This window comes from Acipenser ruthenus, chromosome 1 (assembly GCF_902713425.1).
Source record: "Acipenser ruthenus chromosome 1, fAciRut3.2 maternal haplotype, whole genome shotgun sequence".
NCBI lineage: Eukaryota > Metazoa > Chordata > Actinopteri > Acipenseriformes > Acipenseridae > Acipenser > Acipenser ruthenus.
Genome location: NC_081189.1, coordinates 38131371 through 38203459, shown reverse-complemented (window position 1 = coordinate 38203459; position 72089 = coordinate 38131371). Strand labels below are relative to the sequence as shown.

General features: G+C 38.1%; 1 protein-coding gene and 1 pseudogene across 1 annotated transcript in view; both read right to left on the bottom strand.

Moving 5' to 3' along the window:
- Window positions 1-40004: 40004 nt before the first annotated feature.
- On the bottom strand, window positions 40005-44022 carry LOC117420516 (uncharacterized protein K02A2.6-like; annotated as a pseudogene).
- A 26649-nt stretch (window positions 44023-70671) lies between these two features.
- The window catches only part of LOC131737224 (fibroblast growth factor 10-like), a 21811-nt gene continuing 20393 nt past the window's right edge, over window positions 70672-72089 (bottom strand). Inside the window, exon 3 of the mRNA XM_059024786.1 lies at window positions 70672-72089. This exon is cut by the window's right edge and continues 315 nt beyond it. The gene's annotated coding sequence lies outside the window, so the exon portion shown is untranslated.

Sequence of the window (72089 nt, the reverse complement as noted above, 5' to 3'; positions counted from 1 at the left end):
CCCCAAACATACAGCCAAAGCCACACTGGAGTGGCTTAAAAACAAAAAGGTCAATGTCCTGGATTGGCCCAGTCAAAGCCCGGACCTCAATCCAATTGAGAATATGTGGAAAGAGTTGAAAATTGCTGTTCACCAAAGGTTCCCATCCAACTTGACTGAGCTTGAGCAATTTTGCAAAGAAGAATGGGCAAAAATTGCAGTGTCCAGATGTGGAAAGCTGGTAGAGACTTATCCAAATAGACTCATGGCTGTAACTGCTGCCAAAGGTGCCTCTACCAAATATTGACTCAAGGGGGTGAATACTTATGCAATCAATTATTTTCTGTTTTGTATTTGTAATTAATTTAGAACAATTTGTAGATTTTATTTTTCACTTTGACATTATGGACTTTTTTTGTGTTGATCAGTGGCAAAAACTCCTAATTAAATCCATTTTGATTCCATGTTGTAACACAATAAAATGTGGAAAAGTCCAAGGGGGGTGAATACTTTTGAGAGCCACTGTATGTCTGTGACAGAGAGCGAAATAATCCTAGTCAACAATCTCCCTCCCTTGCTGTGAGGGTGCTGTATAACAGGAACAGTGTGCCCCGTACTGGATGGTTTGGCAGTTCATTCCAGGGTCAGTCGGAAGCCAGCCAACCAGGAAGGGGGCGGAGTCACAGTGTCCAAAGTCATCGCCCTAATGTGGTACGCAATGTGTCAGCCATGAATTGGAGGAGACGTGATTGAACTAGGTATCAGGGGGTGTGACGATGTAATCTGTTCCTTTGATGTGGTTACTGTGGTTACTTTTCTTATAATAATTATAACAATTGCCTTATAATAATTACTTTTGTTGGAAAATGAATTTATTTGGAGTTTAGAATCATACTGTATATGTTTTGACAGACACATTTTGTTTCATCTTCAATGAAGTTCATATTACATTGTAGTTATTCTGATGATCATGTCGCTGAGAAACGAGGGGTAACAATTGAACAAAGCACATATTAATAATATTATGTAGTTAACAAATACACTTTAATTGAATTTGTAGTAATGGCAGCCTATTGGCACAACCTTAGCACAGCACGTTAACAAATAATTTTGTGCTATGAGGGAATCTTAACCTGGATGGCCACAATTAAGTAAGTCAAATTGGAATGTATCTGTAATATCATTGTGAAATCTAATAAAGCCATTGTAAACATCCTTTGTAATGTAATGCATGTTTAGTTAGTGGTACGGTTCTTATGATGTGTGACATCCAAAATATTAGCACAGCCCCTCTTTAATTGACACAAAATGGTATCCTCTGACATGGCAGTAAATGCTGATTTAAATTTTTTTTTAAAGAATTACAATAACTCAGTATTGGAGCAACAGTATCTGTAAATACTCAGAACATCATAAGGGAAATGTAAAATAAACAATATTAAATTGACAATTGAAGCAATTTACAAATACATTATTCATATTGATAGGGTTTGATGTGACTGGGTAAATATTCACAACATATATAAATAGTTCTACAGTATCTAAGAGGCCTTTGAAGGAGGGTGACTTTAGAATGTAAAGATTATGTTCACAGTCTAAAACTCAATGCACTGTTCATCAGATTCTGACTGGGCCTGATTAGCCACTGTGAAAGGATGGCTGGGGGTGGTAACATCAGGCCAGAAGCAGAAACTACACAGACTCAGGTACTCAGGTGCAAAGCACACTGTTGCACCATTTTTATTGAAACAAAAATAAAATAAAAAGGTTTTACAAAAACAACGCTCACAGAGCAAAGTAAAAGTTTAAACAAAAATAAATCACGAACACAAAACAATAAAATAACCGTAAGGTCAGGCTGGGCAGTAGCCTTCACTGATCCATAGTTTTAGTTTAGTTTAGTTTAGTTCTGTTCTGTTCTCCTTCCCTCTCCCTCGAACAGGGAGAGCTGCAGTCTTTTATATTGGTGACGATCTCCCATTTAGTAACAAATTAATCAATTAATTAAATCAGGAGACAGTCACCTTCTGCACAGGGTTTTTAATATTTGTGTGGTCGACAACAACTCTGTTTATAATTTATCTGCTGCCGACCACGTATTGTCACGGAGATGTCTGGCAGGGACAAATTGCTAACAATCACCCCTGCCAGACCACATCCAAATCAACAATAACAAACACAAAACATTGTGTTGTAAATAAACATGAAATACATTTAAATCATACACACTAACTTCCCCTGTTTAAATAACACACCAGGCAATATGTTTGTTTTAAATAATACACCACAGCCATGAATTAAATCACCCGTTCTAGAATAAACAAACAAAACATTTAAACAGCAGGGCTTTGTCCTGCCCCCTCTCATATGTGTAGGGCTCTCTCCTACTGCCCTGCCACAGGCATTCAAATATTTTAAACTTCTATATATATTTCAGTTTTTTTATATACTGTATAGTTTTTAATATGATGTTCTCCCATCACCACAGAACCTTAACCTCTGGGTAGAAGAGGATCCCTCATTATTTTTTTTTACTATTTATTTCTTAGCAGATGCCCTTATCCAGGGTGACTTACAATTGTTACAAGATATCACATTATTTTTACATACAATTACCCATTTATACAGTTGGGTTTTTACTGGAGTAATCTAGGTAAAGTACCTTGCTCAAGGATGCAGCAGCAGTGTCCCCCACCTGGGATTGAACCCACGACCCTCCGGTCAAGAGTCCAGAGCCCTAACCACTACTCCACACTGCTACTCATGTCCTTTGTTTACTTAGCATTGGAAAACAAGCGTAACATGACCAAAAACTTGTCACCAGTTCCATCAAAACATTACACACAAAAGACAACATTCCTCCGCCCAGGAGAGCAACCGCCAAGAAAAGGTGTTAAAACCAAGCCTCGCCCAGGACAACTGGAAGCTGCTAGAGACTGGAAAATGTTGGCAGATGTTGGTCAACAGCTTATTTTTCCACCTGAGTTTGCTACCACTAACCTTTGACCAGATATTGTCCTGTGGTCTGGATCAGCACGCCTTGTTCACCTGGTAGAGTTAACAGTGCCATGGGAGGATGCTGTAGATGAGGCGTATGAGAGGAAGAAACTGCGGTATGCTCAACTAGCCGCTGAAGCAGAACAGCAAGGATGGAGAGTCCGTGTTTACCCAGTGGAGGTGGGTTGTCGAGGATTAGTGGCATACTCTACAACCCGGTTTCTCAGAGACGTCGGATCCAGTGGCCAAGAGTTGCGTCGCACAGTGAAGAACTTATCTGAAGCAGCAGAGAGGAGCAGCAACTGGCTGTGGTTGAGATGGAAAGATTCTGGTTGGGGATCTCAAGCACAATAGAAAGAAAGAAATGCTGATGTACGGTTAAGTAAGCTGGGCTGAGTGGGGGACGGATGGGGGTGATGCTGGGACGCCAGAATCACCGTCGAGCCATCTTGAAGTGTCGTGGGCTTATTGACGAAACACAGAGGATGGAAGGTGCCCACTTGAAGACCCCAGAGATGTACCCTACTTAGCTCAATCCAGATGGCTGTCATGCTGATGCGCTGGGGAGACCGCACTGTGCCGCACCCGGAGCCAGCATCGCAGCCGTTGTGTGTGCTGATGCGCTAGGGAGGCAAAATAATCTGATCCCTGGAGCCAGCATTACACTTCAGCCATCAACACCAGGCAGGAGGAGATCTACATCATCATATGGAAGGAAACGCAAATGGATGGAGACACAGATGGATCACATTAGTTTACTGTAAAGCTACGTCTTAGTTGGTGCTTATCTTGGCGAGAGCCGAGTTCAAATCAGCATGAATTTTTAACATCTACTCTCATGTAATGGAAATCTTAACTAAATCTAGGGGACTGTGGATAGGATGGGTTGGTGGTGATGTTAGACCAAGAAGACACAGGAACAAGATCTGTGCTCGTATTTATTAATTAAATAAACTTTAAATAATAAACAAAAAGGGCTTGATGGCCAAACAAACAAACAGTTTAAACAAAACAAACACTGAATAAAACAAAAGGCACATTGGCCAAAACAAATAATAAACAGAGACAAACAAACAAGTATCGTGCTGGTCTTAACCCAGCACGCGTAGCAATTGTTTTTAAAGTTTTATCTTCCTGTCACTTTCTCTCCGCTCTCATCAACCTTCTATGAGCGGCTGCTTTGCTTTTATATACGTGGCCATCTCCCAATTGGTAATTACTTAATTAATTTGGGAGATGGCCACGCTGCGCACGACTTTTAACTGAATGTGGGATTTTAACCCCACCCATGCTGTAAAACAATAATAACAAACATTGTGTTTTTAAACACTAAACAATACATTTCAATCATAATACTACAACACAAGAATAAATAAAAACAGGGGCGGGGTGTACCCCGTCACAGGGACCCAGAAAAATAACTTTCAATATCAACATTAATGACAACCAAGAACCCCACACTACCAATGAGATAATAGGTATGTTTCATTGTTTTAAATTCCATTAAACTTATTTTAATGCTGTGTGTTGTAAAAGAACATAACATATGTACGAACCAGAGGTGATCACTTAGTCCATCAGTGCTACTGTTCTTAGTAGCTGGTTAATCTCAAAAGTTTGTCAAATTGGGTCTTAAGGGATTCTCATGATTCAGCATCAACAACATGGCTAGGTATACCTTATATCTTAAATTTATCTCAACTTTATTTCCACCTGTGTTCTCTGTTCCTGGTTTCTGTGTAGTGGCAAGGGTTAACTTTGTCAAAAAGTTTCTGCCTAGTTCTGTTTGAGATCTAAACCCGGATTTCCTGGTAGGCTGAGAAAGTGTTAGTCATAGGTTTTGTGTCGTCTAAAAATTTGACAAGCTTCCTAGTTATGCCCTGATATTGGTCATCGATGTAGATAAAACACCCTGCAGGGTAGAAAGAGAGCATCTTTCTGCCCTGATGGGATCAATGCTAGTATCCCTGCAACACCCCATCGAGTACATGGCCCAAATAGGAGTTTGTATTTCTATTAAAGAATGCTACATGCAAGACTCATGTACCTGCACTAACACAGAAATGAATCACTAACATTCAAACAAAAATCTTAAGATATATTAAAATATTTTTAAGTCTACGGCAACCTCTTGTAGACTTGTGGTGATACCCAATGGTAAATGGTTTATTTGATACTAGCAACATAATAAGTAAGCAATATCTATTCCCAATGGCTGTTAATACTGTATAAAGGTGTTCTGATTACAGTGCAGGTGATCTGATCGAAGGTGACTAATTAGTGGCCGTCTTTGTCTTTTTACTTGGAAGGGAAGGTGAATTCCTAATTATCTACCTAACACTATGATTACAAACTTGATGCTTGTCCTGGGACTTTAGGACCCATCTCCCAGAATAACATCTCCCCCCTTTTTTTGGATGCAATCACAGCTTTCCTTCTAATAACATTAAATGTGTGCCCCTAAAGGCATAGCGGAAACAGGCCAAAACAGATGTCTCCAGTTGATTTTTAATGTGTAACCACAGTTCCCACTCATATGGCCAAGGCTGGGGGTCCCTCTCTTAGGTTAGTAGTCATTCCGGTCATGAATCACTTCTCAGAAAAGGAATGGGTCTAGGCTTCTTAAAGTGGTCATCAATTAAATGTGATTGCACCGGATTTTCCATTGTAGGATGGTGGGGGTTTGATCGTGAAGAAGGGTAGTTTGAGAAAATTAACCTTTTTTTATTACAATTTTACAAGCTGTGTGCATTTTAAATTTCTGATTGATTTTCCAAACGTGACATTCCTCTGAGTAAGGCAACCTCCATGAAACTTAAAAAAAAAAGTGTAATGTGTGGCTTGGATGCTTGCTTTTCTTTTGACTTCAAAATTACATCATAGTCTCATATTCAGCATGGCTGCTTATTCGACAATTCTGACCTCTGTTTTGGATATCGCATAGTCAAAGTGTTTTGACAGTCTTCATCATTCTTGAAATAGTAAAATTTTATATTGTACTTTTTCCTTTGATAACTATCCCTTTGGCTTAGTTCTGAGACAACAAAATACCAGATTCTGCCTCATTCAACTTTAAAGCTACAGTGTGCATTGCAAAAGCACATTATGAAAAAACACATTTTGTAGGTGAAAAACGCTAGAATAAAAGTTGCTACATTTGAAAAATATATAACTCATGACATTTTCGGTACACTAAAATAAATGGCATAATCCAAAATACATAATCTCTGTATGTAAGAAATGGGAGTGTCCAGTGTGAAAACACAACACAAAATAATAGATTAACGTAGCCAGTCCAAAGTAGCACTATAACATTAAAATGTTCAATACAAAAAAGTGCCTGAGATACAAACTCTGGTATTGTAAAAACAAAATTATCCAAAATATTGATTGTAGCGTAATGACGGGAAAGCATAACCAATCAGACTGCAAAGTCTGTATCATCTGATCCGAAACCACCAAACTCACGTCTTCGTCATCAGAACCTTCATCACTGATGATGCAAGCAATTGTCTGAATCATTAATCAACTATGTCTAGGCAGTTTTTTCTATTCATGTGAGCAGCGATGTTTCCCCTCAGGCAATATTTGCACACGGTTATTACAAACCGGAAATGAGTGGTGAAAATTTTACTTTCACCTAAAAGTTGGGGGGGGGGGGGGGCGACTGTTCAAACAAGGGCGTTGACTGGGCAGATATTTAATAATATTGTAGCGACGTGTGGGAAATGAAGCAAGCTCACACAGGTGTTGCAAGTTCTCGAATTCAACGGTTTATTGCAGGCAGATATTTTATACTCGGCAAGTTAAGCGTGCTGCTTTAAAGCGAATAGTACAGCAACAGCTGAGTAATGTAGTGTTACACAGACTGTAGAAACAAAAGTCAAACACACTGTCGGCCATGTGCTACGCCAAACTAAATGCAGTCAAACTGAGAGTTTAGTTTGAAGAGCTCCTTCGTGCCAATGCCCTCACTTCCTTATATACCCTCGTCCAATCCACGTCCCCAGCACATCACCCACCAATCCCAAGCATGCATGATCTGCCCCACCTCCCATCCCTTATTCTTGCAAAGTGTCAATCCCTTTTCTCCTTACAATGGGGGTCCTCCTTTCTGCAAGCTGGACTCATGATTGGTGGAAATTCTTTCACTTCTGGCATCACTAAACACCTGCAGTGGCAACTAACTTGGCCAAAGAACATTCTAGAATTCTGCGAACACACAATTATGTCTCGTTGTAGCAAAGTTGACCCCCCCGGGTCGTTACAATATTATACAAAACCTAAAAAATATAGTCATTAATTTTGCCCATTGCTATGTATTGATGCACTGTGATAAATATTTGTAGTTGGAAACTAAGAGGATTAAAAGTCCAATCAGCCTAATATTTACTCTACTACAAAAGCCAAAGACGACAGACAAGCAATAGCACTCTGGCAAACTCTCTGGACAACAGCAGTGTCAAAGTACATCCTGCACCTCCAGGAATCTAGGTCTCTATCGAACAAGTAAAAACAAACAACAAAAAAAATCATGAGTTGCTCCCAATCAAGGGCTGAACCGAACTCAAATTCCAATGCTGCAGAAAAGTAGAATTCTATTGGCTAAAGTGCTAAAAAGAAATAAAGGTATCAGGGTAAAGCTCGACCCTAGCTCTTTCATTTAAGACACTATCAAAACAGTGAAATTTGTATCTTACACATACACATGCACGCACACACACACATGACTACTGAATGCTCCAGGGAGCGAGCAGATTCAACAAACGGGAACACTGGATTTCCACACATGAAGCCCAATGAAATCCCTTTTTAAAGAATAGTGTCATCCTTGCAGGTTTGTGCACCTTTTAAACTCAATTCCTATTTATATGTATTTAATGGATTTTATTCCTAAAAATGTTAACTTGTTGAAATCCATTACAACTGCCACAAACTATCTGTGTAGCTCTGACTTTAATGTAATGTAGCCAAATGTTTTTTTTTTTTATCTACAGTGGACTAGCTGGCTGCTTTGTTTAAAGAGTAAGTAGCGGGATTCCAAAAAAATATAGCGTTCCACGTCCCCATGTGTTTAAATAATGTACCTGCCATTTTTCTTTTCATTGTAAACATCCTGACAACTTTTTGTACTTATAACTTTAAAGTCTGTTTCAAAGCTTGATTGAAATGTCCGCTCTAGTGCACTGATATGGTTAGGATTAATGCCCACATTGTCAAACACAGCAATAAGTATCCATGGTGTGATATATATATACATTTATTATTATTTTTTTTTTAATCGCTTTTCCTGCCACGATTTAGAGGACAGATCTCAAACCCCAGTGCAGTAGAGAGTGGCCATTTTGAAAAGAGCTTTAAAACAGACTTTAAAGTTATAAGTGCAAAAATATGTCAGGATGTTAACAGTGAAAAGAAAAATTACATGCACGTTATTTAAACAGTTGTAGCAACACGTGGGGGCTGTATTTTTTCAGAAACCCTGCTACTTACTCTTTAAAAGTAACCTCTTTCATTTGGATGATATTTTGCAGCTTCTGCAGACTTCATGCACGTTGATTACTCATATGTTTTCTTTCCTTATATGATGTTTATTATTTATAAACTTGAAAAGCTTTGTGTCAGATGTTTCCATGTTTCTTGATTTTAAAGACATCAACATCAGTTTATATGGCTGCCAGATGATGCAGGTTTTTTTTTTTTAACTACACTCTCATACTATTTAATAATCTTCAGTAATATCTGTGAAAATGAGCAAAACATATTTCATGATATAAGTTACAAATAAATCCAAATAAATACACAGTATAACTGACCTGAGACTCTGTTTGAATCCAGTTATAATAACTGGGCTTCCCTGGATATCAGTATTCAATACACACAAGGTGGTGCATGTTATATTATACACCAAGTGTACATCTTGTACATCATTTTCTGCATTCAACTCTACAGCGTGAATTTTGGAATCTGTCTCAACACTATAGTGCAAATATCAGCAGATGCAGAGCGTGATATAAGGACATTCATTTTGACAACATCATACTGGGAAATCCAAACCTGTTTAATTCTGTAGCAAGCCAGTGGACAGCCCCTTATACCTCCTACAGCTAAATGAGCAGGGTGGTTTGTCTGTGATAGTCACTGTATCTTCTCCAGCGGCATCGCACATGCTTACAGGGTCTGCTGGAGGTGTACAGTACTTTAGCTTGTGTTAGTCAAACCTATCACACATGGTGGGATTAGTTGGTCAATAAAACAGTCTAAAATAATGAATTATTAAAAAAAAAAAAATATATATATATATATATATATATATATATATATATATATATATATATATATATATATATATATATATATATATATATTTAGATTGTGTCACATTAGGATGGCTTTGAAATTTAATTCCTCAATAATATTGTTATTCCAAGAAATGTTATGAATTTGAACACTCCTTTTTATGCAGAATAAGACTTTGACCTCAAAAATCATGAAAGATAACATGTTTGCTATCCACATACTGTGGACAGCACAGTCCAAGAGTTGGGGAAATGTTAAATAAAAGTGTTTGCAAATGATTATACTCATAGTTCTATTAATACTTGGGGTGGGGTTCTTATATCAGTCTGTAAGGGTGAGTGTTTCGTTCAATCAATCCAACAAGCTGAGCCACAAGCTTTAATAAGTGGGTAAATACATCCCCCCTGGGGGAGAACACCAGCCCAGCTGGAATAATTAAGGAGTGGCAGCATTTAGATCCACCACTGTTTAGAAAATGAACATAGACCCCTACGTGTGCTGCAGTCCTGAACATCTTCCTCCCTTTAATTTACTAGGTCTTGTTTCCAGTGAACAGCTCTAGTGACACACATCATTTTAAAAGATGGCGATTGAGACACTTGGCTCCCATTCAGCTCTAACCATTAGTTCACAAAAGATGAAAATAACCCTTCATTAATAAAAACCAAAGCCACAGAGTAAGGGCGCGAAACCAGCTTTGACCAGGATGTATTGTTTTTTCAATTCTGTTGCCCTGATTGAAACCTTCTGTCAGGCAACAGCGTTTGCGTGATAGGACCTGACGTGTTGACCTACAAAACGAAAAAAACACAACAACCCAATAACTACAAACAGACACTGTTCCTGCCTTGCTTAACGGCAGCTTAGGGTAAGTGGCATCACGTGAATTGTAATGTTGTTTGATCATTTGGTCACAAATAAACAACCTCATGGAAACTCTCCAAATAGTGGCACTCCCACCTTAACCCTTTTAGATTCAATGGAAGTTTGTTTTCGTAAGATCCATCTAATTACAGTCAATCTATATCTGTATCAATCTCTTCAGCAGTGTGGAGTACTGGTTAGGGCACTGGACTCTTGACCAGAGGGCTGTGGGTTCAATCCCCAGTGGGGGACATTGCTGTTGTACCCTTGAGCAAGGTACTTTACCTAGATTGCTCAAGTAAAAACCCAACTGTATAAATGGGCAATTGTATGTAAAAATAATGTGATAACTGTATAATGTGAAATAATGTATAATGTGATATCTTGTAACAATTGTAAGTCGCCCTGGATAAGGGCGTCTGCTAAGAAATGAATAATAATAATAAATACAACACCAAATTGCCTTTTTTTCCTCCTAACCAAATTGCAACCAGAATGAACATCAAAAGAATGCGAGATTGAATTCAGGACTGGGGGATTATTGTACTGGTGTCTTTGTTCCACACTCATAGTTTCAGACCTGTCATACAGGGGGGTTAAAATGAAAAACAAATCTGGTGGATTTACTTTTTACTTTGTAACACAAGGACATTTATAATACAATGATATTGCTTATACAGCAAGTTAAACTGTTGAATAGCAAGTAGATTAAAATGTCATTGGCCTTACTGTTTTACAGAGCTTGCAATCATTCAAGGTGCTCCAGGTGATCTAATATTATCTTCTTGACTTTGATCTAACTTTGAGCTTTTTGGCAGATTTAGAGAAAGATGAAAATAATTCAATATTGGAGAAACCAAACCCAGAGCCATGATTGCAAACATGGGAAATATAAACACTTTACTAAAATCTTTTAAAAGAACATTTCTAGTTCTGTGCAGAAATTACTGAATATTACTCTCAATACCTTTATGCCGTTCCAGTCCATTTTTATGTGTGCTAATGTTTGCAATATTTTGTTTCCTTTATTCATACCCACTAAGCTGCTTTGCTTTCCTGTAGCCTAATGTTCTGTCTTTCATTATGTGAACCTCCTCCAACATGCATTCCACACTGTGGGGTACAACATAATTTGCAGGCTAGAATTGTAACATAATTAACACATTCCTATAATGCAACCCCATTGATATTCTCTGCTCATACAACCCCAATAGAACAAAATTCGGTTATATATCTAATGACTTAAGTGAGATATCTTAAAAGTACCACAAGTAGAGGGAAAACCATGCACTAATAAATACCACAGATTCTTACTGTATCTTTTCACTGTGTTTGAAATGTTACTGTAGGGCTAATTATTATGCATTCTGTTTATAAAACAAGAACCAAAGGGGGGGGGGGGGGGGGGTTGGGGTTGGGCATTCTATATCCCTTCCATATTAAATTTTTTAAACGTTCCCAGTCTGTTGCATTCCTGTGGCATGGAGGGCAGGACTGAGAGCTAGTTGTTTCACAGAGGTTGCAGTTAATGGTCTTTATGATGTCACCTAAAGTGAAGCAATGCTTTATATTATTTTTTACCACACACCAGGCTCCCAAAGTAGTGTATTATTATCAGATGAACATTAGCTGCTCCTGGTTTTCTCTTTGTCGTTCATGTGGTGTGAACATGTCACATGGCTTTTAAATGAGTTTTCCTTAGCTAGCCTAAATTTGTATATTTAGGCTAGCTATGACCTATACATTTTGCATCACCTAAAATGTTAGGATTTAAACATAATAATAATAATAATAATAATAATAATAATAATAATAATAATAATAATAATAATAATAATAATAATAATAATAAACTATATGAACATAATATTGATATTTTATTTGACATCATGTAACTACAAAATGATATCACAAAGTATACCGGATGCCATGACATTTCGAAATGTCACATTTTTCAATTTCTGTCAGTTTTTCATTAAATATATGGAAAACTACAAAGCGGTATGTAATTCAATATGTTAATGTAACATTATTCAGCAGGTTTCATTCGACTTTATGAAGCAAAATTAGTTCATTCTATAGGGTGATGCCAAACCTTTGGTCACAGCTGTAGTATACTTCATGCTGACAATTATTACACATACGATTTTTATAAAACATTCATGCTAATTTAAGTAGGGATACAGTAGTAACACAGTTACAGTAGCTGAGTATCTCTGTTATCCAGACTTCCATCAAATTAGCATTCCAGATGTATCCAGATAATTGTAAGTCCACTGTTTTGAGGGGATGTCTTATTTAGGCTTTTTTTAAAAGTATTAAACATGTCTATTTGCAATTGCAAATCTGAAATGCATGCACACCTTTACTCTTCATAGCTATGCTGCAGGTGCTGCTGTGCTACAGATACCGAAAAGTCAGTGGCAACATTTTTCTATTGTTCCTAACACGTGTGGATGCTTGAACTTTAAACATACCATCTCGCTTCATCTAGTTCTTTCTTATTAATTCAGACAATGTTTTGCAACTGCAGCTATGTGGACAGTGGGCCATTATACCCTATGTGGCGAGCCTCTATTTTCACATCTCACAACTGCAGCTCTGAGGTCAAACTATATAATATCCCTCTGCCAACCATGTGGTTGGTCCCAATTTGGGGGTACAGATTTTTCACAAATTTAGAGGTGAACTCTCACTCTCTCATTTTCGATGAGGATTCTGGGAAGGAGAGCAAGTGGCTGTAACCCATGGCAGCGAACAAGGATGCATGTGCTATACCAAGCTTTAAAAACTTGCATCGTTTACCAGGGGAGCAGAATTCAGGTATGAAACAACTGTGAATCTTCTTAGCCAGTACAGTCACAATTACAAATATGAACACATGTTTTCTTACCTTGTTGAATAAAGGAACTGATTTATTTAGTTAAAGCTGTATTCAAGTTGCTGAGTTCTACTATGAATGTGTTTCACAGTCAGACAGTGTACAGCATTACTAACCTCTAAACAATATATAAATCAAATACAACTTCAAAACATATCTATTGTAGCAAGTATTTCCCTTAAATTAAACAGACCCACACTTAGAATGATCACAATTAGGTCAATGCACTAAATGACAACCACAATATCTTAATCTCTAGGTTTAGGGCTAGGGCTAAGATCAATAGAAGGTATAGGCTGCTCATTTATTCTTTGAGATAAACATTTATACTGCACTATAAAATAATTATGTTTCGTTATTACATCTTTAAAAGTAAACTTTAACTGATGACTTTGAAATGTCCTACTGTCTTCAAATGTGTGAACACTACAGTATTGAAAGTAAATATCTATTCAACAGTATAATGGATTTTTTTTTTTAAACTTCAAAGGGGTCTGTGCATAATTTGCGTTAGAGGAATGGCTGAGAAACAGAATCAATTATTTTTTATTGGCTTTTGACTGTATTTAAAGACAGTTCAATCACTGCTGATTCCTTATATATTCCTGGACGACGTTCTTCACACCCTCACACTCTTTGCATGCAGTGCGCAATTCATTTAGTTTTTACTAAATAATTAAAACAGTTAATATATCATTGGTCCAAAAGAACATCTCCTTTGCTTTAGAGGTAATGACATTTTTATAATGAACTCCTTTAAAAGCTTTTTTTAGTGTCTGTCTATTCTCACCTCCACTCATTGTAGTACCATTAGGCATAATAACATTTCCCATGCTGCATCTTAATAGGATTTTAATGCTTTATCATGTTGGATTCTCTCAAGCAGCATCTGTATACCTTGGTCATGTTGATTACGATACAGAAAAAAACCCCAACGACATTTAGGTTAGAGTGTTTTGGTAAAGTATAATGTACTATTTATAGGGTCCTGCGTTTTACGCGGCCTGTTTTTTTCAATTGTAATTCAACTGCTATCCCCTAGATGGCCTGCAGCCACTCCAGTTATAGTAATCGAATTCACAATTAAGAAATCAACACTTTACACTTTGACTAATTAGAAAAATAAAAGCTAATTATGATGAGTATAAATGGTAATTTAATAAATTGATGCGTTAAAAGAAAAATCGGGAGACATTGCAATCAAAAAGCATTTCATTGAGTGAACGCACGCAACAATATCCACCTGGTGTTCTGTACACCGATGGGTATAATTTATTTTGCACAACTTGCAATTTATCTTTGGACCACACTTGAAAGTCAACAACAGACCGTCACTTATCATCAGAAAAACACAGAAAACGAAAGGCTAAGATTGACAGCCATGAGACGGCGTCCTCCAGTAAAAAACGTAAGGGGAATGAAAAATCTGAACGCCGACGAGATATTATTTTAGATTTGACAGAGGCATTTGTTTGTGCTAATATTCCCCTGGAAAAAACTGATAATCCCAAACTACGTGCATTTCTGAACAAACATGTAATAAATGCGGGAGAAATTCCTACAGCAGGTCAACTGAGAAGGGAATATCTACCCCAGATTTCTGAGTTGCACGAAATGAAAATTGTACAACTGGTAAAGATGTCTGACAGTATATCTGTAGTTACTGACGAGTCTACAAATGCAAAAGATCAGTATGTTGTGCACATTTTGTTTGTTCTCCAAGGACTATCGAACACCTTCGAACTGCAAGTAATACACCGTGTAACAAATTATTATTATTTTTTGGTTCCTGGGTAGTAAGTGTTATTTCCTAATTGCTTATGCCTCAAAAGTATAGAAAATGGCTATTATTCCCCACAAACTTTGCTTTTGTGACCAGGACAGTGATATTTTGAAATTTACCTATTTCCAATGAGAAAACGGGCGAATTTGTGTCTTTTCGTTCACATAAAGTCAGAAAAAACAACATATGAATCCAAATTAACATGTATTTATACTAAAGTAATACAAAAATGACTACAAAAGATTTAGAAGTGAGTAGTTTTTCGAGATTTACGATTATACTGTAAATCACTTTCACGAATCAGCCCCCAAATGTAGTCTTCCATCATGTTCTCGTTATACTGTCCTTCATTGACAGCTCATCCAGGAGCCTCAAAGCCGTGCTGCTCCATAATGGTAACAAGTACCCGTCTCTTCCCCTGGCTCACTCGGTGCACCTCAAAGAGGATTACAACAGCATCAAGACCTTGCTGGACGCCTTGAAGTATGATGAGTACGGCTGGGACCCCCGGAAGGTGCTGATGCCACCACTGCACATCAAATTGGGCCTTATGAAACAATTTGTCACAGCTCTAGATAAGGAGTCGGCAGCCTTCAAGTACCTTCAAGACTTCTTCCCCAAGCTGTCTGAGGCAAAGGTCAAAGCCGGTGTCTTCGTCGGACCACAGATAAAGAAGATCCTGGAGTGCAATGAATTCCCCAAGAAGCTCACTAGTAAGGAGAAAGCGGCTTGGAACAGCTTTGTCGCAGTGGTTCAGGGCATCCTGGGCAATCACAAGGCCGAAAACTAAGTGGAGCTGGTTGAGACTCTGGTGAAGAACTAAGGCACAATGGGCTGTAGGATGTCCCTCAAAGTCCATATCCTTGATGCTCATCTTGATAAATTCAAGGAGAACATGGGAGTGTACTCGGAGGAGCAAGGCGAGGGCTTCCACCAGGATATACTGGACTTTGAACGCCGCTACCAAGGACAGTATAACGAGAACATGATGGGAGACTACATTTGGGGGCTGATTCGTGAAAGTGATTTACAGTATAATCGTAAATCTCGAAAAACTACTCACTTCTAAATCTTTTGTAGTCATTTTTGTATTACTTTAGTATAAATACATGTTAATTTGGATTCATATGTTGTTTTTTCTGACTTTATGTGAACGAAAAGACACAAATTCGCCCGTTTTCTCATTGGAAATAGGTAAATTTCAAAATATCACTGTCCTGGTCACAAAAGCAAAGTTTGTGGGGAATAATAGTCATTTTTTATACTTTTGAGGCATAAGCAATTAGGAAATAACACTTACTACCCAGGAACAAAAATTGTGTTACATAGTGATATTAGCCAATACAGTTAATCTGCATTCTGTGAACTACTCATCGGTGGCACAGGGCATTGTGAAATGTTTAAACAAAAGTTCATTTTAATAATGTGACTAGATTTGTCTCCAATAATGCCAGTTATATGATCAAGGCATACAATGACATTCTTCGAGGTTTACTGCCAAATTCAGTACATTTGACTTGTAATGCCCACATAATAGCCCTTGCCAGCAATATCTGGGCAAATAATTTTATGAAAGCAGACAAGCTGGTTGCAACCATTAAAAATTTTTTTTAAACATTGCCCAAGCAGAAAACTACGTTTTAAAGACCACCTCTTAGAAGCAATCCAACAAGAAGGCTGTGCTTTACTCATAAAGTTGCCACCTGAGCCATGCATAACACGATGGGGCACTTGGTATTCTACTGCTGAATATCATTCCAAATACATCCCTTTTTACGCAGGCTTCGTGGAAAAGGAAATGCACACCAAACACGGTGGTGTTAAAGGACCTCCAGAAATTGCTTAGAGATGTGCAAAGTTTAAAATCTCAACTATCCCTAATTGCGACGCATGCCAAGGGACTGGTGGATCTGATTCACTGGTTTGAAAGACGTGAAGTGAGAGTCCATCAAACATATAATAAAGTTGCAGAATTAATAAATACATATCGAGCAATGGCACAAGAGGTACACAGCACAGACACCGCAATAAACAAACTATGTGTAAAAACCTTCCATGACGTTTCTGAAAAACTGACTAATTACTACAACCCGGATCAATGCAAAAAAAAAACACGTTTTTTTCAACCACCCCAAACTTTCTGATGGCAGTAAGGATACTCGACACCACAATAAGTGTGTAGTTTGGATCTGGAAGCCCTCCCATTATATTCTGTTCAAGGATCTGATGCTGACTGTAAATCAGAAATGGACAAATACCTACCATATCCAAAAGAAAATGGCAGTAGAATGACTTTGAATGAATTTTGGATTAAAGCTGAAGAATTATTTCTCAATTTAACACAAAAGGCTAAAATATATTTGTCAGTTGTTACCAATTCTATAGATGCTAAAAGTAGTGTTTCTTCTTATGGCCAAGTTTTTACAGAACAAAGTCAATCTATGAAAGAAGGCACGGTTAACCAACTCCAACTGACGATGCTTAAATTTAATAGTAACATTTAATGCATGGGACACTTTCTTTCATGAAACTGTAAGACACTTAAAGTGCTGCTTTCAAACGACTTTGTATTATTATTATTATTATTATTATTATTATTATTATTATTATTATTATTATTATTATTATTATTATTATTATGTTATATTTGATTTCCATTACACGAGAGTAGATGTTAAAACTTCATGCTGATTTTAACTCGGCTCTCGCCAAGATAAGCACCAACTAAGATGTAGCTTTACAGTAAACTAATGTGATCCATATGTGTCTCCATCCATTTACGTTTCCTTCCATATGATGATGTAGATATCCTTCTGTCTGGTGTTAATGGCTGAAGTGTAATGCTGGCTCCAGGGATCAGCTTATTTTGCCTCCCTGGCGCATCAGCACACACAACGGCTTGGATGCTGGCTCCGGGGATCAACCATAGTGCGGCCTCCCCAGCGCATCAGCATGACAACCGTCTGGATTGAGCTAAGTAGGGTACATCTCTGGGGTTTTCAAGTGGGCACCTTCCATCCTCAGTGTTTCGTAGACTAGCCCACGTCACCTCAAGAGGGCTCGACGGTGATTCTGGCGTCCCAGCATCAGCCCCCTCCGTCCCCCACTCAACTCAGCCCAGCTTAATAGATATGTTACAGCATTGATGTTATGATTTCAGTATTTTATATAAATTGTTTCCGGGAATCAGTGCTGTTTTTTTTAAATATTTTTTTGACAAATTCTGTGTTTCTACTAGTAAACTGAAACATTTAAATGATTTATTTACACATTCTAAGAAATAATATTGAATAAGACGTATTAGTAATAAAGGGATGCATGACTAAATAAATGTCTGTAGCTGCTGCTGCCGCTTAATCAGCATGCCATTGCGTGTTAATAGAATGGTTTAATTAAGCAGACTACATGACCACCTTGCGGTGGGAGGAATGAAGTGCAGCCTAAGAAAGCAGGTCGCGTATAACGCAGGGCTGTAACTATTTATGCCATGCCAATATAACAGGCTGTGCTATGTAATGCACTCCCGGTAAAGATTCTGATTCCTGCAGGTGAGATGAGGTTAAGGTTAAATGAGGGCAAATGAACCAGGCTCTTTTGAGTGGTGGTTAGTTGCTCAGGACTGCATGCCACACCCAGCCTTTGCCCAGTAGTATAGTGCCAAGTAGTTATCAAACACAAGAAAGAGCCAACTGAAACAATATGTGCTTGGGTATTCTATACCTAATTTCCTAACACCATTCAATTCACCTCAGAAAGGAGAACCTCCACACATGGGGGCAGTAAAATATGTGCGCATCTAGTTGCAAATGTGTTATGAATTAATGAAAAATGTAAGGTGATGCAAAATTCTTGTCCACTACTGTAATTTATTTAGGAACAGTGGGGGATCAAGGTAATAATACCTAGGTGTACAATTTCTAATGTGGTTTTGAAATAAAAACATAAAAGGAAAATAAATTGTTACCAGTTGGCTCATACTCTGTAGTGAGCAGACCAAAAGTTTTTTGTTGTTGTTAATTTTTAAAGTAAAATCTACACAAGTAAGAGAGCCTAAGAGCAGCTAATTATTCAACTAGCTGTTCTTTTGTCACTAATGAAGAGAGTTGTGCTTGTGTGGGCTGAAAAGGAAACTGGTTCCTGGATGGAAGAGGGCAGAAAAAACCGAAGAACCTGAAGAGAGAGTTGCTGGTTTTGGGAGTTGGTTGAATGAATAGTGATGAGGAAATAGGTAGTATTTTAGGGAATGGAGAGAGCAAACTATAATATATTTCAGGAGATTAGAATAGATGTAGCTATTTGAGCTATTTATATGTTAACAGTTTAAGATTCTATATTTTACGAAGGGCCAGTTCAACAGAATAGGAGATGTGTTTGTTTTACATGGGCAAAGGAACAGAAAAGCATTATGTATTCTTTTTTGTTGTGGAAGATGGTGTGAATGACAAGAGAAACATGTTTAAAGGTACGTACTATAGGGTTTACTCATCACTGATGGAAAATGAAGAAAATTAGATTGTTGTTTTCAACAATGATTCCAGTAATAATAGAGGTGTTGACTTTATGAGCAGGGTTATAGGGGTAAACACGTTGTTAATTAGATTGTGTCTGTTAGAATTTTTAGATAACTGTGACTTTGTATCGGAACAGGATGGGAGCAGACAGCCTGGCTACTAACTTTGGAAGTAACTTGGGTGGTTCTTTAAAATCTATTGCAGGGGGAAGGGAGGGATACAAAATAGACACACGTAGACTGTAAAGGAAATTGTTGGCAGATAAAAAGAATATCAGTGTCTGGAAACATAGGAAGGATGGGCACTTCTGGTGGGAAGTAACACACAAAAATAAAACACAAAACCGTTTCTGTATAATATGTAACCAAACTGAAGCTGTTCAATGATCGAGAGTCAAGTAAACAATAGGTTTGGGAGAAAGCATCCCTTATATAAGTTTACTGCAGTAAATTAGCAGTCATTTTGTAGTTTTCCCATGCTTTTACCATGGTTATATTATGCATTTACCATAGTTTACCGCGGTTATCCATGTTTATTAATATGCTTTACCATACCTCTCTGGGCTTTGCAATGCTTACATATGCTTTACCATGCTTTCACTGTGCTTTATTACACTTTGCTATACTTTAGTATGAGAAACTTATAAGGGATTAGCTGCATATTTCAGACGCTAATTAACTATACACAACTGGTAAAAGTGGTAAACTGACAAAAATCTAAATACTAATCTGTTGTTATCTGTTTTTTACAGAGGAAGCAGGTGGAGATTGACCTTACTCAGGGATCAGATGTCCTGGAGCAGCATTGTAGTTCAGGCTACAAAAAATATTGCTTGATAACATTTTATCAATGTGTCTTTGGGCTTTTTGTATAGTTTATATATATATATATATATATATATATATATATATATATATATATATATATATATGTGTGTGTGGATAACATTGGAAATAAGTAGCTGTAAGTAGCAGTGAAATGTGGAGAATCAGCAGAGACATGAGAGGTTAATATCCAGTTTTCAATTGCCCCTCCTTCCCCCCTCTATTTATGCCACTGATCTGGGCAGACCTACTGTAAGAGTTGGTTAGGGGCTGACAACTGTGGTCAGAAGACAAATGAGGCAGTGGGAGGATAAACAAGGAGGTACACAGGAAAGGCACAGCATGTTTTTGACCTTGCAGTACCACAAAATACAGCAGCCTGAACAAAAAAAGGCAGTAGCCGGAAAGTAGCACTAGTTAGACTTCTGCAGTACAGTACTGGTCGCTGTAATTCCCTCAGGGAGGATAAAACAGTCAGGATGATATGACATTTAAGGAAATTTGCCCTTAAAGTGCTTTATATTATGGGCCAAAGTAATCTATCCATATGGCTTAAGGTTATGAAAGGGGTTTGTGTTGTTGATCTGAGCAAATTATCCTTGTTGAAGAGCTCAAAAACAAGGGGACATAACTAAATAGGGTGAAATTAGGAGCAAATTGGGAATTTAGAGAGAACGATTTCATGCAAAAACATATGGACTTTGTTAGCAAAGAAGTCTATTGAAGCAAGGTTATTAAAGGGTTTCAGAGAGAACTAAATGTATTTCTTGGGAATGAGGGCATGCAGGGTTTTGAAATAAAGCAGGATAGGAAATTGAACCGAAGAGATGAGCTTGTAGGGCCTAATGTTTATTTTCATCATTTCATAAAACTTCATAAAGTTTTTTTTTTTTTTAACATCCTGTTTTGTCTTTATAGATATATCCACAGTACTTTGCTTGCAATAGCTCTCACACACCACTTTAGTTCCTATCTGTACAAAGTACAGTTATCCCTGAGGGCTTAAAAGGTAAAATAAAACCACAGGTACAACTTGCACATGAAATCGAAGACTCGTGGATTTTAACATAAAACAAGATCACAAGTAGAAAACATGTGGACCATAATAGTAAAACACTGCAGTACATGTCACTTTGTAAACAAATCCCAAAAGAACAAAGACAACGAGATATGGAGACATCGGCAGGGTTCCCAATAAAAAAATAAAAATAAGTCTCACCCTTTTCTTCTGATGGGTAATTTGGGTTTCCATATAGTTTTCTTTTAGGGAAATAAATTCTCCTTCAAAATGCAAGTAACCTAATATATTAAAATGTGGGAGTGTATATTTAAAATACAATTTTATGAGTCAAATGGCAATAATTTGAAACATTGAATAAATGGTGTCACAAAAAAAAAAATACTGAATGAAGAGGTCTCTAAACTCTTCTTACTTTATGCTTATGTTTTCCTATTTGGTCAAAGAAGCTTGCCAGGCTACTTCCAGCAGACCTCAGTTTTTAATAAATAATTGCTTGGTACGGCCTTTAGTTATAGTAGAACGTTTTGTGAGGATCTTCACTGCTGAAGTGTCGTGAATATAAGGTACGGCTTTTAGACATGACTCAGTACATGTCTAGTTTTTGGTAAATTTCCCCTGTCCTTTAGCGCGAGAAGACGATTTTTCCGCCCTTATAAGTCGTCCCATGTTTTGGCCGGGCACTTCCTATATCGTGAGGAATGTGTGTGGTATGTGTGGCTACATCACATTCTCATTACAATGGAGAGAGAATTTGGAGTATCTAAACTGCATGCAAACCCAGCCATTGAAAAGACTAGACCTCATTCTAGTCGAAATGTTAGTCATTGAATTTTCTTTTTTTAATAATAAGCATAGCACAATTGGGTGTTGAATACAGCTATGGCCAGTGTGTCTATTATGTTTCATGTCTTTGATCTTATTTTTCTTTTTTAGATGTTTTGAATGGTATTCTTACATTTAAAAATGTGATGGATGTTATCAGTCACTGTTGTGAAAATTGAATGGAGTTTATCACAGTTAATCTCACCACTACCAATTTTGTCTTTCTTTCAACAGTGTACAGCAATGGCTAAAAGTTTTGCATCACCCAATAGAATTAACACATTTTGCTTCATAAAATCGAATGAAACCTGCTGAATAATGTTATGTTAACATATAGAATGACATACCTCTTTGTAGTTTCCCATATACTTAATGAAAAACTGAAAACAGTCTAACATGAAATACTGTACTCCTATTATGGCTTCCGGAAGACCTTGCAATATCACTTTGTAGTTTCTTTGATAACATGATGTTAAATAAAAGACACGTGTTAGGTACAATAGAACATTTTTGCCACTACAACATAGCTAGTAAAGGTGTGCATGCATTTCAGATTTGCAATTCTAAATAGACATGTTTAATATTTTTAAAAAAGCCTAAATGAGACATCCCCTTTAAACAGTGGACTTACAATTATCTGGATACATTACTTCCATGCTAATTTAATGGAAGTCTGGATAACTGAGGTACTCAACTACTGTAACTGTATTACTACTGTATCCCTACCTAAATTAGCATGAATGTTTTATAAAAAATTGTGTGTGTAATAATTGTGAGTATGAGGTATACTACAGCAAAAATTAAAAAATGTGACATTTCGAAATCTAACATGAAATACTGTACTACTATTACGGCATCCGGTATACTTTTGTGATATCATTTTGTAGGTACATGATGTCGAATAAAATATCTAAATTATGTTAATATAGTTTATTTTTTATTTTTATTATGTCTCAATCCTAAAATTCTATGTGATGCAAATCTTTTGGACTTAGCTGTCTGTAGTTATGGATGAAAGAACAAACCTAACCTGTGATTTGAAGGCTGATGCATAACCCAACCTTGCTCCCTATCCCATGTTAAAAAACAGCAGAGGAAAGTCTAATTCATGATGCTCCAGGCACTAACATAACAGTCTGCTGTGACCTGTGAAAATGATTCTGTTTGCAGAACATACAGTAGGTCTAATTATGTGGGGTCTGTAGTGAGATTACCCAAATAGGGGACATGGCCCTTATGATTTTTATTACTTTCATATGTAGAAAGCATGTGTTTTACATTTGATAGAGGAAGCTTGTAGATGTATGAATGTTGGGTTCTTCTACTGTAAAAGGTCAAGTTGAGACTGCTGATATAGCTGAAGTACTTTGACCTTGTATCACCACAGTATTAATGTATTATCTGTGTTTTCATTCAGAAAAAAACCATTCTGGCAAAATATAGTGCAATGTTATAAAATTGACATTTTTGTTTTGGTGGCAACGTGGGTGGTTGCTTACAGAGCACAATTTCATGGTAATCTGCAATGTCACAGTTGCAAAAAGACAGAAATAGGCAAAACCTTCTTTGCATAATGGCAGCCATCCACATACTGTTTCTCTTAGTTTGGCTGCGTTTGAAGTGGTATGGACTTTAGTCACGCAGCGGCCATGTTGGATTTGAAAACAAAGCTTGGTGTGCAAGCTACTGTAATGGCCGCCACAGCCACTGATAGAGTAAATCGATGATTTGTGTACCTCCCATAAAGCAGGAAGAAATCGATAACTGGGCAAATAATAATGCGTGAATTCCTAAAACTACACAACAGAAGGGGTACAGCAACTGGATCAAGGGTTACATTCATGAAATTGAAGGTGAATTAGCAAACGTCTCTGGCAATCGGAAAGTGAATACTGTACTGTGCTAACTTATATCCTCAAAAAAGTGTTTATCTGTCAGTTTTAGTTTGAGAACGTTTAATTTAACTAGTATGTACAGTGTTGATATTAAGTACCTGTTTGTGTATTGCTTCTACATGTATTGGTGTCAATCATCTGTTTGTACATTGTTTCCTAAATACAGTTAAGAGGCAGGAGAATGGATATAGCGTTAGGGTTCCGGTCAATAAGAAAGAATGAGTCTCCTTACAGGTTCAGGTAGCACCATCTCTGAAACCTAAAAGCTTGGTTTGTTCCTCCAAGTTTGTGTTCAGTTTTATACTAATCTTATCCTCTGCCTTGAATTATCAGACTGTAGACATACACTAATTGACTGATGGCCTAATTTAATGTTGTTCCATGCATGTAGTTTGTGGCTGAATTTGTTGTGGTGATGCTGTGTATATATAGAACATTGTATTTAAATGCTTGCATAAAGGCATTAGCCAAATGAATAATAATAATAATAATAATAATAATAATAATAATAATAATAATAATAATAATAATAATAATAATAATAATAATGTATGGGCTTATATTAGACTACAAGAAAATATTTTACTTCCACATGGAACTATCACCACTGATATTTCAACATTGTATTTTTTAGATTCCCCAAAGGGGAGAAGTAATTTAATCTCCTCCAAAAAAAAAGAAGGAAAAACAGTAACTGAAAATGTAATTGTATTTATATTTTCACCATGTTTTAATCACTGATTACTACATTAATTTCTTATATTTTCCTCACTGATATATTAGAATTTCTGTAGATATACCACACTATAGAAATACAAACAACTATTTTTTATTTTTATTTCAATTGCAGCATACTACATTTCAAAAAGGTTGTGCCCAGTCGAAACTATGAGCCCAAAGAGAGACTCTGTGTGTATCAACCCCAAAGCATGCGACTCTGTGTAGGTATCAACCCCAAAGCATGTGTCCTCCTCTTCAGAACTTTCCAAACCTGACTCATCAAGCGGTAAGTAACTTTGTGAATCAAAATCTATGCAAAATGTTTACATTTGTTGTGTTGATATATATATATATATATATATATATATATATATATATATATATATATATATATATATATATATAGCATACTTGAGTAAACTTCATGGACCTTTGGGTGTGCCTGCCCAGCAGGCTTAATTGATTTTCTGTACTTCAACATTGTTCCTTGCAATATGTAACTCTACTTGTTCTGGCACTACATCACACTGTATACGAGTGTATGTATGCATAACATACATCTATCTTGGTACAGATACCTTAGTTGACAGCGATGACATAATAATTACCCTTTCTGTCCTGGCTACAGTACTGAAATAAAGTACCACAGTCAAATTCTACAACAGGTATGTATACATTCTTTAATCACAATATTTTAACTGAATAACATATCTCTGTTAATTTGAATCATCTAATATTATTTTACCCTTATATAAGAGCATTTTGTTCTTATTACAGATTCTCTTTGTGACATCACATACTTTAGCCATTGTACGCCCACACAAATGAGTGTAGTGCGAAGTATTGAAAAACAAAGAGTGGTTACCACTGGAACCACAACCACTACCTTCAGAAATTGTGACTTTGTGCCGATTTTATACCAAGCTCAAGCGAGAATGCTATCAAAAGCGTGTGAGTTGGATCGAAAGTGGAGACACAGCTGTTTGGGAATATCTCGGGACATTTTCCAGATCATGCAACACAACATGGTAATGCCAGGAGGGCTACAGCTGAATATGTTCGAACTGATCCTGAAGTTCTACGCGCCATAGCCGACAGGTTCCATTCCACACAACCACAGCAACTTTACACAGACTTTGTGTTGGATGATTCATCAAACGCACCCAGGGACACAAAGCAAATCCATAATATGAAGCTCAAAGTCCAGAAGAAAACCAGACCACAGGGGAGTAACAGGAAGAACAATGCTGACGACACATACAAACTGTTATAAACATGTTGAGTAGTCATAATTTTATGCAACATGTAACAGCTAGAAAGAATAAACCACCAAGCGTTAATCTGTACACTGAAGATCAAATTCAAGATCTTCAAAAATGGTGTTGCCAAAGTGAGGACAATTCTGTGTTTGGGGTGGACAGAACTTTCAATCTTGGTGCCTGTTTCCTGACCATGGGCATTTTTAAGAACAAAGCCGTTATTCTGAAGACATCATGACAGCATCCAGCGTTTCTTGGTCCAGTGTATCTCCACTGGGATGGTCAAACCTGAATACTGAAGTTAATATAAACACCATGGTTTTAGGTTCAGACCAGGAGAAGGCAATAATAAAGGCGGCCGAGTCATGCTTCCTTGAAGCTGACCATATTCTTTGTCATAGACATATTTAACAGAATGTGAAACATTATCTACGTGAGACGGTTGGGATGAAATCAGGTCAATGCAAATGTGTGGAAAATTAACTTTTCTTCTCTGAGGACGCACTAGTGAAATCCAAATATTCATATGATTTTGAGAAGAAGAAACTGGATCTAGAACTGAAGTACGGGAGAGATGTTCCGTCACTCTTGTCATACTTTACGGTGGCCCTGAAGTGCAAAGCACAACAACATTAAGGAAAACACATTTCTTAATGTTGCAGCGTTTTCTTTAATGTCGTTGTGTTTTCCTTAATGTTGCAGCGTTTTCCTTAATGTCGTTGTGTTTTCCTTAATGTTGCAGCGTTTTCCTTAATGTCGTTGTGTTTTTCTTAATGTTGCAGCGTTTTTCTTAATGTCGTTGTGTTTTCCTTAATGTTGCAGCGTTTTCCTTAATGTTGTTGTGTTTTGCACTTCAGGGCCACCATAAACTTGTTCCAGTATTGCAAAAGAACATTATTAACCCACAGCAGAGAAAAGCATGGCTCCCAGATAAATGGACAAATAATACACTATGTAACACCATTTTTGTTCCTGGGTAGTAAGTGTTATTTCCTAATTGCTTATGCCTCAAAAGTATAGAAAATGGCTATTATTCCCCACAAACTTTGCTTTTGTGACCAGGACAGTGATATTTTGAAATTTACCTATTTCCAATGAGAAAATGGGCGAATTTGTGTCTTTTCGTTCACATAGTCAGAAAAAACAACATATGAATCCAAATTAACATGTATTTATACTAAAGTATAATACAAAAATGACTACAAAAGATTTAGAAGTGAGTAGTTTTTCGAGATTTACGATTATACTGTAAATCACTTTCACGAATCAGCCCCCAAATGTAGTCTCCCATCATGTTCTCGTTATACTGTCCTTGGTAGCGGCGTTCAAAGTCCAGTATATCCTGGTGGAAGCGCTCGCCTTGCTCCTCCGAGTACGCTCCCATGTTCTCCTTGAATTTATCAAGATGAGCATCAAGGATATGGACTTTGAGGGACATCCTACAGCCCATTGTGTCGTAGTTCTTCACCAGAGTCTCAACCAGCTCCACATAGTTTTCGGCCTTGTGATTGCCCAGGAAGCCACGAACCACTGCGACAAAGCTGTTCCAAGCCGCTTTCTCCTTACTAGTGAGCTTCTTGGGGAATTCATTGCACTCCAGGATCTTCTTTATCTGTGGTCCGACGAAGACACCGGCTTTGACCTTTGCCTCAGACAGCTTAGGGAAGAAGTCTTGAAGGTACTTGAAGGCTGCCGACTCCTTATCTAGAGCTCTGACAAATTGTTTCATAAGGCCCAATTTGATGTGCAGTGGTGGCATCAGCACCTTCCGGGGTTCCACCAGTGGCTCCCACTTGACGTTGTTCCTCCCCACAGAGAACTCGGTCCGCTGTGGCCAGTCCCGCCTGTGGTAGTGCGCCTTGGTGTCCCTGCTGTCCCAAAGGCAAAGATAGCAGGGAAACTTGGTAAAACCGCCTTGGAGCCCCATCAGGAATGCCACAATTTTGAAGTCTCCTATGACCTTGATGCCATCTCAGAAAAATGCAGATATGTATCCACTTAGGCAGCTGGAACTAAACTGAACTGGTGGGCTTAAGGCCCTGTATTTATACTACTATTTATATTACTGGAAAGTTCTAGAAAGTTCTAGAAGTTACTCCAAGTTTACTCAGCACTGAATCTATCTGGAATGTTCTGGAAAATAGGTACATTTCAAAATATCACTGTCCTGGTCACAAAAGCAACGTTTGTGGGGAATAATAGCCATTTTCTATACTTTTGAGGCATAAGCAATTAGGAAATAACACTTACTACCCAGGAACCAAAAAAATAAATAAAATTGTTACCCGGTGTAATTGTGAGTCTATGGACCACATTGTGAAGTTGGCTACTGGCTGGAAACAGCAGAAATTACCTGACCTTATTGACAAACTCTACACTGTTGTGAAACTTCAGTATATGGATGTGCGTCAGGCACTTCATGGCCAGGGAAATGTTGTTTCCAAATTCTTGGTGGTGTCTGAGGCCTTCTGGGCTACAAAGACGGTGGAGCAGCAAGACCAAGCTTTTCAGAACTTCATGAAAGCAAGAATACCACATTCACAGAAAACTGTTATATCTTTGGATGGCAAGTTAGAGATCCCAAAGACAGCACAGGTTGCCAGAAAACCAGGCCAGCAGAAGTGGACAAAAAGCACACGTACATATCCAAATCAAGATTTAAAGGAATTATGGTGACTTCACCATTAGGATGTACCTAATGCAGCGCACACGCCTTCCGACCACTCTCATCTTAATCCCCTAAATTCAATGGAGCAGTGACAAACCGTGTTTCATTGTGCAATGTTGCTTTATTATTGCATTTATTGTTTGGTTATTGTTAGATAGCTCATTGTGATGTTAGTTAAGTTATATCTGTTGTTTTGTATTTTTGATTGATATATTGAATAAAAAACATTGCCTATTCACCCATTTTTTTAAAAAATGTTGTTTTTAATTACCTGATGTTAACTTTAATATATATATATATATATATATATATATATATATATATATATATATATATATATACACATGCAGTGCCCGTCAGAATAAAATGAGCACCTGTGAAACATGTACATCTAACATTTACTTTTCATTAAATAGAACATTGTAAGGAGGCTGTGTGGTCCAGTGGTTAAAGAAAAGGGCTTGTAACCAGGAGGTCCCCGGTTCAAATCCCACCTCAGCCACTGACTCATTGTGTGACCCTGAGCAAGTCACTTAACCTCCTTGTGCTCTGTCTTTCGGGAGTGACTCTGCAGCTGATGCATAGTTCACAAACCCTAGTCTCTGTAAGTTGCCTTGGATAAAAGGCGTCTGCTAAATAAACAAATAATAATTTTTCATGGATGCTCATTTTTTTCTGCCAGGGCACTGTATATATAGAAACATTATACAAGTAACTCTAAGCTGACAATGTCAAACATACTGGACCGGAAAGGGAGATACCTACCAAACCAACAGAAAGACTCAACAAAAACACCTGCTTTTGGTTGTTTTGCCAGTATATGCTGTTTTTCTTTTGTGGTATAATTCTTTGTTGTATTTTACTGTATTTTGCTTTATATTTTACTGTTTGTGTTTTGTTTGTGTTTTTTTTGTGTGTTTTTGTGGTTTTATGCGGTATTTAGTGAGACCACACCAAATTGCTCGGCAACTTGTTTCAAGAGCTCAAACAATTTCCAACTTTTTGCAGCAAGAGAAACAGCAGCGCGTTTTGCCGTTTGTTTACATGCCATTTTGTAGCTATGAGGTGCAATCAAGGAAATCAGAATACAAAACGAGGCAATGATATGACGGCAGTTCTGGAAAGATTTAATAAACTAATCAGTGTGCCTCAAGACACTCTCACGATGACAAGTCTCTTATGAAAAGACTGAATAAACCATTTTAATTGAAGTTTGATGAAGATGAGTAATCAGGTTACAAAACAGTACTGTATCCGTTGTGAATGAATCGCTATCGGTGCCAAGAAGGTGTTCTTTTAAGCGAAGTTCCTGTTCCTTTAGCTGGAGCATTTACAATGGGAAAAATCAGTTTTACCACAAGGGTGTTCCCTTAGATGAAGTGCTCTCTTAGGAGTTCCTATACGCGGAGACTACTGTTATGGAAAACGACAAAGCAGTATGTATTCAATATGTTAACGTAACATTATTCAGCAGGTTTCATTCGACTTTTTGAAGCAAAATATGTTAATTCCACAGGGTTATGCAAAACCTTTGGCCATAGTTGTATATTGCTAATGTGCAGATTTATATTTGTACATAATGTAATGTGTCCAGAGAATACATTAAAGTTATTTCAGCGCAATGATTTAAACATTTAAAATAAACCGAGCACTATAAATATGTGTGTGTGTGTGTGTGTGTGTGTGTGTGTGTGTGTGTGTGTGCATGTGTGTGTGCAATTTATTTTTACTTTTTTTCACCTGACTTCTTGATATTTCAGACAACCTGTCTCCAGACATGTCCTGTAGCCATACCATGATGCTGTAAATAGAGAGTGTATGCCACTGACATCTTAAGTAGGGGAAACAGCTCACTTGCATACCTCTGACAATTGGCTAGATACAGTCTCTCGGTAACAATCGGTTACAGTAAATCACATTTAAAACCATTACTGGCCAGTGAAATAACCTGGCAGTAGTTTGATAAATCACGTGTTAAATACTGCCCATTAATTTTTTTTATGGCCAGAGATTACTGCCATTATTAATATGGCCCTAAGACTTAAACTGTCATAATTTTACAATTTGTATGTTTAAATTGCTTTGGAATGACCACTGCTTTTAAAAGATCTATATAAATCAAAGTCTGTTGTTGTGTCGGCAACTGGCAAAGATTCTCATTTTACTACATCCCTTTACCAGGAAGAGAATATTTTCACAGGCCCGGTTTTTGGGATGGAACCGCATAACAGTCTCACGTTTTGATTGGTCCATGTCTGCCACATGAAAATGTCGTCACTCGAGTGGAAAAGCTTGCAGGCATTTTTAACATTGTGATCACAGAGAGAGAGAGAGTGATCTGCTTTCCACAACCTTACCATTAAAATATAATGTGGTATTACGCTGTCCTGATATAACAAACTATGGGTAATTACTTTATCATGTTATGCACAAATGTAAGAATTGGATTTCTGTGGTGGTGTACTTTTTTCTTTCAAGTAGCATATATCTATAATCGTTTTTGTGATATATTTTAATATAAAATGTATAGACTATTGCAGTTTTGTTAGAGGATACATTAGTTTATCTCTAATGTAATTACAGTTTTACATATAGACTGCCCCTGTTTTCATTTACGTCGCAAATTCTGGGCCGCTTTGCTTTTCAGATAATGTCCCAAATTCTGGGCCGATTTGGTTTGCAGATAACGTCCCAAATTCTGGGCCGCTTTGGTTTTTAGATAACGTCCCAAATTCTGGGCCGCTTTGGTTTTTAGATAACGTCCGAAATTCTGGGCCGCTTTGGTTTTTAGATAACGTCCCAAATTCTGGGCCGCCTTGGTTTTTAGATAACGTCCCATATTCTGGGCCGCTTTGCATTTTCGAATTCAGCCCAGTTTTGGGGACTCAGCTGACAGCAGAGTTTCTAAGTCGTCCATGCACAGTTTACCATAAACTGGATCGTGAATTCATTTGAGAGTAACCCTTAGTACATGAATCAAAGTTAAAGTATTTTTTACTCTCCCCAGAAATCTTTTTTTTTTTTTTTTTTTAATGAAAAAACAGAAATAAAATGTAAATGTTAAAAAAAAACGTATTTCTTATTACATGAAGAAACTACATTGCACTGAAATAGATACATGAAAATTAATTAAAGCAGTCGTTTTCCTTTATTAAAGGCTAATATTAAAATACATTTTTGGGAAGGAACATGGTATTCCGAAAAAAGGACATCTCATTTTCTTATGTAACGTCCATCAATATATTGTTGTGTTTCAGGTTCTTTTTGGACAGAAATGAGACTGCAACTGTGAGTAGATGAAGGCCGTTTATTTTGACAATAATTAAATAATCACAAAATAAAATCATAAAGTGAGGGAAAGGAGACTGGGAGTCGAAAGTGAAAATAAATGATTGTAGTAATTTTTCTTTTACCCTACCCTTCCCAGTCTTTTTCCCCGCCCCTCTTTTGCGCAAAACTTGCACTCCAATTCCCCTCCACACACGTGTACCACCATGCAACCCCAGCACGCACACACCACCATGCAACCCCTGCATGCATACACCCACCATGCAACCCCTGCACGCACACACCACCATAAGACCCCTGCACACACACATCACCATGCAACCCCTACATGTATACACCCACCATGTGACCCCTGCACGCACACACCACCGTGCAACCCCTGCATGCACACACCACCATGCAACCTCTGCATGCATACACCCACCATGCAACCCCTGCACGCACACACCACCATAAGACCCCTGCACACACACATCACCATGCAACCCCTACATGTATACACCCACCATGTGACCCCTGCACGCACACACCACCATGCAACCTCTGCATGCACACCACCATGCAACCCCTGCATGCACACACCACCATGCAACCCCTACATGCACACACTACAATGCAACCCCTACATGCAGACACCACCATGCAACCCCTGCACGCGTACACCCACCGTAGCAATTCTTTGCAAAATATATTTTTGGATATTCAGCCCCATTCATGTCTATGGCACATTTTCAGTCATATCTCTCGAACCAGAGCACCTACGAAGGGTTCTAGACCAGCCTGAATGTAACATGCCCAGTTTCTTAGCAATTCTTTGCAAAAAATATTTTCATGGCGTTCAGGGTGTTCAGCCTCATTTATGTCTATGGCAGGGTTGAAAAACACATTTCAGGCATATCTCTCGAACCCGAGCACGTAGAACCACCATTCAAAGTGATATAGACTCAGAGGAGCACCCCAAACCACCCCCTTAAACGGTGTGGTGGTTCACCCAAAAACTCATGTCATGACGAAAAAATTCACTTTGCCAAGCCATTCTGGCATCTGAACCATGAACATCAAGTTCCTAACCCCCACAGAACCCGAGATACGCCCTGTCAAAAATGTCCAAAAACTACCCTAGAAACCGGGTTGAACTTCCTAGGGTCATGTCTGGGGGCCCTCTTTCACAGGGAGCCACCCGTTTTCAAATGCTACATTTTCAACAAATTTACACATTTTCAGCATAATGGCATGTCAAGGATGCATTTCCAATAGCTTTTGAGTTCCAGGTTGGCAAAAAAAGTCTAAACTGGTGTCCTTTCTAGCTGGGGACACCTCACTTGGAGGGATCGACAGGGGCCCCGAGGTGGACCTCCATACTGATTTTCAAGTCTCGGAGACCCCCGGAACCCGAGATATAGCACCCTGAAAAATGTCTATGGGAAATCCCATTATAAAACCCCTTTGGGGCAACGCCCACCATCTGGCGGTGGGGTGGCGTATGAACCCATGGCCGATGTCTTTCTTTAGCTAAGACTCTTGTGCACGCAAAGAGTGCCCTTCTGAGTTCGTTGGCCCAGGGGTCGTGGAGATACGGATACGATAAGAGACCACCCCCTTCCCTATGGCAAATCCCATTATAAAAACACCATCGGGGTAAGGCTCGGCCAATGGCGGTCGTGGGTCATACGAACTCGAAGGAACCCATTTTCTTTAGCTAAGACTGTTGTGCATCTAAAGAGAGTGCTAGCGAGTTTGTTGGCCCAGGATTTGTGGACTCATGGGGTACGACAGGAGGAACCCCCCCCCCCGACCGCGATTTCCTATAGCAAAATACATACATACAAAATGTCCATTATATATAAGACCTGAAATGTGCATATTTTGTAGTGTATTTATGCAACAGAAGCACCAATTTAAGTCCATTCCAAGTGTTTTGTGATCACAGTATCAGCTTGAGTCAGAGCATAGTTTTGCACCAAAAGAGGCGAAAAAAGCACTATATACCCTATTCTTTAAAATATCACTTTGCAGGGCAAATTTGAGGAATGCAACCACTTAGCAACTTGCAAATTGGTACTGCAATTTAAAGGTCTGTATTGTCAGACTGGTAGTCCCTAACTGATTCAAGTGTCTTTGGAATGATTCCTGCAAAGACTGATTTATAAGAAAAAAGAGAGATTGACAAACAGCATTTTGCTTTATATACAGAAACAGGCAACTACAAGAGGGTGTCAAACAAGCTGTGAATGTCCTAGGAGGCTACAGAGTACCACTTAGATGTCCGAAACCACTGTATCGCTGTATAACTGTATACCCAAAAAATATCACTTTTTATTGTGTATTTGAGGAACACAACCAATTACAAACTTCATTTGAATTGCTGTTCTATCAGAATATCAGTGTATAACTTTGCTGCGTATTGCAGTATATGCTGGGTATCAAAAGGCCTTCACTTTTACAAAAGGCTGTCAAAATTTAAAAAAGGCCGTCAAAGTTACAAAAAAATAGGTGTGCTCCTAACGCAATACTTGTCTTTTTAATTCTGTGCATCCAAATACTTGTAGTTAAAAGTTTTAAGAATTTAGCCTACTGTTTGTTTTTCTGTCCTAAACCAGCAGTTTGTCACCCTAATTTATTAAATAAACGGGGGGGGGGGGGGGGGGGGTGTCATCAGATTATTCTCCATTTTATTGTAACTGAGATACCGTTCAGTTGAGCGAAAATTGTAAAGGGGTACTCGTGCTGAAACCTCCAGATAGAAGGGGTACAGTTTAAAAAAAAGGTTGAAAACCCCTGACCTACAGTATAAACTATCAGGAATAGATAAGGGAAATGTTGACTGATACAATACAATAGGATTTATTTGAAGTTGTTGATAAACCCCTACGCCTCACTATATATTGATGGACATTACATAAGCAAATGAGATGTCCTTTTTTTTTTTTTTTGGTATACCGTGTTCCTAAATGTTTTCTGGGGAGAGTAAAAAATACATTAACTTTGATTCATGTACTAAAGGTTACTCTTAAATGAATTAACGGTCCAGTTTATGGTAAACTGTGCATGCATGACTTAGAAACTCGGCTGTCAGCTAAGCAGAATATCTCAAAAACTGGCCTGAATTCGAAAATGCAGAATTTGGGACGTTATCTAAAAACCAGAGCAGCCCAGAAATTGGGATGTTATCAGAGCGGCCCAGAATTTGGGACATTATCTAAAAACCAAAGCGGCCCAGAATTTGGGACATTATCTGAAAAGCAAAGCGGCCCGGAATTTGGGACGTGAATGAAAACATGGGCAGTCTATATGTACAACTGTGATTACATTAGATCTAAACTAATACATCCTCTAACAAAACTGTAAGTGTGGAAGACATATATTTGATATTAAAATATATCGCGTAAACGATTATAGATATATGCTAAAAAGTACGCCATTACAGAAAGCCAGTTCTTACATTCGTGCATAACATGATAATTCATATAAAGTAATTACCCATAGTTTGTTATATCAGTACAGCGTAATACCACATTATATTTTAATGGTAAGGTTGTAGAAAGCAGATCACTCTCTCTCTCTCTCTGATCACAATGTTAAAAATGCCTGCAAGCTTTTCCACTCGTGTGACGACATATTCATGTGGCAGACATGGACCAATCAAAACGGGAGACTGTTATGCGGTTCCATCCCAAAAACCGGGCCTGTGTCATACCTCGCAGCAGCAGTACACGTTTACACAAAACAAACTGTTTGATTGGAAGAACAATTGAAGAAGAAGAAACATAAGCTGTGTAAATTGGTATATCCCCAAAGAAACCTAATCAGTAGAGAATTAATGTACGCTGTAAAAAAAAAAAAAAAACACATCATAATAACAGCCTTCCCCACTGCTGAAGTCTTATAAAATCTAACTAAAAATGTATAGTGTACCCCTGAAACACCTGTCTCATCATAGCTAACAAGATGAAAATCAAATGAACTCACAGATGGCCATCTCCCTCGTTTGTGAAAACAACTCCATCACCAGTCTTCGACCACTTGGAAATATGGTTGTACCCTCCAGCTATGATTTAATTAATGTTAAATAAACAATTCTGCAGAATTTAAAGTAATATCCATTTATAGGAATGCAGCGATGTAATTATTAATGGGTGGGGGATTCTTAAGCACAATATTAAAAACAAATCTGTTTTCCAATTAGTTTTAGTACCAATAGTACATCATTTAGATAAATATTTACATCACAATTTGAGTAATGTATTCAACTCAACTGGTTTGTATCAATCTTGACATATTCTTTTTGTGAGTTTATGCTACGCAGTTGCGTCAATTGAGACCATCTGTGTTACATATAGTTGAAAAGGATTCAGATTCCCTCTCCAGAAACCAGCAGATGTGCCTCAGAATGACTGCTTTAAAAAAACAGTTAAAGGGGTTTTTAGGGCAGTCAAAACTAAAGTTCCAGTGACAGTGCTGTTATTAACAACAATCTTGGAAATTGGTCTATGACCAATGCAGTAGGCATACAGTGTCTGAAATGGGGCATTATAGCATTTCAGACAAACGCATTAACTAAATAGGGCCTAATCTCATTTGTAAATCAGATAGGTATGATAATTAGCTAAAACTAGCAGTGCTAGTGTTTACAGCTGTGGTGCTGTGATTTAATGTATTTGACAAACATACTTTAGCTCCTTAATGAAATTGATCTTAATGATTGCAGGCTATTCTGTGGTACATGCAAGAGTGGAGGAAGAATTTAAGGCAGTTATTTAAGTTGTTCCATTGTGCCTATTTAAGATTTTTTATACTCCTTTAATGATCAATGTGTGGGTGTTTATAAAAAGTAGGTTGTGCGGTTCCTTTGTTGTTTGTGTCTATTTTGGTTTTCACCAAGTAAAAGAAAAAAGTTTAAATGGGATTCAAATGTTAGCTGGGCTAAGGAAGTTTATTGGTAATGTGTTGAAACAAAAAGGAATGAAAAGCTATTTCAAACTCATGAAAATAACACTTACTGTAAAGTCCTAATATACAAATGTTAAAAGAATTGGCTGGTAAAACATATTTTTCCAAAATAACTGTCATTTGTTTGCATACATTTGGGTTGTTTCTCCCTAAAAAATAAATGTTTATGAAAAGATCTCGTGAAAATGTCAGGTCGTTCATGAACACAATGTCCAGCACGCCTATAGTCAAAATCCTGCCAAACACAAATACTTTAGATCAGAATCAAAGGAAAGCCAAATCTCTGCACACTTTCCTTCAAAACAAGTGAGAAATCCAAGACATGTGTTAACTAACAGCTCTTAAAGTAAGTAAAGAAGTAATTGTATCACACTCACAAACAAAAAGGAAAAAGTATCTGTGTCGAAGCAAGAAAGGATGGACCGGCTTGTCTGCACATCTTAGATACATCAAACTACGAATGGAATTATTGTTTCAGAATTTATAGCTCCCACATGTCATGCTCAGTTTGAAAGGTGTTGAGCTTCCTGCACTCAGCATCTCCATCACCAACCCCTTCCTTCCTTGATCAGACAGTGACGAGTGACACATGGCTGGTACAAAGCAGATGCATTCAAATAAAATTCATTCAAATCCCCAGTGCAAGTGGGAGTGCAGTTTGAAAACTATTAGCCCCTTCATGTCAGGGATGTGGCTTCAGTCTTCTGTCTAGTTGTGGTTTATAACAGTGGGTCTAAATCTAAATCATTACAATCAGTCTGTCCCTGGAATACATACATTTCATGACAAATACACACAAAATAATGCAGACTGATAGAATTGTAGTTTAACATACCCATGGTACACAAAGGTCCCTATTTCAGTAGCCAAATCAAATATGCCACTCTTTAGGTCAAAACAAGGTGCTATTTTATATTATTATTCTTAGTGGTTCTAGGTTCTGTTGCTCCAATATTGAGTTTCTACCGTTTTATCAAAATATGCCTTTACAAGGCTTATGATAAGGGCATACAAATATGCCCTTTTTCATAACTACAGGACTATTATAGAAATACAGTAGCAGAATAAAACAGCTGTTGACCTTTGTCCTGGTATCTACAACAGCACCAAACATTCGCTGTCTTCATATATTTTTTTTCTCCAACCAGTTTACTGAAGAGGGACACTTAGCCCTTAAAGGTTCAGGTGCTAAGGGCTGTAATGAAGAGACATGCTGTCAAGTGCAAGCATGTACACTTAGTATTATTAGAATGTGTTAAAGCTGTTTCCTTGGCCACACAGCAATGTTTTAACCCAAGATACAAAGATGATGGTTACTGGTATTGAAGATTTTAAGAACTCTAATTAAAATAGAGTTGCCAGCAACTTTACGGCTTCCAGGGCCAGTACCAGTACCAGTACCAAACACTTTAGCAAATAGTGCAGAATGCAGTACCAGTACCAAACACTAGCAAATAGTGCAGAATGCCAGTAACAGTACCAGTACCAAACACTTTAGTAAATAGTGCAGAATGCAGTACCAGTACCAAACACTTTAGCAAATAGTGCAGAATGGCACGTTTACATAGTAACCATGACCCTATGTGCACTCTATTATGAGTTATAAGCCAGTTTTACATTTGACCTTTAGGAGAGGTCAAAGGTCACGGCAATGTCATTTTTTGATAGAGCATACACAGGTTACTATATGTGTTTCATAGTAACCATGGCCCTATCTGCACTCTATAAGGAGTTATTAGCCAGTTTTGTATGTTGATGATGTAATCTAATGTGGTCGCCATGTTTTTTTTTTATTGTAGCAACTTCCCTTGAGCAACCTTTAAAGACAACCACACTAGGATCATGTGTGCCAATTTTTGGTTCAATCAGACTAGCGATTTCAGAAACGAAGGATTTTGTAACCAGTTTTGTATGTTGATGATGTCATCCAACGTGGCCACCATGTTTTCTTTATTGTACCAACTTCCCTTTAACACCCTTTAACCCTAGGGGAATGACCATATTTGGTCATAAATATGAACACTTTGTGTTTAAGCGCTTGTAGTTTTGGAACCTTAAATCAGAAATTAAAACCCAATAACACCTGCAGAAAGGCATTAAGTAGATCGTTCCAGTGGGTCAGGGGGTCCAGAGGGACCAGCGTCGCCGTTCCCGCCTCTGCCACCAGAGGGAGCCGGGCCGCCGTTCCCGCCTCCGCCACCAGAGGGAGCCGGGCCGCCGTTCCCGCCTCCGCCTCCTGAGGGTCCGCTGCTGCTGCCGTCGCCTCCCGAGGGTCCGCTGCTGCTGCCGTCGCCTCCCGAGGGTCCGCTGCTACCGTCGCCTCCCGAGGGTCCGCTGCTGCTGCCGTCGCCTCCCGAGGGTCCGCTGCTGCTGCCGTCGCCTGGGGTCTTCGGGGATCCTGCTTCGCCTGGGGTTGCCAGGGATCCTGCTTCATCTGGGGTCGCTACACTGTGGCCGGAGCCCCACGGAGGGGAGTTGCCGGCCATGAAGAGGGGGGGGGGGAGGTCAGGAGACCAACTTGCCCAGCTGCACTTTCGCGGCAGGATAGTGTGTGGCCGGAGCCCCGGAAGAGGGAGCTGCCGGCCACGAAGAATTTGGGGGTGCCGGACCTCCCACCATGGCCACCCAAATTCACCATGGACACTGTGCTTCCCCCTCTTCCGGAACTGAGACTGAGGGGGGAGGTGGCCATTTAGGCTATGTTGTGCTTGGCACAAGGGGGGGATATGTGACGGGGGACTGCCCCGTCTTTATGAACATGGTTGGGACTGGTAGGGAGGGGGTTAAATTTCTCCCTACCAGGAAAACATGTGAGAATGTGGCTGGAGCCCTAATTGAATAATCAGCAATTATTGATTAATTGGGCTCCAGCCACAAGGGATAAAAGCCAGGGGAGAGGCCCTGGCTAGGGAGAGTTCTAGAAGGAGTAGAGTTTTTTTGTGTGTGCTGTGTTGTTAGTTTTGCAAACCAGTGAAGGCAACGCCCAGCCTGGAAGCCTTATTTGTAAGTTTTGTTTTGTGTTTATTATTTTGTGTTTTGAAACCTTTTTGTTTGGCCCTTGTGCCGATTTATTTTGTATTTTTGTTTATTAAAAAGCTTTATTTTGAACGTTTAAACTGTCTCTGAGTCTCAAACCTCTGTCATCCTTTTCACAGCCATTTAAATACAAATAAACTTATCCATTGTATGGCCTGTAGTGTTTTTCTTTCTTTTTTTAACAAAATAATAACTGTGCTCTTTTAGAAGTCTAGTACTAAGGACATATTTACAAGTCCAGTCTTATTGGAGGTTTGCCACGGCGCTCTGAAAGTCGTGCACCAACACTTGTGTCCTGGGAAACTGGGATGGTAACATCTGCAGGAACTGGGGCCGGTGTCACCGGAGGAGGCAGGGGTGTGAGTGGTGAACTCCTGGACAACTCCATTCCTGGTAGTGTTTCTGCAACCTCTGTATCCAAGATATCTGGTACTTCAGATATTTCGTCCTGGTCTGCCGACTTAGTAGTGTCCACAGCTCTTGACTCCGTAGATGTTGCGCTGGTTGTCGGGTCAGAAACAAAGCGAATACGGATGTGGTCCTGATGTCTTCGAATGACACGTCCATCCGTCAGCTTCATAATAAAAGAAACTGGTCTACTCTTATTCAGAATCACTCCAGGGACCCAGAGCAGACCCTTGCTGAAATTGCAGGCATAGACACAGTCACTAAAATTGAAATCTCTGGACTTGGCATGCTGGTCATGCAAATCTTTCTGCTTCGCTTGTTTAGACTCCACTCTAGCTCTGATGTCTGGCTGTAGCAAATCTAAATGGGATTTCAGCTTCCTCCCCATCAGTAATTCAGCAGGTGAAAGTCCTGTAGTTGTTTGGGGGGTTATCCTGTATTTAAACAGTAAACGTACCAATTTAGTTTCAACAGTCCCACTAGACATCCTCTTCAATCCGTCCTTCATGGTCTGCACTGCTCTCTCTGCCAGACCATTTGAAGATGGATGGTAGGGTGCGGTCTGTACATGTCGGATTCCATTTTTCTGCATAAACTCCTGAAACATTGCCCCTGTAAATGTTGTGCCATTGTCTGTGACAACCACGTCAGGTAAACCATGGGTCGCAAAAACCTGACGCAACTTTTCAATGGTGGTTTGAGCGGTACTGCAGTTCATTGGATGTACATCTATCCATTTCGAATAAGAATCTATAATGAATAGGAACATGTAACCCATGAAAGGTCCAGCAAAGTCTATATGCAGCCTTGACCAAGCGCGGCCTGGCCATTCCCAGGGGTGTAATGGGGCCTGTGCTGCTGTCTTCCGGCTACTTTGGCACTCTGCGCAGAACTTGACCTTTTCCTCTAGACGTTTATTCATGCTTGGCCACCACATGAAACTTCGGGCTAAGCTTTTTATGCGTGAAATTCCAGGATGAGCTTCATGCAGTTCATCCATGATCTGTGTGCGCCCTGGGGGTGGTACCACTACGCGTGACCCCCACAATATGCACCCGTCTTGCACGCTCAACTCATCCTTACGTATGACGTAAGGCTTTAATTCCTCATCTTCTACTTTGTCTGGCCAACCATGTAGAAGGAATTTCTTCACTCGGGACATCACTGGATCCCGCTCTGTCCACAGCTTGATCTGTTTTGCATTCACCGGTGACCCTGACAGTCGTTCCATCAAGAATATGGTATCCCCAGGTAACGGTGTGCAGGCAGGTTTGTCCGGCAGGGGCAAGCGGCTCAAGGCATTGGCGTTAGCATTGTCCTTGTGAGCCTTATCTACAATTGTATACTGGTAGGCTGATAAAGTAAGTGCCCAGCGTTGAATTCGTGCTGAAGCCATGGGCGATATGGCTTTTGTCTCATTAAATAAGCTCATTCGAGGCTTATGGTCTGAGCAAATGGTAAACGGCCTACCATACAAGTACTGGTGAAATTTCTTCACACCAAACACAATTGCTAGCCCTTCCTTATCGAGCTGTGAGGAGCCTTTTTCTGCCACGGTAATTGTACGTGATGCAAAACCCACAGGTTTTTCTGATCCATCTTCCATCAGATGAGACAGTACGGCTCCCACGCCATATGGAGAGGCATCACAGGATAGAATAAGCTCCTTCTTTGGGTCAAAATGGACAAGTAAGCGTGCTGACTGTAGCAGTTCTTTGACTTCACTGAAGGCTTTGTCTTGGGCTGTCCTCCAGTGCCATGGAATGTGTTTATGCAACAGCTGGTACAGTGGTGCTAGTACTGTTGACAAATCTGGAAAAAACTTTCCATAGTAACTGACCATACCAAGAAATGACTTCAGTTCTGACACGTTTCTTGGAGGTGGAGCTTCTTTGATAGCTCTCACTTTCCCTTCCATGGGGCATCGACCTTGGGCAGTGATCTGGTGTCCTAAGTAAGTCACACTCGGTGCTTGGAAGGAGCACTTGTTGAGTTTCAATCTCAGTCCTGCTTGAGACAGTCTCTTTAACACTTGCTCCAGATTGTCCAGGTGCTCTGTTTCACTGGTTCCAGTTATCAATATATCGTCTAGATAGACAGCAACGTGGGGTATGCCTTGTAAGAGGTAGTCAATTGTCCTCTAAAAAGTTGCTGGTGACGATGCCACTCCAAACGGTAAGTGATTGTACTTGAACAGTCCACGGTGCGTATTGACGGTGACATACTGCTTTGACTCCTCATCCAACAACAGCTGCTGGTACGTATGGCTCATGTCAAGCTTTGTGAAAGATTTTCCTCCAGCTAGTGTGGTAAAAAGATCCTCCACGCGTGGCAAAGGATAAGTGTCCAACTTTGATGCCTGGTTTATGGTCAATTTATAATCTCCACAAATGTGAACAGTCCCATCACTTTTGAGTACTGGCACAATTGGAGCTGCCCAGCGTGAAAACTGTACAGGTTCAATGATCCCTGCATGCTGCAACCTGTCTAGCTCTTCTTCAACCTTGCCCTTCATTGCATATGGTACTGGCCTGGGTTTAAAGAAGCGGGGTGGAGAGAGTCCACAAACAACTGAACAGTCTCTCCACGAAGTGTGCCCAGCTCATCTTGGAACACGTCTTGATAACTTTGCAGAACATCTTGGTACTTGGCTGCCTGAATGTGCTTTATTTCCCCCCAGTCAAGCTGTATTTTCCTTAGCCAGTTGCGTCCCAGGAGGCTTGGTCCTTCACCTTTAACTACTAGAAGTGGTAATCTGGCTTGTTGATTTTTGTATTTCACGTCAACATCCAGTGCTCCTAACAGTCTAATCGTTTCTCCAGAGTATGTACGCAGCAATACTTGTGTCTCTGTAAGTGCTGGTGCCTGACTGGAACTCCAGGTTTCATGGTAAGTGTGCTCACTAATGACAGACGCTGAGGCTCCTGTATCAATCTCCATTTTCAACTTTTTATTGTTAACCTTAACACTGGCATACATTGGCTCTACATGCTGTTCATGCAGGTTAAACATAGTATAGGAACACACCTCCTCTTGCACTGTGCTCTCCAGATGGTGTGCTGTCTGGGGTTTGTTTGACTTAAACTGTCCCGACTTTGCTTTGCCCTTCTTGCCTCTGCACTTTTTAGCAATGTGTCCCTTCTTACTACAATTATGGCATACTGCCTCTTTAAATGTGCAACTGCCTGCATGGTGCAGGCCTCCACACCTATAGCACTCTGTAGCTGCACTGGGCTTCTTGTTGCCAGCCTGCTTGTTAACGTAGTGCACTGTGCTAGATTGCGGATTTGCCGTCTGTAAATCGTGAGTGTTTTTAGCTGCAGTTTCCATTCCCTGAGCCAACTCTAACACCTTTTTAAAAGTTAACTTGGACTCGGACAGCAAGCGCCACTGTATCCGGTCAACATTGATTCCACAGACAAGCCTGTCACGCAGCATATCATCCAAAACATTTCCAAACTCGCAGTGTTCTGAATATTGACGTAATTCAGCAACAAACGTTGAGACAGATTCGCCTGTCTTACGAAAACGGCTGTGAAACTTGAACCTTTGTACAATTTCTGAAGGTTTAGGGTTGTGGTGATTTTTTACAAGTTCCACTAATTCTTTAAAGGGGACTTCTCCCGGCTTGACTGGTGTGGCCAGATTCCTTATTAGTTTATATGTTTTCGCCCCGCATACACTGAGAAGGATTGCACGTCTTTTACCTTCATCAGTAATCTCGTTTGCCAGAAAAAAATGTTCTAACCTTTCAATGTACTCAGTCCGGTCCTCCTGTTCTTCCACAAACTCACTGATTGTACCGTAAGTAGCCATTTCTTCAGTCTGGATGCTGCTCGATTCTTAGTTGTTTTCCCCTCTTTTTTTTTACTTTATAGATTCAGGTTTCGTCTTTCTTTCCAACTGTTGTTTTCGGAAAAACCAAGCAAAAGTTTATCCTCGTCGCTAGATATATGTGGTAACTTAGGAAGGAAACAAAGGGTGAATCTTTCAGGTATTTTATTAGAACAAACAACTCTCAACTACGTTAGTATAGTCACCGTGAATCAGCGCCATTTTTCCATTCCTCAGGTCTATGTTGATGAGGTATTATAACAAAGGCTAAGGGGTGGTGCTACTCAAGGTACGGATCGTTTACAGGGACAAAATAAACAGTTACAACAGTGACTGAACCAGATGCTGGAACTGATTGTCTCCATCCATTTTCTGGCTTACACACACCCACATAAAACAATAATATAATAATATTAATAATAATAATAATAAAAAGTAAACTAATCATAATAATGATTTCTTTACACACACACTCACACAAAGTAAACGAATAATAAAATACATTACATGGCTAAATAATAATAATGACTACAGCTAAATAATGTTTCTTTGTTCTTTACACACACACACACACACACACACACAGTAAAACTAATAATAAAATACATGGCTAAATAATAATAATAACTACAGCTAAATAATGTCTCTGTTCTTTATACACACACACACACACAGTAAACTAATACTGGGGAGAAGAAGATCTTTGTAGTTTGTGATTATGACCGCAGTACCGTGCGATTTTGACATCATGCAGCATCGCCGCCATACCACACAACCTGTCAGCTTCTTACGAACCCCAGTTAACCTTGGACTACCCCTCAACAACTATACCAACTTTCATCACTCTGTAATAAGTGATTTTCGAAAGACCAATTTTTACATTTAGGCAAAATGTTTTTTTTCAATCCAATATGGTGGCCAAACCATTTGACCTATGACCTAAGTTCTTTAGTATTTTCCATCTTCCTATGAGCATCTACCAACTTACCGAATCTGGTGAGTTTTCGAGCAACTCTGACGGAAATAATAATAATAATAATAATAATAATAATAATCATAACAACAACAACAATAGGCTTCCCAGCCCTATGGGTCTGGAAGCCTAATTATGACAAAAGGAATGAAATGGAGACATTGACCATTTGTATTATACTCAATCACAGCTTACCCCTACTCAAGCCACCTACTTGTTGCATTCTTGAATTCTTCATTCATAAAATAAAATAAATTTACAAATACAAGAAGTGTAAAGGGGTGTTCACACCGGACACGACGCGCATGCCGCCTCCTTGCTCGTCGCTTCCGCAGCCCCCGGTTCACACCGAAGGGATCCTGTGACATCACACTTGGATGTATTGAATGCAGGCTATGCAAGGCTATGGCAGAATGTGGAAAAAACTGTTTTATTTTTTGTTTCACTTTTTTATTTCTTAATTATAAACTGGAAATGAATTACTTTTGCGGTAACATGTACTATGTAATTACACGTATTGGGAAACAGACTTTTTTTACACTATAAGTAACAAAAAAATCTAATTAAACTGGGTTAACTAGTAGATTTGTTTATTTTATTTGGGGGGGGGGGGGTGTTCTGTTAATCATTACCGATTTACAAGATTACAATAGTTCAGCTCTATAAACATAAATCCCTAACATGTTTGTGTTTATTTGCCTGTTTGTTTGAAATAAAGTTTAATTTTAATATGTATGGTAATTCTTTGAAGGTGTTTTTTTTTTTAAATGTATAGGGTAAATTGTCATCAGTAGTGCGCGGGGGTAATCGGAAGAGCACAGAAATTAAAAACTTGTAGTACAGCCATCTGCTTTCTTAATTCATTTATATTTCAAGTATGGATAGCAAAGAAAAAAAATTAATTGCTCTAGCCTTGCTATACCGAAGGAAGAAGAAAATAACTACTAGATCAGTGTGGGTTCATGACATATTAAAGAATACTAAAAACACATCTCTATGTACAGGCATTTCATCATGGTTATGCATATGTCACTGTGCAATGTTTTGTTTTTTAATCTGTTTTATATTTAACTGTATGCTGTGTATTTGTTGTTTGTACTTTGTTTCGTTGTTTTTAGTGTTATTGTTCTAAACTGTACAGCGCTTTGAGATGCGTGCATTTAGGCGCTATACAAAATAAAGATTATTATAATAGGAAACATTATGGGGAGTATCACCAGCTTGTTCAGGAACTTCGATTTGGTGAGGAGAGGTTTCAACCTTATTTCAGGTTCAATCCTGAACAATTTGATTAAAGATAAAAAAAGATTTAAAGTTGTGTTGTACAACTCTTGGTTCTCGGACACATACAATATTAAATTTTCTTTCTCCATCTTGATTGTTCATTGGTTCTTTGCGGGCCCGCCCAGCTGTCTTCCTCGAATGGAGTCTACTACTTTTATCTGATTGGCTGCTGGTACATCACGAAGCGGTGCGGCAAAAGTTGAATTATTTTGTATCTCTTGCGCATCGCCTTCGGTGTGAATGACTTGATTGAAAATAGCTTTTTTTTATTTATTTATTTATTAAGAGTTTAAATTCAAATTTTCCTCAGCAACACTGTGTTACTGTCCACAAGGAACGTCCGAAACAATGCCAGACAATATTTCAACATCAGATTTTTCTGAAACTGATAGGGAGATTTGTGGCCAAATTTGACTTTCCCACTCAACGGTGTGTAGATGACTGTGCATGTGTTGTGTTAGAAAATGCAAATGAAAAACAAATACAAAAGGATGAAAAAAAATGCAATATTTATTTTTTTAGGTCGGATCATCCTCAAAGACCTCATTCCAAAAGGAAATGCAACGTTTCCAAATCTCATTTGCTAGTTTATTTGATACATCAATTTGCAAACATTCTGAATCAGCTGGCGCTGTATCTAAGACTTTGGGCACATATATTGAAATAACACAGTGTTGCTATAATTGTGCGTAGGTCCCTTCATTATTTGGAAATGAGAACAACTCAACTTATCCCCGCAACACTTACACAGCACATTAATCATAATAATACGTCAAAATACAACATGCGAAGGAAACATGTACAGTTTGAAAGATGTCTACTACACAAAACGAAAGCAGGTACAAGATCCTTCCTTATGGAAAATTAGACGAACCATGTTTGTCACACAGACTAGTGTGTTTCCACACGGAGGTAATATAGCTTATACAACACTTCATTGGGCATGCGCCAGTGCGTTTCAGAGTACATGTGAGGGTACATGCGGAAGTCATTTTTTGGCTCAGATGCTCGAGAACAGTGATTCTGGACATAGCAGTGTGGCATTATGCAGATGTTTGGACGCATACGGATTATTGTACAATGACCAAATACATTCGGAACAGCAAGGTGGGATAGTTTATGTTTTATCTTTCTGTAGTGCTGATGTACCCTTAAAGCAAGTTTAATATTGCAAGGTTATTCATGCTACACAACTATGCATGCTCTGTAAAATAAATAGAGGGCTTTTTAACTTTATTTAAAGCAGATTTAACGCCTGTTACGATCGAGGTTTTATATTTCTCAAACTTGCCTCATCCAGTGATAAGGATACTGTGCTTGCACAGGGCTTAATCTGCCATAATAGTAAAAACAAATATGGTAAAGCGATACTCTTTAATAGGAATTTCAAGGGAACACAAAAAACATTATATTAGGAATCTGTGCCAGATATTAATACAGACTACTGTACATTGGTAACATACTCTACGTTCATATTTAAAACAATTTATTTATGGAGTGCCATTTAATGTCTAGGAACTTATTTGCTCAGGTCAGACTTCTACACTCTCATATATGTTCCTGCTGTCCAGTCCTACTGCACATAGCAAAACACATTTAGTATAGACTTTAATACTTGTACTATTCAGGCCTTCCAGATTTTATTTATATAAAACAGTAATCATTTCTGTGCAATTTCACTGTTTATTTTCAGATATCAGATTTGTATGACCGTAATATGCATCCCCTGCTTATAGAAATACAATGAACCTCAGTAACATTTAGTACAACTGACATACACAGCCATCGATTTGAATGACATACTAAACAAATTGGAAAAGACAATTTTGGAATATTTTAAAGAAGCCATACATGCTATATAAATGGAGAATTTAAACTATGAAGCAGAATACTGTGTTGGTGTTGTGGCACACCATATTTAGATTTGTCATAAACCCAGACAAGGTTTCTCACATTCTTCATGGCTTCTTGCACCACAGGATTTGAAGTTTGGTCAAAGTGATTTATGTTTTTATTTCAACTTCCAACCTCCAGTTCTTTCCCATTGTCCTACAGTCACTTTTTATTGGAGTGAAATCACACCAGTGCAATAAACAAAAGTTATTCAGCTCACCCACAAGAACTTCAAGAGGCTTACAATGCCTCAGTAGCTATGTCACAATCAGCTGGGAAATATCTTTCAACAAAAAATGCCAGGCAGCTAAGCTCCTGTTTTTTTCACCTTGTGGTGGACAACCACTAATCTTTTTTCAGCAAAAGTTTTGCTTTTGTGGATGAGGAAAAAAGTTACAAGAAATATATGTCTACAATTATTTATTTCAGCAATTTTTTGGCAAAACCCAGAAATTTTGCTAATTCAAAAGTATTCATAACCTTTGATGCTATGATAGTATTGTCAACAAGGTGCTAGAAATTTCAATATGATAATGCTGTAACGATTGAAATCAACCTTCACAGTATGCCATTTATATTCGGGCGCCAGGTAAATAATAATTACCAAATTTATCAAAAATAAAACCCATTCAAGACGTTAAAGGGCTTAATGTAACTCCGAAACCAGACAATAATCCTAGGTGCATTAATAAATAAGAATAGAACCATTAATCAATCCATCAGGTCAAGTAAACAATTTAAGAAAAGGCAATTAAACAATCTTCAGTTAGTAGTATTTATCCAAAATGTATATTTGCAGAAAAGAAAGTCAACAAAACTATATATATATATATATATATATATATATATATATATATATATATATATATATATATATATACACACAAATATATATACACACCCACCTATCTCTCTATTTAGCATTAAGTTAATATACCTAATTACTATAAAATGGCAAAAGCCATCCAGATACTCTGCAACTGTAGTAAATGCTAAAGCAAAACTGACTTTATTATATAGCCCATACACAGCAAACCATAAATTAACCCGAACTCCGGAGTCCATTAAGGGTCCATTTTAAATACAGTAATCCTAAATGGTTACTAACTTATCAAAAAACACACAAAATCATATAATAAATAAAATAATGTATAATGTGATATCTTGTAACAATTGTAAGTCGCCCTGGATAAGGGCGTCTGCTAAGAAATAAACAATAATAATAATAATAATAATAATATAGACACAAATACATAAAACAACAAAAAACAAAACCAAAAAATAACTAATTTCGACTAGCAATTGAAAACAGAATGAAACAATTAATTTTCCTTCTTTAGCCTAGCATCTCTACAGGCCCTAAACATATCAGCTATAAAATATACCAGCCAAAAACAACAATTCATATTCCAAAACTTTTAGTAGTTGGCGTTGTATAGTAATTAGCAGCAAAAATAGTCCCGAACTTTTCATAATTAGTGTTGTATTCCTCTGTTCATCCACCTTTTGCAACAAAAATAAATAAATAAACAGTCTGACCTGTATCCAAGGAAACTCCTGTTAAACCTCAAAGCACAGAACTTGTCTCCGGCATTCTTCAGCTCATCACTGCTGTTTAAACGCCAGGAAAACCCCGTAGTATACAGATAATTAGTATTGCGTCCAACAACCAGTTCCGTGTTCCGTGTTGCTTAGTACTCTTCTTTTTAACACACAGCAAAAACCAGCAGCTCCATTGTACTAATATTACATTTATTTTCCCACCAACAACCTAAGATTGCGATACGCTATTTTAATTGAAATACCTCAACCTGATAAATAGTAAAAATTCAACTTTATATAAATCTGCACTTCAATTAACTCACAATAAGTAACAAAGAGAAAAAAAAACATGCACTCTCTCTCCTTTTATCTACCGCCTCCTAGCTCCTTAAACATCATAAAACACGCCCCTTTATAAATGGATAGCCTAATGCATCCAACCATCACTGCTTCTCACACACATACAGAGCCCACCCCTCTTAAAGGGACCGTACCCAAAAGACTGAATGCTACATTTGTCCCCCTTTTAGAGGACTCAAGAACTGGAAGCCTGATCATCCTCAGAAAAATCATCAATAGTAAAACCCTGGAAGTCCTCATCAGAACCCTCATCTTGAAATACATCCATTATTTTTTTTTCCTTTCATAGCTAACCAGTTCTGAGGTTGTTGGAAATACTGGCTACAAATTTACCACATGAACTGCTCGCAAGTCCTGACCAGTGTCTTCCTGGACAACGCGATAGTTCACAGGACCCATTTGCTTCACAATCCTATAGGGTCCTTTCCAACGTGGGGCAAATTTGGCCATGTAGCCTTCTTGTCTTTTGGATAAGGGATGCGTTCTTAACCATACTCGATCTCTCGGCTGGTAGGCTATTTCCCTCCGATTTTTGTTGTAATTTCTCTGTTGACGGGTTTGTGCTTTCTTCACATTTCCCTGTACCTTCTGTTGCATTTCCTTCAACTGAAACATAGTGTCATAAGCTGGGGTTTCTGGTAGTATTGGAGTTCTCTTTAAGGCCTGTTGCAATGGTCCCTTTAAGGAGCGTCCCAGGTTAAGCTCTGCTGGAGTAGATCCTGTAGATTCCTGTGTAGCCGAGTTAATAGTGAACCGGAATTCCACCAAATATTTATCCCACTTCTTATGCTGTTCAGCCAAATAAGAAGCAATCATTGGTTTTAAGACTTTATTTATTCTTTCTGTAAAGTTAGTCTGTGGATGGTAGGCTGTAGTAAGTTTTTGAACTACTTGCCATTGTTGGCACACTTGCTGCAAAAGTTCAGAAACAAACTGAGACCCTCTATCTGATAAAATGAAGTCTGGAGTACCCCATCTTGTAAAGATTTCTTTGGTCAGGATACGAACAATAGTTTCAGCTTTAGCTACATGCAGAGGAAATATTTCTATCCATTTTGTGTAGTAATCCACTACAACCAATAAATAAACAGTCTGACCTGTATCCAAGGAAACTTCTGTTATTATTATTATTATTATTATTATTTATTTCTTAGCAGACGCCCTTATCCAGGGCGACTTACAATCGTAAGCAAATACATTTCAAGTGTTACAATACAAGTAATACAATAAGAGCAAGAAATACAATAACTTTTGTTCAAGCAAAGTACAAGTGTGACAAACCACAATTCAATAATACAGCAGATAATAGTGATAGTTACATCAAGATATGATTAAATAGTGATAGTTACATCAGGATATGATTAAATACAAAGTACTACAGGTTAAACACTTGGCAGATTACAGTATTCTGAAGTACAGGATTAAATGCAGTAAAATAGGGGGCAGATAAGAGCAAAATAAAGCACATTTACATGAAGGGTGATAGTGTCCCAGGATACAAACAGAGGAGTTCTACAGGTGCTCTTTGAAGAGGTGAGTCTTGAGGAGGCGCCGGAATGTGGTCAGGGACTGGGCAGTCCTGACATCTGTAGGAAGGTCATTCCACCACTGCGGAGCAAGGGTGGAGAAGGAGCGGGCTCTGGAGGCAGGGGAGCGTAGCGGAGGTAGAGCTAGTCTTCTAGTGCAGGCGGAGCGGAGAGGTCGAGTGGGGGTGTAGGGAGAGATGAGGGTCTGGAGGTAGCTGGGTGCAGTCTGGTCAAGGCATCTGTAGGCTAGTACTGTTAAACCTCAAAGCACAGAACTTGTCTCCGGCATTCTTCAGCTCATCACTGCTGTTTAAACGGCAGGAAAACCCCGTAGTATACAGATAATTAGTATTGCGTCCAACAACCAGTTACGTGTTCCGTGTTGCTTAGTACTCTTCTTTTTAACACACAGCAAAAACCAGCAGCTCCATTGTACTAATATTACATTTATTTTCCCACCAACAACCTAAGATTGCGATACGCTATTTTAATTGAAATATCTAAACCTGATAAATAGTAAACATTCAACTTTATATAAATCTGCACTTCAATGAACTCACAATAAGTAACAAAGAGAAAAAAACATGCACTCTCTCTCCTTTTTTCTACCGCCTCCTAGCTCTTTAAACATCATAAAACACGCCCCTTTATAAATGGATAGCCTAATGCATCCAACCATCACTGCTTCTCACACACATACAGAGCCCACCCCTCTTAAAGGGACCGTACCCAAAAGACTGAATGCTACAATGCAGAACCTAATTCTAGAAAAGTCTAGAAAATACTAGATTGTAGGTGAACATTCTTAGAGAGTATAAAGGGTTAGGCATAGGATGATTGCTGTCATTACCAATAAGAAGACTGTAGGCATCAAATTATTTATTGTCATAAAGCTGGAGAAGGATACACAAAGATTTCCAAGCATTTGTGTATCCCAATTTCAAATATTGTTTCTATTATCAAGAAGTACAAGACTCATGGTACTGTCACAGCACTCCCTCGGTCTAGAAGAAAGTATTTCACCAAGAACAAGTAGAAGAATTGTGAGGAAGGTTAATAACAATCCGAGATTGACTGCCAAAGATATTCAAAGTGAATTGGCTGCAAGTGGGACTGGGATTTCCATTTTAACCATAGGTCGAGTATTGCATGGTGAAGGTCTCAATGGTCACAGGCCAAGGAAAAAGCCACTCTTTGGAAAATGTCACAAGGACAACCGCTTAAAGTTTGCAAAACGACATTTGAATGATGGATATGAGTTCTGGTCAAAGGTTTTGTGGAGTGATGAAACAAAAATCGAGCTATTTGGTTACGCTGATAGTTGTTACGTTTGGGAAAAGTCTGGTGAGGTGTAAAAAAACAAGAACACTATAACTACTGTCAAGCATAGAGGTGGTAATATCTTCCTATGGGGCTGTTTTTCCTCTAATGGCACAGGAAATCTAGTTCTAATACATGGTAAAATGGATTCCATAGCATACCAAAAAATATTGACCAATCATCTGAAACCCTCCGCTACAAAACTTGGTTTAAAATGCACGACAACGATCCAAAGCACATATCAAAATCTACTTCAGAGTGGCTAAAGAAGAATAAAATCAAGGTTCTGGAATGGCCTAGTCAAAGTCCCAATCTAAATCTGATTGAGAATCTTTGGTATGAGTTGAAGAAGGTTGTGCACAAGAGAAGTCCTCGGAATTTGAATGAACTGGTACAATTTTGCGTTAACGAATTGTCAAAGATCACTAAAGAATCACACCAAAAGTTCATCAACAAATACCCTAATCATTTAAAAGAGGTTATTATTGCTAAAGGTGCCTAAAATAGCTATTAATTTCATTTTCCTTGTCAGGGTATGAATTTGAAGTTTGAAAATGAAGTTTTGAATTAGCATTTTTGGTGTTTTGCAAAAAAAAAAAATGCTGAAATAAATAATTGTATATAAATCTATTTCTTGTAACTTTTTTCCTCATCCACAAAAGCAAAACGTTTGCTTAAAAAGATTTTTCCTATAATTATTTGTTTTTGTGAAATTTCTAGAAATTATAAATTTCCTTTGGGGTACGTATGTACAAAAAAGTTTTGAGATTCGGGAACATGTCCATGTTTTTCTTTTCTAGTCTGCTGCTCCACATTTCCAGTTTCCTAACAAACAAATTTATCTTATCTGCAAGCTGAAGAATTCAATTGTTCTACAATATTATAAGAAAAGTCAGTTGCATAGTGCATACCGCTCCTGTGTGCCTATGTGCGGACTAGCGTTATCGCACCGTGAAAATGACCAGTGGTGCTGCATCTGTTTCGTGCTTTACTTTGTAATGTAGCTGTTCACACTACACAATACTTTGCCACATTGCAAACATTTAAAAAACGAGCAAAACAGCAAAAATAAGCGCACAGTTACGAGTTGCACAATACCCCAAAAAATGTTGTCATGAAAGCAGAAGAGGTATATTGTTTTTTTCAACGTGCAACATACTGGTAGATTACAGTCGTAAAGCCAGCTGTGATCAACATTTGGAGACTAACAGCCTGATTTCCAAAACAGGCAAAAAAAAAAAAAAGAACTAGGCCTAAGTCGCAAAATGATTTTAAAAGCCTGATTAATGTAACCACATCACTTGATTTATATTTTTAAAGTGTCAACAAGTGAATACACGACTTATTAAACCTGAACCCTTTGTAAGGCTTTTGAAACTCTTGCTTATGTATTGCCCTAGCCTTGTAGGGAGTATGTGGCTTTTTCATAACTCCGCAAGAGCAGCTGTGACCTCAGGCGGATGATAACACTTTTCTTTTCACATAAGTTGTTTCTGCTTAGAAAGCTGTTTTGAGCCTATGTACAAACCATAATCAAACCAATTAAAACTGTACTTCTGGAAAAACATGGAAACGACATTCGCAACTCTTGCTGTAATTGATGTCAGATGCTTGACAGTACCAGTAAATAGTGTAGATGCAGAAGGATCATTTTCTGCATACAAAAATGTACTTCGGGATGATCAGCACTCCATAATAGCATCAAACCTCTCAATGTACAACATGTTGTATCAGAATAATATGTACATGTAACCCTCCTTACCAGGATGCAAGTTATTAGACCAGTTAGGTTCTTTGTAGATAAAGATAAATAAAAGCAGAGACACTGCTTATGGTACCCAATGCATTGCAGAACATTTATTAAAAAAAATAAAATAAAGAAAAATAAAATCACTTGGAATTGGGCAATGTGAAACAGCCCTGACTAGACAATGTCCATTTAGGAAAACTTTACTTTTTTAATGTAGAGTTCACACTGCACAGTCCTACCACACTGAAACCTATTCCATGAGTTGCCCTCCAGGTTCTCCAGAATCAGAATGATGGAAGATTATGTATGCTGTTATGCTGTTGGTCCAGTCAGGGTCTGGCTTACCATTTCCATTACAGGAAAGTTCAAATCCAATCAAGAAAAAGCTTTCCTTTAAGAATGTTATTAATATCATATCAAATATCATATCAGCTATTATATCAAATATCATATAAACTATCATATTAACCTAGGTTTATTGCATTCCACTCTATATTTATCTGTTAACATTTACTTGCATCTTGATGTGCTTAGCACCTTTGCTGTTTCAATAATATTTTAAATTCCCTTGCAACTGCAACTGTTTGTGGTAGTAATAATTCAGTAACAGAGATAAACCTCAGTCTTGTGCATCAACATATATACATAGTTAGATGTATACATATAACTGTAAGTTTTTAACCTTTTGCATTAATTACCTAACAGGTAAGTAATCAGGCTTTCATTGTATTTGCATAACTAACACATATTTCAATCAAATAACTCACAATATCTGCCATAATAATAAAGTACCAGCAGTATATAAATCAGTAATATTCTGTTTGTTATATTGCTCAATAATTATTACAAATTATAATATATAACTCTCAAAAGTCTTACTAAACTTAGATAACAGTTTTTAACTTTTTTCAATTGTCACAACCTATTTTTTCTTTCTTTACTGGACCATTTGCATCCTCGTGGCCTTCATAAAATTTAAATAAATATTGTTTCTTTCCCAATTTAAATTAAATGACATATTTCAAGATAATACTTTTCTGACAGTTACCTTGGTATATTTAGTGAGGATTTATCATTATTTCAGACCTAGTTGGTTTTTGCTTTGTTTTACTTCCAATATTTTCTGTCATGTTTTAAGAATTTAAAATAATTATTTTAAACATAGATTTTTTTAGCACTCACCAGGTTTCAAAAGACAATTTTCTGATAATCTTCTAAATGTAGTTCTTCTTTCTTTTTTTCTGGAAATCTTTATTTGTTTTAGTTTAGAATTTCTGCTGTAACTTTTCTTCAATATTTCTCTGGCATTCTTCTCTGTTCAGTCTTTTTTCTCTGTGTGTGTGCTTTTTCACACTGTGTGTTCTGTATTTTGTGTTTGTCAGTGAAGGCAAATGCCTAGCCTGACATTCGTGTTTGTGGTCAGTATTGTGTCCCTGCCAGCAACCACAGGTGTGGCCATTCCCCAGTTAGGTAATTGGTGCTAATTGGGGACTGGCCATGTGTATAAAAGGAGCCAGAAAGCCTTTGTTTGTTGGAGGGAGTATGCCCAGCCTGACATTAGTGGTTGTGGTCAGTATTGTGTTGTTTAACCTTTTATTTTGGCTCTTGTGCCTGTTTATTTGTTCCAGTGTTTTCTTTGTTGATTTTATAAACGTGCACAAGAGTGCATTAAACTGCAGCTTTCCCTGACTCGCTCCTGACGCTATCCTTTCACATATGGTGTCAGAATGGGAAGTCACTGGTCCTGCTGAGTCAAGGCAGGATAGACACAGAGCAGTTGGTTGCCAGGATGCTCAGTCAGAAGAACCAGCCTGCCGCCCTGTCCGCGCTGGCCGTGTCCCCTGTTGACATTTCTCGGGCGACCGCTGACCCGCCCCCAAACAGAAGAAGAACCAGCTGGAGGTATTGAACAGACCAGTGGTGCCATTCTGAGGGGGAGGATATGTGACAGGGAGGACCCTGTTGTTGGTTCAATTGCGCTGCTGCTTAGTAAACAGGAAGGCTTGCCTGGAGCTGAGCTGATTGGGAAGTCCTGATTGGCTGGAAGGGTATGCCCGGGGAGCCTGTGCCTGTTTAAAAAAACAGCAGCACCAGCGTTCGAGGCTACTGCACCGCCATGGCTACACAGACGGGCGCTTTGTTTACATCAAGGAGGAGAGCATCCAGAGTCCCCGGGGCTTCGGGAACAACAGCAGTAGGTTAGTTTTAGAGGATGTTTATCCCAACCAGTATAGAGCAGGTTTCGTAGTGTAGTAGGTTCCTGGAGTGGGATGTCTCGTTTAGTGAGGCTAATGCTCGCCGTGTGTGGCAAACTTTGTTTTGTTTATTAAATCTGACACTAGGGCTAGCATTGCTGGTACCCTAGTGGCAGAACCACAACCCGACCAACCTGCTCGCCAACTCACCCACAAGAATCTGGAGGGAGAAAACCGGACAAGGAGGGAGGGAGGGGGGTGGTGTTTTAAGGGTGGAGGTATGTGGCAGGGAAGAGCCCCTGCTGCTGTAAATAGTGTGTGTATGAAAATGTAAATTTGGCAGGGATGGGGTTAAATCTGTCCCTGCCAGCAATCACAGGTGTGGCCATTCCCAGATTAGGTAATCAATGCTAATTGGGAGTGGCCACATGTATAAAAGGAGCCATTAAGTCTTTGTTTGTTGGTGGTGGGGGTGGGTGCTGTAGTTTGTGTTTGTGGTCAGTGTTGTTTAACCTTTTATTTTGGCCCTTGTGCCTGTTTATTTGTTCTTGTGTTTTTGTCTGTTTGTCAATAAATGTGTGCGACAGCGCTTTAAACTGCAGCTTTCCCTGACATTCCCTAAATAAAAAAAAGCTAAATCAAAGGCAGTCATTTCACAAGCGTGTGTGTGGGAGGAGGTCTTTTCATTTGCAGTGTGTTATTGCACCACAGATACACTACAGTATTATACATCCCTCTTTGGTACTTCCACTTCAATAAAACTATAGCCAGAACTATAGATATATGCAGAAAAAAATAATTCATTACAACCTTCAGGATGGCATTTTTAAAAAAAGGACCAGAAACAGTTTGTACTTTGAATCCCTTACCAGAAAAACATTGGCTATCACATATCACTGTTTTTAACAAGGAAACAGTTCCTATTTGGGCAAAGTTTCCCTAAATATATGCTTCTTTTTCAATCAGTAAAACCTCTGGAATGTGGTCTGGAATTGGGTAAAAATCTAAATACCAAAGAGAGCAATCGGACTGGAATGTCAGCGCTTACAAAAAATATTTGTCAACTGCATGTCGTTTTTCAGTGGTAAATAAAAAATAGTTTAAAAAAAGAATGGTTTATGTCTTCATCCGGTATTGTCATACATTCTAATCTTTGTCTAAAGATTCTGTGTCTGCCTTAGTTCTTGTTCCTCACTGTTCATTATAGCAGCAATGAGCCACTGATTTTTTTCAACGTAGCAAAATAATCAATCAAATACATGTGCAGAAAATGATAAGCATAGCGGTAATTAAGTGGTGGCTTGCAAATATGATATCTTACGTTTATAAAATATTAGTAGATTAGTAGTAGAATTTTTCAGAAGGCATGCCTTGTGGGGTGGGGTGGGGTGGGGTGGGGTGGGGGACCGGCTTCCATTCATCGCTCTACTTATAATGTTACACGAAATATTACTGAAAGTTATTCCTCTTTTGAATCATTAGTATAAACCTTAACTTTAAAAGGTCAATCACCGGTGATTACTGTAATTATTTACCGTCCACCCAAATCCAACCTACCTATTATCACAGAATTTGCTGATTTCCTTGCTATGCTCTCTGCTAAATATTAGTTATTATACTTGGAGATTTTAATCTTCATATTGACACTGACCCTGACCAAAAGTCAGTGGAATTTTTAAGACTCCTAGATTCCCTAGATTATATTTAGCATGTTAAAGGGCCTGCTCACAATTGTGGCCATATTTTAGACCTAGTCACTTGTGGCTTAGCCGCTCACAACCTGTCAGTGTTAGATCTAACCATCTCTGATCATTTTGCTATCCATTTTGAGACCAATCTACATGTATGTTGTTGTTGTTATTATTATTATTATTATTATTATTATTATTATTATTATTATTATTATTATTATTATTATTATTTATTTCTTAGCAAACGCCCTTATCCAGGGTGACTTACAATCGTAAGCAAATACATTTCAAGAATCACAGTACAAGTAATAATACAATTAAGAGCAAGATAAATACAATGACTTTGGTTCAAGCAAGTACAAGTGTGACAAAATACGATTCAATAATACAGTGGATAACAGTGTCAGTGATAGTTACATCAGGATATAATTAAATACAAAATACTACAGATTAAACACTTGGCAGATTACAGTACTCTGAAGTACAGGATAAAATGCAGTAAAATAGGTGGCAGATAAGAGCAAGTAAAGCACATTTAAGGAAGGGTGATAAGTGTCCCAGGGGAAAAACAGAGGAGTTCTACAGGTGCTTTCTGAAGAGGTGAGTCTTGAGGAGGCACCGGAATGTGGTCAGGGACTGGGCAGTCCTGACATCTGTAGGAAATCTGGAAGCAACATCAATTAAAATATAGCATGGCTCTGAGGCCAGCCAGATGTTCTTATTTTTCCTCCTTTATCTTTCCTTTTTTTTATTGAAACAAACAAAAATAACTCTTGGGTACTTTTTTTCCATTATTGATAAGCTGGTAAATCAGTCCTCTGATGCTCCTCCTCTTTTTGAATCCTCTACAATGTGAGAAATTTAATTACTTTCAAAATAATATTATTAATATTTTTTAACATTAATAATTTCCACGGATGGCTCTCCTTTTAATATGCAGTGTAATCAGATTAGTTTTGCTACGGAATCATTCTCTCAGATTACAGTACAAGATCTCAATAAATTGGTAATGCAAATGAATTCTTCCACTTGCTTGTTGGATCAAAGTTCACTGTCATCAGCAGCAGTTCCCCCTGCCTTAAAATGACTGTGGTTAAACCTCTGCTTAAGAAACCTAGACCCTACTGTTTTAAACAATTAAATATCTGTTTCAAATCTGCCATTTCTAGCTAAGGTTCTATAAAAAGTAGTAGCAAACCAGCTGAATTCATTTCTTGAGGGTAACAAAGTGCTTGAGAAATTTCAGTCAGGTTTCCGTTCTGCGCACAGTACAGAGACTGCGCTCATCAGCGTGGTGAAAGATCTACTGTTAAGTGCAGACTTTGATACAGTGGACCATATTGCTTAAAAAACTTTGTCATATCTCACTAACAGACAGCAATTTGTTTCATTAGGAGACTCTGTGTCTGGATTTTCATCGGTTGCCTGTGGCATTCCCCAAGGCTCTATACTGGGACCCATTCTTTTCTCTTTGTACATGTTACCGCTGGGTGAGATAATCCGTAAACATGGTGTTAACTTTCATTGCTATGCCGATGACACACAGCTCTACATCTCTGTAAAACCTGATGATACCCTGGCTTTATTAGCCTTAGCTGAGTGCTTTACTGAAGAGGTGGATGTTCCAAAAGCTGTTACAGTTGAACTCTGATAAGACAGATGCTCTGTTACTAGGTTCTCAGAAGCAACACAATCTCTAAAAATAGATCTGGGCAATTTGACCACAAACATAAAAATGGAAATGAAAAATCTTATTTGACTCTGATTTATCTTTTGAGTCACACATTTTCACAATATCACCAAAATGTAATTTTACCATTTGCGAAAACATTGCTAAAATGAGGTAATTTCTCTCTTTGTCTGATACTGAGAAACTGATTCATGCTTATGTGTCTTCCTGATTTAACAATTGCAATGCTCCATTCGCTATAAATCACCTGCATCTTATACAGAATGCAGCTGCTAGGCTTTTCAGCAGAACGAAAAAAAGAGACCAGATAACTCCTGTGCTGGCTTCACTGCACTGGCTCCCAGTGAAATTTAGAGTATGTCACCAGATTATATGAAGGAGCTTCTAGTCACATATATACCTTCTTGTGATTTAAGATCAGCTGATGCAGGCCTGCTGTGCCTCCCACAAGTGTACGCAAAAAGGAAGGGAGAGAGAGCTTTTAGTCACTGTGCTCCCAGACTGTGGAATGCACTGCCACCTCATATCAGAAGTGCTACATCAGTTACTGACTTTAAATCAAAATCAATTTTTTAGCTTGGTTTCTCTTTAATCTCTATACAAATGTATCATATTTTGATGTTCCTCTGTTTTTTATGTTAGCTTTTTAAATTGAATTCTAAACTCGTTTTTCTTTAATTTCTATACACATGAATTGTATTTTGATTTTCTACTGTTTTGTCCTGTACAGTGCTTTGATATGCTTTTTGTATGAAAGGCACCATATAAATAAAGTATTGATTGATTGATTGATTGATTGATTGAGTATTGATAGAACTTAAATAATGAGTCAATTTGAAACAATCAAAATAGGGGGTGCCACATATTTAAACTAAATACCTTAGTTGTTGAAGGTATGTGAGATAACTAAAGCTCTACATTAGCACAAAGCTGCATTCAAAAAAAAAAAACACAATAATGAATCATGATCGTTAATTGCCTCAATGGAAAAGTAACCCTTTGTGTAAAAAACACCAGAGCCCATAATTCCGATATTGCCTGTGGTGTGAGGCAAAACCTTTGAACAAACATTTCATCTTGGAATGTCTAAATCCATTCAGGGTCTGATATGGGGTGGACAGGATTTCCCTTGCCCAAGTATTGTTCTCTGACATCTTCTATGTATCCAGAGAATGGCAGACATCTTCCCAATACCTCCGTTTTTAAACGTTGATCTCTCCACCTTCGTGGATTGCTGCACGTGTTATATAATTAACACTGGAATGCTACAATCGCGTTCACAAAGGGCTATTAAGAAAACATGTTAACAGCACTAATTGAAGCACACAGACTGACCCTTGTAGGTTTGATCATATGCTGAAGAAGGGTATCAGCACTGATATTAAGTCAGAAATGGTACTAACGCCAACAAAAACAGTTTGAGAATTGGGCCCTTAGGATTGTAATTGTTGGAGTTTCACAGTCTGTTATACTCTGTTAGATAATAAACAAAGTACAAAGGGAGGTATTTTCTACACATTTCTATGATAAAGTGACAATCTTCATTAACAAGCCCAAGATAACAATGATTAGAGACAATTGCTAGTATTTTTTCAGCTATGAGCAAATCTAACTGCACATGTAAAACATATTGTCTCCTGCTGCAGGGTTTGCTGCTTTCCCTTTCTATAATAAAGACAGGACTGGCAGCTCAAGGATATAATTTTCTGCAGGAAACCACAATAAGGTCTGGGAGCAATTGAACAAGACTAAGTTTAAAAGACAGAATTTTACAAAAAAAATGACATTTTTATCAGAAGAAATTCACAGCACAAAATGCCCAAAGTTCCTTATAAGAAGCCATTCATAAATCAATCAAACTCTGTTGCAACTTTAATAAAACCACACATAAAAGTGGTGGTTTCATTCTGAGATGTGAATATGGCCAGGGAAAAACCTCCTCACCCGGTACAGCAACCGCACCCAAATCTCATAGTCAGTGTAACATTAGCAAAACATGGAATGTACTAAATGGTTTTGAATTTATTTGCTCTATAAATAATGCCAACAACCTGTTTTCACTTTTTAACACATTTAAAGCCAGCCAGTGCTATGCCATCAGAAAGTACTGGTAACTGCCATTTGCTCAAAAATGGAAAGAAAATTATGTAAACTAATGCTATTTAGCTCTTTAATACTAAGCCATCTAAAGACACCAGGTCACAGACAATGGCTTGGTAGTAATGTTAATCCTAACACATTTAGGCATTTAGCTCCATTATTCTTTCAAAACATATGCCATATGATACATCCCCTCACTTGTTACACATTGTTTGTGAAGACTGCATCTTATCATTATGACCATTATATTAGAGCATGCAGCAGTACTGTTTAACACTACCTAGAACCACTGCAGGCGGTCATTATGACGGTTACATTTCAAACAACAGCAATATTAAAATGAAAGACAAACTATCGGATACAACTGACAAGTTTTATTCAAGCACATCATATCAAACATCTGCACAGCCGAAACGCCGTATTTAAATGAACAATTAAACACAAAAGGGCTTATTTTCTAACTTACCACACATAAAGCAGCACTGAATCCAGGATGGGCTGCATTTGCCTGCTGCTTTGCCGAAGCTCTGTGGCTAGCTTCAAAATGAAATCTCTCCTACTGATATTTTCCCTGGTGTATTCCTTGTACAAAACGAAGGAATCGATGGCTGCCAGGTCCAGTACGTTGTAAAATACAGCAACTGGCCACCAGTGAGAACCGGCTTTCACTGAGTACTGACGTGCCACCTGGTCTAAAATGTCCACTCCATACTTTGTGTCATTGTAGAAATTCAGAGTCTCCGTTTTTTTCTTGTCAACAGTCCTGATGGCAACTGACGTATAAGGGATTTGAGAATAATTACATTCTTTCTCGGCTTGCACTTGTAAACAGTTAGTGTAGCACAGTCATTGTGTTTCAAAACTGTACTGGAGTACAGCTGTGGTTGCAAGTTTTGCACAGATGGTGGAAGCTCTCTTCTTCCTTTGTTCACTGTTCCAACCAGGCTGATTTTTTTTTTCTTCAACACTTTTGCCAATCATCATTTTGTATAATTTTGTATCCTATGTCTTCTGCTACAGTACAGCGTTGAATGTGGTGTAGCATTCACATATCGATCAACAAATGAAATGCACAGAGAGTGCTATCGATGTTGCATTTTGTATATGGCGTGGGACTTGAGGTTTCAGTCAAAACATTTTGTTTTTCCCACAGTGTCAACACCGGGATTTATTACTTCCCAATTAGTGTCGTCTTTCCCAGTCTTCTGAATGCCTGTTTGTGCTGGCGATGCAGCTGGAGTCGCTGTCCTTGATACAGCTGCTGGTGAAGCAGTTGGCATGGCTGGTATGCCTGCAGCTGCTGCAGGAGACGATACAGGCAAAGTGACTGGCACTGCAAAGGTAAGCTCAGTGGGGGTATAGATAACAACAGGCTTGTATATATATATATATATATATATATATATATATATATATATATATATATATATATAAAGAATAGTGTAGGTTATATTCAAAATTAAAACATGTATTGTAAAAGGCAGTCAAAATGACTGCTTTGGCGGTTCTAGGTGGGCGGGAGTATAACTTCCTTATTTTCGTGATCCTGCCTTTCAAACAACATCAGGGTATTTAATACATGTATTTAGTAAAAGTCACAAACGGACAACCGTATAACTTTCAGACACGCAGAGTAATTTAAATGTGAAAACCTGAAACCGTCAAAATGACTGCCGTGGCGGTTCTAGTGTTAAAATGCTATGTCCAAAGAGCAGACAAACAGGTGCTAGAGGCTCAAGCTGTCTCTAGACCTGGACAAGGCTCCTAACACCAGCTCTTCAGTCTCTGTCAACTGATGGAAACTGCATTGGAGTTCAAGTAGTTTTATGCCTGCTTTATCGACCTATCAGTGGCCCATGAATATATCCCAATCTAAATGACTTCAGACCTACATAACAAATGCAGGAGCAGGGCAAGAGTAGTAAGGATTATGAGTGTAACAGCACAGTTGTGCAAAGCTGAGAAAAAATGACTCTGGAGACCAGTCTCCCTTCGTCCGAGACTAGGAATCACCCTCAGTGACAGACCCCTCATATTTCAGTATCTTTATCAAGTGCTACAGTTTTGAGCTATAAGGTCTACAGGGTTTACTACTGCATATAATGTATAGCAACATGCAAAGCCACCTTAAGAATGACCTTGTGACCCTGTTGCCTTTGTGCAGATGAGATTGTGATCTTTACAAAGTCTGCAGAGGAGCTTCTCAACACCTTTTCAAACACTGTTAAATGCCAGCGAGCAAGCTGGTTTTACAGTGCCTGATGGACACACAATCTACCAGTTATAATCCTGGCAAAAATGGACTGAAGCACTTCTTGAAAACAGCACCATCTTCGAGTTCTGCATCCTCTTTAGACAGCTGTATGGAGCCCAGCACTGGGATAAAGGGCATGGCTGGTTTATCCAGAACTCCTACCTGCAATCCATTTTCTTGCCTGTTTCTGTCTTTCTGCCCATTTCCCTATCTAACCCCCCCACCCCCGCAGTAGAACACAAATTCCAAGGATTGCACAGGAGATGGCTTGGAATCATGAGGCGCTTGCGCTCAGGCGACATGCAAGTAGCTTGGGGAACAATTGAAATCCAAATCTAAAATAAAAATAGATTTTATTCTCATGTATTTTCCGTTCAGTTTCTCTGACCTTTAAATCATTGGATACAATTGGAAATACAGGACATTAACTACAATCTAATAACACTGTACTTTTATACATTTTTATAATGAAGCAAACAGAGGCTACTATTATAATAACAGAACATAAAGTACATGGAATCAGGGATTCGAAACGGTACCAGAACTGGAACAATAAACGAAAAAAAAGAGAAATTTTTCATGGAACAGAAACTAAAAAACAAACAAAATTAATTGATTATATTCTGGATTTTTCAGAGCAGCCAGTGAATCAAATAGCACTATACCTGCCTTCAGTTCAGGCTTCCACCTTGCGGTCGGCTACATGCTGGATCCACGTTACGTGATCAGTCTTGTATTCGCTCAAAATAAACAGGTACTGTTATTAACTTATTAAGTTATGTACACAGAAAACAAGCTGTAAAAGTATGTGTGGCAAGTGAAGCACTTTGTTCATAATCTGAGTTTTGCTAGTTTTATTTCTTGGAATTAAGAGTTACCCTTTCAGGACCAAGCATTTTTCAGTGGTATGCTCCCCCAGGACCAGATGTTTTTAGGCTGTATTTGACTCTCTTCCTATAAAAATTCAAAAAAATCTATTTTTTACAGTAGCATCTAGGAAATAGTGTCCTTTTTTTCAGAACACTCTGGGGAACATTATAAAATACTTAAGAAACCATACAAACGTTTTTTTTTTTGTTTTATATATATATTGTAGCACAGCAGGGAGGGGGTTAAAATCCTCCCTGCCAAAAAATGTATGTTCATTTTTTTTGGTTTGATTATTTATTTAATGGTTAATTATCACCTGCACCTGGCTATAAATAACAGCGAAGTGCAGGGTGTTTAAAGAGAGCAGGTAGTCTCTTCAGGGGTGCTGTGTGAAGAGCCCGACTGTGTGTGTAATCAGTCGTATCAACAAAAAAGGTACTGCGTGTTCTTTTTCTGTTATCAACGCAAAAGGTACTGTGTGTTCTTTTTCCGTGTATTTATGCCAGGTAAACGGCTTAACATAATGGTGTCGTTAGTGCTCCGAGGGAGCTAGGTGTTTATTTTTGTTTTTGTTTATTTTGTATTATTAAAAGTGCGTATCAGCACTAAACTTCAAGTTCCTGTGTCCTGGGACTCATTTATAGGCAAACGAACAAGCGTGAGTGAGGCCGTGTTACAGCATGTGTGGGCGCCCCTACAGACCCAGAAAAGAAATGGAAAGTATAGAAAAATTGATCGAGAAGATCAACAAGAATACCGCTGCTCAACTGGAGCAAAATGAAAGGTGGAGACTGGAGCGGGAGACAACAGAGCTGGAGCTGCTGCTCCAGAAGTGGGAGCTGAAGCCGGCAGGAAAAGCCCAGCCGTCGCCAGTGCAAGAGGGAGAAGTTTTGCTGTCTCGTGAGCCAGAGGAACTATGAGCCTAGTACCAAACGACAACTGAGCAGGTTTTTTTCCTTGTTTAAATACCAACCTTTTAACCCAGGTGAAAACAGTTACTCAACCCTGGGTAAGTGTAGACTGGCACCTGTAAGTTCAGGCATTCTGGGAAATGCAGTTTGGCTGGTCGTCTGCCGGTGTCACGCAGAATTTGGTCCCCCCTGGAAAATGGTCCATTGAAAAGAAATATTTAGCTTTGCAGGACGAATTACATTTTAAGCATGCCTATTGTGAAAAAAAAAAGAAAAAAAAAGTTCAACAAGATATTTGGATTTAAAGCATAAAAAAGGCCTCAAACAGAATGATGGTTTAACTGGTATTGGCATATCACCTAACATGTTATAGGCTACGTGATGCATTTTGAAATCACAATCAAATGGCTGCGTTGCAAAGATCATGGGAAAGTTTGTCACATCTGTAACTGCAAAAATAAAACAACCACACACTCAGTATTTCTTGAGAGTCACAATAAAAATCCAGACAGCTGAAAACTGATAAGTTAATGCAACATCACAACTACGCCAAATATCAAAGCATATATTTATAGTCTTAACATGAACGACAACAACAACAAACAAAAATGTTTTAGCCTTCTTAAAGAAGTAATTCCATGTCTCTCATGTTGGCCTGATATTTACAGAAAATAAAACAATAACGGAAGCACCGTCTTTAAAATATGACATTGCAAGTAGGCTATCCTTTTTTTATTGTTCCAAAAGTAAACAAGCAGATATGATCTAACTCTGAAAGCCTTGGTCAACATATTGATGGTGCATTTGTCCATCTGGGCAATGGATATGGGGTATTGTGCTGATTTTCACAAATTATTTATAGGATTTACAGTTAAAGCAAAAGATGTGAATATATTCACAACTGGTCAGCTTCCCAATAAAGTTGGTTTGAAATGTCTAGGTGATATGTCTGTGACCTAAAGATCCCTTATTCACCCCATATAAAAAGCAACTTTGTATTGATTTTCACAAATTCTTTGTACGATTTACAGTTAACGGAAGGGTTAACCGTTCAGCTTCACATTTAAAGTTGATTTGAAACGTCTAGGTGATATGGTTGTGAATATCAAATTTTAAACCAACTTTACCACTGGTGACACCATGTTGCTGGTTTGTTTAGAATTAGGTTAGTGGTTGTTAAGCCCATTACTGAGCAAATGATGCATTGACTTTCCTTGCGTATTCAAATTGGGTGGGGCATTATTGGATTTCATTTTAATTACCCTGACAATGATTTTAAAAGGACTGACAATGATACTAAAAGGACGTTGCTAAAACAGGATAAACATTTTGTCGATTTTATATCTCCGATGACTATCCTGGAAATCGGTAGATTCGTAGCTAGTCTGTTTTGACAAAAATTGTCGCCAAGTCAGCCCTTAAAGTCACTAGATTAAGCAAAACATTTGCTAAGTTGGCAACACTGCACTCGTGTGCTCACGCTTCAACCAAATGACGGTCACTACTGACAATGACTCTGAGAAGCCTTCCAATGTTTTTACTCTGATTGGCTGTAAAAGTAAAGGGCTAACCAGCGATTGGATAATGTTTTGTTGGGTGGATTTTTCTTGTGTATGGTTGCCTAGTAAATGAAGACACGGTATCCTGGGAGATGTAGATTTTTGTGGAAATTCTAGGGGAGGTGGACAAATTTCAGGGATGGCACCTGCCATCCCTCACCTCCCCCTGGCGTCTCCACTGGACAGGGGCAATAAAATGTATAAAAATGTATTATGTCGAGATCACAAAATAATGATCTTAACATTTATCTTGTGTTCTCGTGCACTGCTTGCTCATCAGGTGATTTTCTGTCCAGCAGTGCAACACGGCTTCATTATAAAGAAATCTTTTAATCCAAGAGACAGGAGCAGAACATGTGATTTTGGTTAAAGGAAAAGCCAGAAGGCCACAGGTGTTTTCAGTATTATGTTCCCCAGAGGCTGATTAGGATTGTTCCAGTTACTCTGATGAGAACTGTTAAAACATCCTTTTAACTGTAAATTGTCTTTATACTGTGCTAGCCTATAACTTTCAATCTAATAAGCTAATTTATGTAGTGTCTCTGCTACTGGTGATTTTGAAGTCTTGCTTAAAAGTCGGGGGGGGGGGGGGGGGGGGGTCTATATTTCTGAAATTTTTATCTGAAAAATTCTAAACAATTAGGAAATGACTACATATATCTTGAAGTACTATTTCATTAAAAAAGAAACCCTGGCCTAGATTAAATGTGTTAGCCATTGCCATCATGATCATTGCTACCAACTGTCCTAATATTATTTTAGATTTCCACTTAAAGCAATTATAGGTTAAAGCAGTGTCTAGCCCCAAAATCTATTTTTTTTTTCACTGCTTAGAGTTTACCAATGTTAAAAAAATAGGATAATCAATCAAGTATGTTCTGTCTTTTGAAGTGCAACCCAAACTATACTTTGAAAGGTAATAGTCTTGTATAGTTTTTTTTTTTTTGTATTACCAGGAAGGGAGAATTGAAAGTTCCTAATTGTATATCAGTTGAAAGGGTTGGGTTCACTTTACCAGCTGGAACAGCAACCTGAAAGTGCAAAATACAAAGGAACAAAACCATCCTTCAACATGAAAGACAAGTTCACAACACCAACAAAATGACAAAGCAAGTAAAATTACAAGTCAAAAGAAAGTGGTCCACCAAATCGAATACAACACTAATACAAACTCAAACACGAATCAGACAAAGGTAGGAACTGGTGTTATAACCCTTTAAAGAGTAAGTAGCAGGGTTCCAAAAAATATAGTGTTATACGTCCCCACATGTTGCTACAACTGTTTAAATAACATAGTTGTAATTTTTCTTTTCATTGTTAACATCCTGACAACTTTTTACACTTTAAACCCTGTTGCAAAGCTCTTTTCAAAATGGCCGCTCTAGTGCACTGATAGTGTAAGGATTATTGCCCACATTGTCATACAGGTATCACAGCAATAACGATCCATGATGTGATACTGAACAGAAAAGCCAGAGCCCTTGTTAATTAAAAAAAAAATTTATATATATATTAGAGACAGATCTCAAACCCCAGTGCACTTGAGCGGCCATTTTGAAAAGAGTTTTGAAGCAGAGTTTAAATCAAGTTATAAGTGTAAAAAGTTGTCAGGATGTTAACAATGAAAGAAAAATGACAGGCATGTTATTTAAACAGTTGTAGCAACACCTGGGGACGTATAACGCTATATTTTTGGAACCCCGCTATTTACTCTCTAAGGACCAGTAGTTGATTTCTAAAAAAACAAAAAAAAAGCACCGAGGCAAGGTGGTAGGGCTTCTGCTGACCCCCAGAGGGGGTCGTTTCAAAGGAGAAAAGGGCCAGCTTTAATTGAAACACAGGGAAGGAAGCAGAGAACCTTTTATATCTAGAGGACAATTATGCAAAAGTTCATTTATTGATTGAGTTATTTATTGACTGACAGTTTTCTTAAAGTTTTTTTTTCCCCCCATGAAACTGAAATTAAAGAATAGAAAAAGAAATGTCACCCCTATTGTCTCCCAGGTGTTATGTTCCTTGGTGCTGCATACAATAATTTTAGTGTGATTCAGGCATACATATGAGATATGTAGTTTGGCTTGTGATTTCACCGTGTAACAATGTTTTATTTTTTTTTGGTTCCTGGGTAGTAAGTGTTATTTCCTAATTGCTTATGCCTCAAAAGTTTATTTGTGTGTTGTACTGTAATTTGGGGATTTGTTTATTTTGATTATTTCTTTTTTTGATTCTTCAGTTTGTTGCAAGTTGGTGTATAGTTGTTATTACTTGTTATTATGTATTTTGACAACACCATCAGTTGTACAAACTGGATGAACATGCAAGAATATAAAGCATTTGATTGCTATTATATAACAGATAGCAATTTAATTTAAAAAAATAAATAAAACAATGGTACCAAATGGCAATTGTTTCTCATCTAGTAGTTTCTATAGAATATTATTTGAAGCATTTTATGACACAAGAAGAAAATGATAGTGAAAGGCTTTTCCATGCCACCCCTTTGGAACACTGGTCCCTATAAAATACAATAACAGACTGCTGTATACCATCTTTTGTTCAAAACTTTGTGTAGTTGATGCAGACAGCTACTGTATTTCAAAACCGCTGAAGGGGAAAGAGTCTTCAGTTGTTCTGAATGATAATTGATAATGTTTGTATACGATAACCTGCACATTGTTGAATTCATTTTTCCAGACCAAAACACATTGTGGGAAACATCCAACTTTATTTAAGAAACCAAATAGAATGACTCAACCATTCTATTTTTCACAAGGGGAAACATTTTATTTAGATTTCATATTCAATGACAAGATAACAAGGGAAGTGCTGGCTAGACATTGCATAATAATAACTTATAAGGGATCAAACAAAACCAGCAATCCAAGGGTTTAAACTTAAATATAATTGACTCTCCAAAATGACAGCTCTGTACCAAAATAATTCAGTTTCCAAACAATAAAAATAAAACTGACATTCACAGCAAAAATTATGAAGACAAACAGCGCATCAATATAATCTCATAGATTTATCATTTAGTGAATTCATAACAAAATAATATTAATCTACTACTTGAACCTTTTTTTATTTTTATTTTATTTTACTATTGACACTCTAAAGAGCCTTAATGCAGTAACTTTTAATGGAATACAAAGTGAATATGTAGCATCTCATTGATCAAAATGAACCTGCGATGGGCTCTAATGCGCCAGGATTCACACACTGTCTATATGCAGTGGGAAAAAGAAAGAAAACATGTTAATCCTGTAGAGTGTGAAATTTCAGATGCTTAGCCACAATTTAATGTGGGCACCTGTCAGTTATGTTTTGATAGTGCCACATTATGCTGCTGTACATGCCAATTTTTTGCTTTCATTGAACGCATGCCTTAATCCCCGTCTTTAGAAAAAAAAAAAAACTTGCCTCACTGTTAAAATGTACAATAAGTTAAAATCAGTGCTTTCTAAATATATGATACAACAAAAGGACATATTTTTGGTGTGATAGTATAGTGTATTTACATTTTTATTTTTATTTTCAGTTTCTCAAACTCAAATCTCCACAGGACAATGTTAAGTTTTGTTCTTAATATCATATAAAATAAATAATTTATTAAGAAAGGATTAGAAAGGAATGAAGAACAAGCTTAGCATACCAGTAGCACTCATTCTGTTAGAGTAGTTTAATCTATAATGTTTATATTTCTAAATCCTGTCCGTTCTTCGTTCGTGTCATTCCTGAAGCCCACTGTTATTGCGTCTGACCCAAGTGCTTCCAGTAAATGTTTGCGTGTCTAACTGTTTAATTGGATCATTAGGCTTGAGAGTGCATTTAAAGTCTTTGATATGAGTTAGTATGCCATAAAAAATGACTCCTCCCAAAGATCATATAACATAATACGATTAGAATGTGTCATTTCCTTCTAGCAGTATCGCAAAGATTATCAATATATTCTGTGTTGGAAATATCTTCCATCCCATTTCCTTTTATCCATTCTTTGATTAAATGATTCGGTAAAGAACACCTTAAAAAGTACCTCCTGTGCCAATTACAATTATGTAGGAGTTTAAAGGGCTTGTTTTGATAAAAACAAAAATAGGGACACATCTCCAGTGTCACTGCTGGAGGTCTAGA